Raw genomic sequence first — 72089 nt, 5'->3', positions numbered from 1 at the left:
TAATGTGTGTTTAAACATCCTTTAGATAGAAATAACTTAAAACTCTTTAACATGAAGTCTGGTTTTTCAAAACCTTACATAGCATGGGTTCGACCCTAATCAATAATAACTTGACAATGTAAATTCTACTGGAATATAAAATCCTACGCAAGCAAAGCTTCCAGGTGCTTTTAAACCTACTTGCCATAATGACAAGTGAGAATCGTACTTCGCCTATCTTACACGTAGTAAACCTTCAGGTTTTGTGCGTGCCAGGTCCTCGGGACTTCAAAACCATCCACAGTCTCGAGCTTGTAGGTTCCTCTACCTTGAACACTCTTGACTCTGTACGGCCCTTCCCAATTTGGGGCAAGCTTCCCTTTTTGTCCTACACCAGATGCTTCTATCTTCCTCAAGACTAGATCGCCTTGTTTAAAAAACCTTTCTTTAACCCTTAGGTTGTAGTAGAATGAAGCTTTTTTCTGATATTCTACTATCTTTGCATGTGCTTTATCTCGCACTTCATCGATTAAATCCAGGGCTAGCTTCTGCCCTTCCTCATTTTCTTTCTCATCAAAAGCCTGAATCCTTGGAGAAGAATGTGATATCTCCACGGGAACTACTGCTTCTGCCCCATATGCCAACATGAAAGGGGTCGCACCTGTCGTGACTCTACAGGTAGTCCTATATGTCCATAATATGGGAAGTATCTCATCCACCCAATTATTTCTTGACTTCTCGATCCTCTTCTTTAATCCGTCCAGAATTATTCGATTTGCAACTTCTGCTTGCCCATTAGCTTGTGGGTGAGCGACAGAGGTGAACCGTAACTCAATTTCATTTTCTTCACAGTACTTCTTGAATTCCTCATTATTGAATTGCGTTCCATTGTCAGTGACGAGGATACGGGGAATTCCATATCGGCACATAATATTTTCCCACAGGAATTGTGCAACCTGCTTAGTTGTGATTTTGGCCAAAGGTTTGGCTTCGATCCACTTGGTGAAATAATCAATGGCTACAATCAGAAACTTCCTTTGTGCTGTGGCCATAGGAAAAGGCCCTAGAATATCCATCCCCCACATAGCAAAGGGAATAGGTGAGTTGATAGAGGTCAGCATCTCGGGGGGTTGTCTGGCGACTGGTGCATGCTTCTGACAACGATCACACTTCTTTACATATTCTTTGGCATCAGCCATCATTTCTGGCCAATAGAAGCCTAAACGAGTTATCTTATGAGCCAAGGCCCTGCCCCCCAAGTGTTGCCCACAAATGCCTTCATGCACTTCCTCAAGAGCCAAGCGTGCCTCATCGGGCCTGAGACACCTCAAGTAAGGAACCACGAAAGATCTTTTATATAGAATCCCATCTATCAAAGAGTACCTTAGTGCTCGAACAGTTAACTTCCGTGCCTCAATTGTATCGCTTGGCAACCAACCGGTCTGAATGTGAGCCTTGATGGGATCAATCCATGACGTCCCCAAGCCTACGGGAGCCACAAGTTTAACATCTATGCTTCGTGTCTTCAAAACACGGAAGTACACACTTCCTGAACTTTTTTCAATCTCAGATGAAGCAAACTTTGATAGCGCATCTGCTTTAGCATTTTCTTCCCTTGGAATGTGTTCAACATGGCATTCATTAAATTGGGTCATCACAGCCCTTACTAGGCGAACATACTTTGCCATCGTATCATCCTTTGCTTCAAATTCTCCCTTTACCTGGGATATGATCAACTTCGAGTCTCCACGGACCTTTAAGTTTTCGACTCTAAGTGTCCCAGCTAGACCAAGGCCAGCAATCAGGGCTTCATACTCTGCCTCATTGTTTGTGGTTGGGAAGTCTAGCTTCATGGCATACTCAATTAAGAATCCATCAGGGCTTTGCAAAACCAACCCTGCTCCACTGGAATTTGTTTTTGATGCTCCATCAAAATAGAGAACCCAATATTCTTTCTCCTTGTCCCCATTGTCGACTCCCTTTTCTTGAGGTGTGGTATCTTCCTGCCCCCCGACTTCTTGGTTGGGTATGGTACATTTCACCACGAAGTCAGCTAGTGCCTGGGCTTTTATGGCCATACGTGGCTTATACTTGAGATCGAACTCTCCCAACTCTATTGCCCACTTAATTAGTCTCCCACTTGCCTTGGGACTGTGAATGATATTTCTCAGTGGCTGATTTGTTAGCACTTCAATTTGGTGAGCTTGAAAATAAGGACGCAGCTTTCTTGAAGCCATCACCAAGGCTAAAGCAAATTTCTCAATGACTGAATAATTCAACTCAGCACCATGCAAAATTTTGCTGACATAGTATACGGGTTTCTGGACTTTCAGTTCCTCCTTAACCAACACCGCGCTCAAGGCGCTTTCTGAAACAGCCAAGTACAAGAATAAAACTTCACCCAGAACTGGCTTGGCCAACAACGGGGCCTGGCCCATATACTTCTTTAACTCTTCAAATGCCTTCTGATTTTCCTCACTCCATACAAAGTCTTTAATGTTCTTTAATGACTTGAAGAATGACAAGCACTTGTCTCCTGACTTGGAGATGAATCGCCCTAGCGCAGCAACCCTTCCTGTGAGTTTCTGAACATCCTTGACAGTTTTTGGGGGTTCCATGTCCAGGATTGCCTTTATTTTATCGGGGTTAGCCTCAATTCCCCTCTTTGAGACCATCAATCCCAAGAATTTTCCAGATCCTACTCCGAAGGCACACTTCGTGGGATTCAACATCATCTTGTGGTACCTCAGGACCTCAAAAGCTTCCCTCAAATGGGTTATATGATCAATCTTTACTAGACTCTTGACTAGCATGTCATCAACATAGACTTCCATAGTCTTCCCAATAAGATTCTTAAAAATTTTATTCACCAACCTTTGATAGGTGGCTCCTGCATTCTTGAGACCAAACGCCATAACAAGATAACAATAAACACCAAAGTCAGTGATAAATGATACCTTTGGAATGTCATCCTTATGCATTTTGATCTGGTTGTATCCGCTAAATCCATCCATGAAACTCAGCATCTCATGTCCAGCGGTGGCATCAATCAAAGTATCAATTCTAGGCAGCGGAAAACAGTCTTTGGGGCACGCATCATTCAGATCGGTGAAGTCTATACACATCCTCCACTTTCCATTAGCCTTCTTCACCATTACAGGGTTTGCTAACCACTCCGGAAATTGAATCTCCTCAATGAAACCAGCCTCTAAGAGCTTTTCCACTTCCTGCTTTATAGCCTCTTGTCTTTCCGGGGCAAAATTTCTTTTCTTTTGTTTCACTGTCTTCCGGCTTGGATCCACGTTTAACTTGTGGGTAATTAACCCCGGGTCTATGCCTGGCATATCAGCTGCTGACCATGCAAACACATCACTATTTTCTTGCAAAAATTTCACTAACTTCCCTCTAAGGGGCTCCTCTAATGTAGCTCCAATAAAAGTCATCCTCTCAGGATTCTTGGGATCTAAAGGAACCGAAACCAATTCTTCTGCTGGCCTTCCCCTATTCTCATCATTTTCTCGAACATCCATATCTTCAATAGGAAGAACCTGCCCCCCGACTCCATCTGCCCTCAAAGAGGCCACATAACAGCTTCTAGCCATTTTTTGATCTCCCCTCTCTTCTCCAATCCCATTTCGGGTGGGAAACTTCATGACTGAATGATAGGAAGAGGGGACTGCCTTGAAGGCATGTATCCCTGTTCTCCCCATGATAGCATTATAAGTCGAACTAGCCTTTACCACCACAAAATCCAGCATCTGCGTTGCTTGCCTTGGCTCCGTACCTATGGTGGTTGGTAATTTAATTATCCCTTCCACAGGACATTCTACTCCAGCAAATCCATATATCGGCATGTCGGTTGGTGTCAACTGGGAGTCGTCATACCCCATCCTTAGAAAGGTGTCGTGGAGCAAGATATCCACAGAAGCACCATTATCCACAAGGACCCTCTTAACCGGGCTATTTCCTATTATCGGCGTTATGACCAGCGGGTCGTCATGGGGAAACTTCACACCCTCTAGGTCGGAATCATCAAAAGCCAATGTTACTTCTGTCCTGGCCCTCTTCGGGGCTTCTCCAACAATATGCATAACCTCTCTAGTATATGCCTTTCTGGAATTTTTGGACAATCCAGCAGCAGTTGGACCTCCAAAGATCGTGTTTATTACAGGCCCTCGAGGTCTCGGCCCTCCATAAATGGTGTTTATAACTGGTCCTCTAGGTTGGGGATTCCGCCCCTGATCATCTTGGTCCCTCCTACGATCTTCAAAGTTCTTCCTTCCATTATTGTTTCTGTCTCCTCCATCTCCAGTATACTTGTTTAGCCTTCCTTTTCGAATCAAAAACTCAATTTCATCTTTCAACTGCCTACACTCATCGGTGTCATGGCCAACATCTTTGTGAAACCTGCAATACTTGCCCTTATCTAGCTTGGCGGGATCAGCCTTCAAGGGCTTAGGCCAGCGAATATCTCTGTCTTTCTCAATCTCCATCAAAATCTGACTTCTGGGGGCATTCAGCTTAGCGTATTCAGTGAACTTTTGCCCAGGTCCTCCCTTCTTGGGGGTTGAATCAGGGTTTTGTTCAGTTCTAGGATACTTATCCTTAGCGATGTACTCCAAATCAGTTTTTCGTTTCTTGCCTCCAGTGGGCTCATTACTTACTACGGTCTTCCTCATACTCTCTTCAACCTTGATATACTTCCCTGCCCTCTCTTGGAGCTGCAACATGCTCTCAGGGGGTCGTTTGGCCAAAGACATCTTGAAAAACTCATCCCTAGTTCCTTGTTGCAGCGCTATCATGGCTACCTTATCATCAAGGTCTGGGACTTTTAAAGCCTCCTTTGTAAAACGATTTAGGTAATCTCTTAAGGATTCTTTAGCTCCCTGCACAAGACTCATAAGAGATGCTGAACTTTTCTCATGGACTCTTCCACTGATGAATTGCTTAATAAAAGCCTGACTTAATTCTCTGAATGATCCAATAGAATTTGGGGGTAGGCGACTGTACCATCTTTGAGCCATACCCGACAGGGTTTGAGGGAAGGCCCGACATTTTATAGCATCATTCACGGGTTGCAGCAGCAGTGCATTAGAGAATGTCCTAACATGATTAGCGGGGTCTCCCGTGCCATCATAGGCTTTGATAGTGGGCATCTTAAATTTTCTTGAGATATGGGCATTCATTATCTCTTCTGTGAAGGGTGGAGTTGGATCATCAGGATCTCCAAGGGGAAGGAGATTGCTTGGATCAGTTCTTGGGACAGCAGCCCTTCTTCTTACCGGACCATCCAGGTCTATGATAGGAGGAGGATTTCTCCCCCTAGGAGGTATGTGGGGTCTGGTGGCTTGGTAAGCCTCCAAATCACGCCTCAGCCTTTGGATTTCAGCCTCATGAGCCCTGATCTTTTCCTGCACTTCTTGGGGATTCGCCCCTGGGGTGCTTTGGGGGCGTTGCCTTCCATCGGGCATTGGCTCTTTTCCAGGACGCCTCCTTCTCGGGGCCACTTCATCATCCGAAGATTCGGAGTCTCTCTCAGTGTATGGACCAGAAAATTCCCGATCCTCAGGGATAGGATCCAAACCTCGTATATAGGGGGGCGACCGCCCTCGTGCTTCGCTTCGCCCAGCATATCCACTTCCTCCAACCTCAGGGTGAAGGGGCATCCCATAAGGGGGGTTAGTAGTAACAATAGTTGAGTATTCATACCCGACGGGTCGAGAATTCACAGGTATATGTATTTGTTGAACTTGAGGATTCGTACCTTGAACAGTCGGGGGAGTTGTCCCTTGTGGCTGAGGATGAGTTGCCCCTGTCTGGGCTTCCCCCTGAGTAGATGCATAAGTTGAATGGGGAGGAACCTCCACGGTTGATGAAATCACCTGGGTTGTCCCTGATGGTGTTCCCTCCTCCAAAGTGCTGGTTGTTCTCCGTGTTCTCGCCATGGTTGTTGTTGCGTAATTCCCACAGACGGCGCCAAATGTTATGGATTAAAACTACTATATATAATTGCTGTATTTAATACTAAGGAACGTGAGCTTCGAGGCTCGGTTTGACTGCTCTTGTGTTTCGTGACTCAATCTGCCTTAACAAGATGCCTACGTACCTTGCTGATTGCCAAGGATCAAGTCAAAAAACGTAGTTCTGATTGGTGGGGGTGAGACCCCTTATATAGATGTGGGAGTCCTTGAATTGGACTTGGTATAGGAGACTTGGTGGATAAACCTCTGAATTAGGATAGACTTAGGAGTCCTAGGAAGTAGGAAGCTGATTCCTTATCCTTTTAGGTCCCCTTGAGGCTAATCTCTAAGGACTTATATCCTCATCGGGACTCTTTTCAACATCTGATTTCTCCCTTATTAATTAATTACGAAATTAATTAATAATCAGGGCTTTTTGGGCCTTTTTTTTATTCCACCAGGCCTGATCTGGTCCGTCAGGCTTAACCTTTCTGGTCTGAATATTATACATCTTATTATTGGGTCCAGCAGCCCATTATTAATAAAATCAGGATTTATTTATCCCTATCATCCGACTATGAACTTGGCAAGAGTTCTTATTATCTTAGTGAACTTATTATCTTAACGTCACATCATCTCTGAGGTTTATAACGCTTCGCTCTGATATCACTTCTGTAACACCCCCAAATCCGGGGTCCGAGATCCGGGTTGTCACGAGTTCCATTTCCCTTAATAACACCCAATCTTAATACACAATCAACTACTCTGTACTGTGACCCCACAATAAACACACACACCACAAGTATAGTCTCAGAGATGAATATCCAAAAATAATCACAAGTCGTTTTATTCCACAATTATATGTCAATACACCTTAAAAAGGTTTCTGAATAAATTTACATTTCTTTGCCATTATTACAATTCATAATTATACATAAGTCTGGTACATCATAAGTTGAAAACCTAGCCTATTGGTAGTTCCTACCTCAGCTATAGCGACATCAACGCCTATAGGAAACTGCGGAACGTTTCCTAATCGCTTGCGAATCGGGAGCTTGGTCCTGTTCATCTTTTCTATCTGTTGTTGTGTGATGAAAGAAGAAAGCAAGGGTGAGCAGCAAGCCCACCAAAATAATATGTATAATGATTAACAATATATGAGCCTTCTCATAGTACTCATGAAAGTCTTGGTCAAAAGAAATGAACCAAGTTTGATATCTTAATGCGATGAAGTCGCAAAATATTCAGTATATATACATATATACTTTTCAAAATCTTTGAAGTCCTCTTCCATGCATAATACACATAGAGTTCCAGTGTATAACTGTATTAAAATATCGTTGCAAGGTGATCTCATATATCTAACCTTGTCTCAACGTTTTTCAGAAAATCTTTGTCATGCATAAGATAATCATTTACTAGATATATGTTTAAAAGATGAAGTTACAAGATACTCCAATATACTTATATCTTTTCCAAATACTACTTGAACTACCACCGTTCAAGTTATAATTAGTTTCAAAAGTTCATCACACTGATGAGACTACAAGATAAGACTTGAATAGATTCAATCTTTGAAATATTTTGAAGGAAATGAAGTTATGATATACTTCATTAAGTCCCGATATATATATACACCTATATATATACATACTTTTCCTGAAAACCTCTGTCATGTAAAGTATGAACAGAATTGCAATATCCAATAAATTTGGAAAGGAAAGAATTTTGGCATAAACCTGATATCTTGCTGATCAGGCAAAGATACCAATAAGTAACCTTTTCTACTAGTAGATGGATGAATCCCCCACCGGTCATCACGCTGGCCACATAAGGACCTTGTGCTGGACCGCCACCCGGCCTCTTACGCGTTGATGGACTGCCACCCAGCCACTTACACTTTGATAGACCGTACCCCGGCCTGTCGCTTATGCCGACTCAATTAGATGGGCTTACTTCCCGAATGTTGGGTAAGTAATCAATTCATTTATTTTCTCAAAACAGCAACCACGTTGCGAATGTAAAATACACCACAGAGCTGGATCCCCCAGGTTTTGAGCGAGTATTTAAATCCCCTTTGAAAGGAAGATCTTAAATATAAAAAAAATGAGTTTTGTAGTCCACTCTAACTTTAAAAATCATTTTGAAGACTCGAAAACATTTTTTAAGAATGTTTGGAGTACTGCTGATTTATTAAAATAAATCAGTCCCGATATATTAGAAAATATCTGAATATTATTATTTAAATAATATTCCCATAAAGAATAATCTTTATAAAAATAATTGAAGTAGAAGTTTTAAAAATTATACTTGAAATGGATATTAAATAACCAAAGATATACTTATATGAAAGTACTATCTTTATTTGAATAATCCAAAATAAGTTTGATTATTGACACCTTATTCTTTAATAAAATAAAGAATATATTTCAGTAATAAGCGGAGTCATAATACCTCGAATGAATATTATAAATAATATTCATTAAATAAAATAAATGAGTCATACATCCTCAAATGAATATTCAAATAATATTCAATTAATAAAATAAAAGGAGTCATAAGCCCTCGAATGAATATTCGAAATAATATTCAATAATAAAATAAAGGAGTCATAAGTCCTTGGATGAATATTCGAAATAATATTCAATAATAAAATAAAGTTATCGAATAAACCTTATTCGATTAATAGTTTTGAAAACTATAGCCATATATATATAAAAATATATATATAATACTCGGGAACATCGACTCCCGGTTTAGAAATATGTTCATCTTTTGATCCCCTATACTAAGGGTAAACTCAATACCGCTTATCTCTAGCATAGGTATTATGCAACTGTAAGCATTTTAACCAACAAATATATAATCCAAGAATATAAAACAGGCATGCATATATACCATATCACATGCTACAATATATCGCAAGAACTTGCTAATAACAAATATGCATTTATCGCAAGATCATGCATATACACATATACATCACAACAACAGTATAACGGGTAGAAAACTTGCCTGAGCGACTGGGGGTTACGAATGGCTCGGGACGAGTTTGGTAACCTATAAGCAACAAGTAAGTTGGAATTAAACCAAAGTCACTTGTAAATCTATACTCTAACCAACTCAGACTCCAACGCTCGTTTTGCGCTTACTGATTCTCTTAAGTCACTCGAGTACCCTCGGCTCCACCATTTTTAATAAATTAACCATCATGAGTTTTAAGGCGATTCTTTCGCAAGTGTCTTACCAACTGCCTATTACACCTTACATAAATGTTTCATACTTCAATTAGTCTTTAAGGTCTTTAACCTATGTTTCAAAGTAAGGTGAGGGGTAAGGGTTCGTTCACGAGACGTCGTTACTTAAAACGGCCGTTTCTCCTAAACCGTTCATCGGAATCAAACGAAACACATATCAAAACGAAGCTCGTAACATGAACTATCTAAACATGGCAATGATTAAAACCTAGCAGTGAGTTCAAGGTTTCTGATGTTAAGAACAAAAACAGTCTAGGTAAATCGGGCATTATGGCGGCTATGTTTACGCGATTTCCCAAATTTAAACCATTTCAAAACAACCACCAATCAACCCCAAATCAATCATACAACCAACATCCATCCAAAACACACTCCAACAGCCCCAACAACTCAATATTATCAACTTTATAATACCCTCAAACATGAACTAAAAGCTATACTTAAGTTCATTAACTAATTAACAAGATTTACAACTCCAAAAACACCACAAAACCAACTAATCTCTACAAACTCAACCAAACTTTAAACAAACAAGCCTCATGCTTCACATATACTATATCAATCATATTCATTCCTAATTACTCAAAACCAAAGCTAGGGTTTGGAGTTTATACCTTCCTTGAAGCTTTTAATCCATGAAAGATCCTTGAAATGCCCATGGAAGCCTTAATCTAACCTCCTACAAGCTTGTTCTTTCAAAGAAATCAAGAACACAAAAATTAATTTCAAGAAAGTACTATTCACCATCTTCTTCCATGATTTATAGAAAAAGATTGGCTTGGAATTAGAAGCTTAAACTTATAGGAAGTATGTAACTATCCATGGGGAAGCTTAGATAAATACCTTGCTAAATAGTAAGTGGTGGAGCTTGGATCTTCATTTTTTAAGAAAAGGGGTCGAGAGCTTCATGAAGAAAATGGGGGTTTTGTGTTTTTTGATGAAAATGAAATGTTTTGGCTTGGTTGGTTGCTTTTTGTCTTGTTTTTTTGGTTAATTACCTTTCTAGCCTTGACTTTGTGTGGTTTTAAATCAACCACATCTCCTTCCCCTTATGTCATGCTTATGTCACATTGCTATGTCATCATCCCTTCTAATCTCTTTGATTAGCTTCTAATTGTTTGCCTAATGACCGTTGATCTGTTATACGGTTCGCTTAACTTTCGTTTTCGTTTATCGTTTGAGGGATCATACCCGGGATCTTATTATTTAGGTTCCCTTAACCTTTCTCAATATATTGTATTCCTTTTATGATCCTCTCTTATAATCCTTTAATTTAAATCCTTTTTATCATGTTACCTTATACTCAATTCTTTCCGTATCCAGTGGATTTTCGGGAAAAATCAAAGTGTTCGGAATTGGATTCTGACGATCTTTACATACACTTATATACCATATAGATTGCCAATAAAATCTCAGAATATCCATAAAAGAACCCCTACCTAGTGTGGCATGAAAAGTTTTCTCATTCAGCAAAAACACTATTCATAAGGGTTTCAAAAATTTTCCAAAAATTGGGGTTATTACAAAAACCCAATTTTTTGGGTGTTTGCGTGTCTCTCCTTTTGGAGTGTGTGTTTTGTCTCTCCTTTTGGACTGCTTTGTTATGTTTTTGTTTAATTATGGTTGGGTTTATTTCGTGTTGAATCGGTTGAGAACGAGTTTATTGATATTCTTGGTGATCTGCAAAGTATGCGTCGAATCTGGAGCGATGTTGATTATTGCAAGAGCTCACCTTTCACAACCAAAGATTGTTCATCTTTCACGTGTTTACACTTTCGGCATGTCTATAGCTGGTATCCGGCATGTAGATAGCTGGGGTGTTTTCGGCATGTCTATAGCCGGTGTCCGGCAAGTAGATAGTTGTGGTGTCGTTTCTCCAATCTCAGTGATTGGTGTTTTTGAACATTGGGCTAACAATGGTTTTTATGTGATATGGTCAATTACGATGTTGCTATTTTCACAGATGTTGGTACAATTTGGATTGTTCGGGATGTCTTTGATTTCGTTTTTATTTTCAAGAATTTTTAAATTCTATGTATTAAACGATCAGGAAACAAATAATCTAATTGTTTTAGTATGATATTTGTTTTACCACCTGGTTGTATCGACAGTTGGGGGTTTGTCCCAACTGTATTATATTGAAGTTAATGAAAGTTTTCTGCATTTGTCAAAAAAATAAAAATATATATATATATATAATTATTGTGCGGGAATTTGATTGGATTATCAGTGAAATTTATTCGGACACCCGAATAATTTCGGGCACCAATAAATTTTGCCGCCGTCCGCGATGAATTAATACGAGCGGACGGTGGACCGTGATGAATTAATTTGAGTCCTAATATTTTAAAATAAATAATTTAGTTCACGTATTATTATTCGAAATAAATAGTAGTAGTTAAATAATACGTTTCGAGATTATTTGGAATGTGAAGTTGGATTAATTGTCTGCTTGTTGGAGTGATTTGTTGATTGTTGAGACGTCGATGATGTTCGACGGGTAGGCCAATAAACAGAGGAGGTGATGCCCGAATGTTTTGGAATTAAATTCGAAAATGCGGGACACACCCTGTAATTATCGGAACGCCGAGCGAGTATAATTAAGTATATACATATATTTTGTACGGAACTTGATTGTATGCTGTGGTGAATATTTTTCCAAAAGCCAGTAACCCTAATTTCGTAAAATGACGAGTATGCGTATTTTCTGAAAATGAACACCAAACCGATTTTGAGAATGTACCCTGATTGTTGTGTGTGATATTATAATATGTGTAATTATGAGTCAGGATTTGATATCGAATGGGTAGGTTATAGCGAGGATATGTCAAGCATACCTAGACGTTTAACGTAGGGTATTTTGGCTCTGTAGGTTCTAGTCGAAGGACTCAAGAATTGATATCGAACTAAGATAATCTAGTGATCAGTCAACAAGTGCCTCGAGGTTCCCAAGCGAAGAATCCTGAGAGTCTCTAGGTGAAGCAGAGATGTCTTCTAGTGAGACAGTCATTTTTCTATGAGAGCCCGAACGTTCAAGTCTATCAAAATCAGTCAGTGATAGACGTAAAGCTCTGCAAGGCAAGTACCCTCACCATTCTTTTATGGTTCAGTACGTATGAATAGCTAAATGTTGTATTCTCATAATGGAACATAAATGTTTTAAGTTACGTAACCCCTGTATTTGAAAATGTTGTTTAAAATTATGTTTTGGGGAAAAGTAACTTCTGAAAACACCTATCTCTAAACGTGATTAAAATGAAAAGAAGTTGTGAATAGTGTGCTGTAACAGAATTGATTTTTGAAAAGAGATAGGTACAAGTGATTTTGAAAACTGGATAAAACGATCAAATATGGGATACGTTAGGGCCAAAGTAGGCCTATTGAGGTGGCGTAAGAGGCTAATTCAGTTTTGCACACTGTATAACCGATTAGTCCAGTAGGTCAGAGACCTAGCTAGTGTCTGAGTTCCGGAACTGGTAAATGGGATGGCAGTTAGAGTCGTCTGGTGTTGATAGCCTGATCAGCTGTCTGCACATATCCGCTACGTATCTGATTTGGATTTATGATTTCCGCAAAGACATGAGTAGTTGATATAGCGGATTTGGAAATGAAAATGGCATGCTAGAATTATTCTCTAGTATTTATGCACAGCACACTACTGATGTTATTGTTTTACAAAGCATGCTAGTTTTGGTATCCAGTTTATGAATTGTTTTACATATTTTGCAAGTGAGCTATAATCTCTGTTCCTATCATTGCTTTATCATAAACTGTTTTACTTGTATTCATATAGTGGTGCTGCTGAGAAAGCAATTGCTCACCCTTGCAGAATATTTTATATGTATTGTAGATGCCTAGGAGATTCTTCTATGATCGTCGGGCAGAGTTCCAGTTCCCTTCGTGTCGGACTCCTCTAAGATGGTTGTGTTGGACCAAGGGTGGTCTGTTGAGTTACTGTGTTAGGTTAGCTGCGTCAGGAGATTGCCGTAAGTTGGTTTGTGTTAGTTGTAACATAAATCATACTTAAACCTAGAAAAGGTCTTGGTAAAGGGGTCGTAGTTATGTATTAGATTGAATTATAATTATTATTATTATTGTTGATGACGTCAACTCCTGACCCCGGGGTTGAGGCCGTCATAGTTGGTATCAGAGCTACAGGTTTGAATCCCTGATTTAGGTAAAAAGTAGAGTTAGAAGAGGGCAGAAAGGTTTATATATAGATGTAAATCAGCAACTCAATCAGAGGAGCGAGTCTAAGAGTTTAGTCAAGGGTTTCAGAGACGTAACCCTGACGTTTATTGAGGATTGACTGGAACTGTCCTGACCAAGATTACGTCTTCTTTGTATATGTATTATTAGTAACATTCGATAGATATTTCTAGTTTTCCCTCAAGAAAACGAGTTTGATTGCGAGGATTCAGCATTGAGCGGGCTCTTGTTGTGCCAGCTGAGAAGACGCCAACGTTATTTCTAAATATCGCATTTTGTGTGTCAAGGAATATTATTGGACTGATTGTGTGACCTTGGTGAGTTCGGATAGCGTGATAATAGTCAGGGGCTGTTATGACAACTAAGTTTGTTAGTGAAGGTGGATTAGAACGGGAGGTGATATCTTTGAACTCTTTTATTTCCTTCCTTGAAATGTATTTTATCTCCAGAGTAATTGTTTCTTATTCCATAAGTTGTTTATCTTTCTTGTGAGAAAGTTGTGAACCCGAGGTAAGCTACTTAGGGTTCTGTTGATCTCCTTACAAACTAGATTCTATTGAATGTTGGTCTCTGTTGTTGTTGTCGATTTGGTAGTGGTTCTGGTGGCGCGTGGATTGCACGCGCGGTTGTGTGTTTGTGCGCAAGTTGTGTGCAGGAAACTTAATATTTTATTAATTTTTAATTCTATTTTATGCATGTATTAAATGAATAATATTCATGATTAAATATAATTATCGTGCGGGAATTTGATTGGATTATCGGAGAAATTTATTCGGACACCCGAATAATTTCGGGCACCAATAAATTTTTCCGCCGTCCGCGATGAATTAATATGAGTGGACGGTGGACCGTGATGAATTAATTCTGAGTCCTAATATTTTAAAATAAATAATTTAGTTCACGTATTATTATTCGAAATAAAAAGTAGTAGTTAAATAATATGTTTCTAGATTATTTGGAATGTGAAGTTGGATTAATTGTCTGGTTGTTGGATTGATTTGTTGATTGTTGAGACGTCGATATTGTTCGACGGGTAGGCCAATAAACAGAGGAGGTGATGCCCGAATTTTTGGGAATTAAATTCAAAAATGCGGGACACACCCTGTAATTATCGGAACGTCGAGCGAGTATAATTAAGTATATACATATATTTTGTATGGAACTTGATTGTATGTTGTGGTGAATATTTTTCCAAAAGCCAGTAACCCTAATTTCATAAAACGACGAGTATGCGTATTTTCTGAAAATGAACACCAAACCGATTTTGAGAATGTACCCTGATTGTTGTGTGTGATATTATAATATGTGTAATTACGAGTCGGGATTTGATATCGAATGGGTAGGTTATAGCGAGGATATGTCAAGCATACCTAGACGTTTAACGTAGGGTATTTTGGCTCTTTAAGTTCTAGTCGAAGGACTCAAGAATTGATATCGAACTAAGATAATCTAGTGATCAGTAGAAAAGTGCCTCGAGGTTCCCTAGCGAAGAATCCTGAGAGTCTTGGATACTATCTTGAGATAGATTGCGGTGAAGCATAGATGCTTTCTAGTGAGACAGTCATTTTTCTATGAGAGCCCGAACGTTCAAGTCTATCAAAATCAGTCAGTGATAGTCTTAAAGCTCTGCAAGGCAAGTACCCTGACCATTATTTTATGGTTCAGTACGTATGAATAGCTAAATGTTGTATTCTCGTAATGGAACATAAACGTTTTAAGTTACGTATCCCCTGTATTTGAAAATGTTGTTTAAAATTATGTTTTGGGGAAAAGTAACTTCTGAAAACACCTATCTCTAAACGTGATTAAAATAAAAAGAAGTTATGAATAGTATGCTGTGACAGAATTGATTTTTGAAAAGAGATAGGTACAAGTGATTTTGAAAACTGGATAAAACGATCAAATATGGGATACATTAGGGCCAAAGTAGGCCTATTGAGGTGGCGTAAGAGGCTAATTTGGTTTCGCGCACTGTATAACCGATTAGTCCAGCAGGTCTGAGACCTAGCTAGTGTCTGAGTTCTGGAACCGGTAAATGGGATGGCAGTTAGAGTCGTCTGGTGTTGATAGCCTGATCAGCTGTCTGCACATATCCGCTACGTATCTGATTTGGATGTATAATTTCCGCAAAGACATGAGTAGTTGATATAGCGGATTTGTAAATGAAAATGGCATGCTAGAATTATTCTCTAGTATTTATGCACAGCACACTACTGATGTTATTGTTTTACAGAGCATGCTAGTTTTGGTATCCAGTTTATGAATTGTTTTACATATTTTGCAAGTGATCTATAATCTCTGTTCCTATCATTGCTTTATCATAAACTGTTTTACTTGTTATTCATATAGTGGTGCTGCTGAGCAAGCAATTGCTCACCCTGCAGAATATTTTATATGTATTGCAGATGCCTAGGAGATTCTTCTGTGATCGTCGGGCAGAGTTCCAGTTCCCTTCGTGTCGGACTCCTCTAAGATGGTTGTGTTGGACTAAGGGTGGTCTGTTGAGTTGCTGTGTTAGGTTAGCTGCGTCAGGAGATTGCCGTAAATTGGTTTGTGTTAGTTGTAACATAAATCATACTTAAACCTGGAAAAGGTCTTGGTAAAGGGGTCGTAGTTATGTATTAGATTGAATTATAATTATTATTATTATTGTTGATGACGTCAACTCCTGACCCCGGGGTTGAGGCCGTCACAGTTGGTATCAGAGCTACAGGTTTGAATCCCTGATTTAGGTAAAAATAGAGTTAGAAGAGGGCAGAATGGTTTATATATAGATGTAAGTCATCAACTCAATTAGAGGAGCGAGTCTAAGAGTTTAGTCAAGGGTTTCAGAGATGTAACCCTGACGTTTATTGAGGATTGACTGGAACTGTCCTAACCTAGATTACGTCTTCTTTGTATATGTATTATTAGTAACGTTCGATAGAGATTTCTAGTTTTCCCTCGAGAAAACGAGTTTGATTGTGAGGATTCAGCATTGAGCGGGCTCTTGTTGTGCCAGCTGAGAAGACGCCAACGTTATTTCTAAATATCGCATTTTGTGTGTCAAGGAATGTTATTCGACTGATTGTGTGACCTTGGTGAGTTCGGATAGCGTGATAATAGTCAGGGGCTGTTATGACAACTAAGTTTGGTAGTGAAGGTGGATTAGAACGGGAGGTGATATCTTTGAACTCTTTTATTTCCTTCCTTGAAATGTTTTTTATCTCCAGAGTAATTGTTTCTTATTCCATAAGTTGTTTATCTTTCTTGTGAGAAAGTTGTGAACCCGAGGTAAGCTACTTTGGGTTCTGTTGATCTCCTTACAAACCAGATTCTTTCTTTTCTATTTGTGAATTTCTTATCTGAATATTGTTTCTTTCCTCGGTGACTTTTCGGTTGATTGGGGCAAACAATGCATATGAATTGACCATTTTTCTATGTGACAAAAGGGTCTGATAGGACGCCACCGAGTTATGTGTTGTGACCGTATGGTACTAAGATTGGCCATCTTATATACTTGTATAGTTGCTCTCAGTCATACCTATGTTTTCTTCTTTTGTCCTCCCCGTATTATTGATTCTTTGACTTTAAAATTTAATTTGAAGTCCCGGGGCAGTGGATTGTCTGTAGCTTTTGTGATTAGACGGTCCTGGTCATCGAAAGTAAATGAGAGTTGACTGTCGGGAGAAAATAGAAGTTTTGCATCGGGTTGCTAGTATCTCAGAAACGATAATAGTAGAGAGGATTTATGACTCGATATGGAAGGTTGCGGGTTTAGAAAAGTTAACTTTGTGGAAGATAGGTTAATGGTAGGAGATAAAAAGTCGCCCTGAGAAGGAATAGTAATTCAGTGATCGATGAATCACTTGAGGGTGATAAGAAATCATCCCTGGAGGAATGGTTGGTTGAAATTTGGACCATGGTGCCTAGAGGAGTCTAGCATTCCTTAAGCTTGACTTGAATTACTAGTGGGCTCTGTGTAATTGGTGGCTGTTATAGCCGGCCAAGTTTCATTGTATACCAAATTTGTGTTAATATGGTAGTAGAGCAGTGACGGGAAGTGGTCAGTTGCTGTTTTATTAAGGATCTATGCTATGGTGTTCAGTTTCTTTGTATTCTAGTTTCCTGAACTATTGTTGATTCTGCTACTGTCATTGTTGCTATGATTGCTAGTGCTATTAATCTAGATTTCTTTTGTAAATGGACCCCAATATTAAGGACATGGGTACTTTATTAGGCAGCATTTTCCTGGTACAGGTGCACCATTTTAACGGTGATATCTTTTGTCAAACATTTTGTTATGTCTTGAATAAACTCATTTATATATTCCAGGAAAATGCCACCCAAGAAAGCTACCCAGTCTAAAGAAAATAGTAGAAGTTTTGCAGAGGGTCCAACTATAAATGAAATTCCATATTTGTTGCGCCAGCAGTAGCTACAACAATTGCGGTTAATTTAACAAGTTCAGCAGTGGTAACTACTGTTGCAGCAGCAACAGCAAGGAGTGAACCCAAGTGTTTTTTCAAATCTTTTCAGAATGGTAACCCTTCTGAGTTTAAAAGTGAACCTACTCCAGTAGTTGCTGGAGCATGGTTAAAAGAAACGGAGGAAGTTTTCAACCTCGTGCAAGTAAGTGATAATCTTAAGACCGATTATGTAAGCTATTTCTTGAAAAATAAAGCGAATTATTGGTGGGAGTCAACCAGAGTGTTAAAAGAAGAAGGCCATGTTCCATGGGCTAGGGTTACTGAGTTATTTTTGGAAAGGTATTCCCCGGATTGTGTGTGGAGTCAAATGGAAATCGAGTTTTTTAGAACTGAAACAAGGTGAAAGAAGTGTGTTGGAGTATGAGGCCAAATTTACAGAATTGGCCCGATTAGTTCCTGAGTATATAAGTGTGGAGATACAGAAAGTAAAGAGGTTTCAACAAAGGTTGAAGCCTGAAATTTGCAGAGGAGTTATGGCATTGCAACTCAAGACCTACTCATCTATGGTTCAGGCCGCCCTGGTAATGGAAGGTGACCAGAAGTTAGTTGTTAAGGAAGAGAATGATAAGAAAAGAAAGTCTGGTGGTGCTAGGGATAAGGCAGATAAAAAAAAGAATCTAGTCAAGTATTGCAGAATCAGTTTGGCCGAAGCAGGAGTAAGAGATTCTTGAGACAGAGTTTCTCTCAGGCTAGGTCTAGTGCTACTTCAGTTATTTCCACTCCAACTCAGTCAGTCAAGTGAGCAGTGGATTGCAAGTCATGTGAAAGGAGACGCAGTGGTATGTGCAAGAAGAATGTGCGATGTTTCAGGTGTAGACATAAGGGTCATTATACATCGGAATGTAATCCAGGAAATCAAGGAGTGGTGAAACGGGTATTCAAGGTACTACACCCACGGTCCAACATCCAACTCAGCTAGAGGCAAAACTTCTAAAAGGACCAAGAGATCGAACATTTAGAACTTGGACGTAGTTGCGCCTGATTTGCTACCCTTCGAGCTAGAAGTGTTCAATGTGATTCTAGGATCGGGTTGGTTGTCCTGTAATAAGGTAAGGAGCGGTTTTTAGAAGAAGTGAAGTATAAAGTGTGCAGAAGCCAATAGTGAGGTAAGTTTCTGGATGCAGAAGTAATATAGGGAATTCTTTCAATCATGCAAGAAAAGAAGTGATAAGCTAAGGACATAAGGTAGATCCACCATCTGTAAAGATACGAAGAAGAGAATACTTAATCTGGAAGGATTTTGGGTAATAAATAAATGCCATGGATCTCTGGAGGCCAGTGGAATGAAATAATTAGTTGATAACGGTTAAAGTTATTAGAAAGGGAAGTGAGCATACCAGACATAGTTCTCTGGGGTGCACCAGTGATGTTGCTAGGAAAGAGGAATGAAATTATGAGATTGTGTATTGATTATCGGAAGTTTAACAAAATGATAAATAAGAATAGGTAACCTCTATAAAGAATTGGTTACTTATGTGACCTAATGCAAGAAGTGTGTTGTTTCTTGGAGATTGACCGAAGATCTAGTCTGAAGACATATCCAAGATTGCGATGAGAATGGGTTATGAATGTTGCAAGTTCTGGTGATAATATGTGGAGTAATAAGTGTATCAGCTGATTATAAGGAATTAAGGACATGGAGTATAAGGAGTATTTGGATGGTATAAGGGTATTTATTGATAACATCCTTGCCCATCTAAGGGCTAAGGAAGGCCAAGTTGAACACCTAAAGAAATGTCTGCGAAAGGTTGTAAAGTAGCAATTATATACTAAGCTTCAAAAGTATGAGAACTTGATCAAAATTGATTATGAGCCATGGTTGTTTAAGTGACTACCCACCAAGAAGGGTCCATTCAGGGATAGATGTCTTGAGTAGAAAAGAAAATTGAGTACTACTAAGGTCATTGAAGAATTGACGGAAGAATGGAATAAGTGAGAATTTGAAGATTCAAGTACCTGGAGGTAATGGGGAGTAATTGTATGAGATCACTTTTTAGTCAGAAGGAACGGAAGGAATTAAGAAGTGTTAGGAAGAAGTTATGAATCAAGAATTGGGTAGTTTAAATGGAAAGAAAAGTTGCACTTAAAAAGGACAGTAGAGGTATGTTTGGATTTTTCCGCTAGAGTATGAATTTCAATGTGACTAAGCTGAAGAGTAAGATATAAAGAGAAGCCCACACTTCTAGGGTCCTATTTACCTGGAAGCATTCGGGCGTACCAAGACATGACAAAGAACTTTTGGGCAATTGTTGGTAAATCGACGAAGTCTGCATGTTTTTCCCCAATTAATGAAAGGTACCCATGGGTAAGCTAATAGAGTGGTATTTGAATAAAATTGTGACCAAGTATGGAGTCCATGTTTTTATTATGATTGATTAACACCCGAGGATTTACTTGAGGTTTTGGATGAAGTTCCAGGAATGCTTGGGGATTTAGTGAAAAATAAGTACCACTTGCCATCCCCAAACAAATGGTAAAAGCGAAAAGATGATTCAAATAATATAAGCTATATTAAGAGTATATATTTTGGAATTTAAAAGGAAACTGCGATAATCACCTAGCATAGATTGAGTTTTTATGATAGTAGTTACCCTGATAGTAAGAGAAAACTACTTTGCGAAATGTTATGCAGACATAAGCGTGAGTCCTCCCTCTATTGAGAAAAAGTGGGAATAGAGATAGTGTTAAGTCTTAAATTAATTTAGTACATCAAGAGTATGGTGGTGTACTCGGGAAAGAGCTGAAACAACTCGGGATATACAAAGAGAGAAAGTGAATTTTTATCGAAAGGATATGAATATATAGAATGAGGATCAGGATATAGGAAAAAGTTTTACCATGAAAGAAATTGGTTAAGTTTGAATAGAAGCGACAAGTTGAGTCCTCAATATAGTGAATCATTCAAGATATTGATAAGTATAGGTAAAGTTGCCCATGAGTTGTCGTGGCTGCGGCAGTTGTAGTATATATATAATGTGTCTTGCATATCAATATTAGGGCGATATGTATCTGATGCAAAGCAAGTCATTAATTAGGAACCAATGTGCTCTTACCCAAATTTATTCTGCATGAAACGATTGATCCAAATTCTATATCGTTAAGAGCGAGTTCTTAAAAATGAGCCTATATCCGTAGCGAGTATGTGTTGAATAAATCCTTGAGTCGAAGAGTCTACCTGGAAGTTAGGGTCAGATATGCTTGACAAATATTCTCATGTATAGTTAGATCAGATTCTGAGGACAGAATCTTTTTAAGGGCGGAAGGATATAACAACCCGTGTATTTCTGTACTATTTAAATACGTAATTATGGAATTATTAAATAAGCAAAATATGTGTATAGCTTATGTGAGCTATGTGTTGTTTTATTATTATGTATGTGTGATCTTTGATGTACTGGGTTGTCCTCGTAATTAATTATGGACTTGTATTGAATTATTTTCACTTTTAAAAAGTGGATGTAATACAAGTTAATTTGTGTAAATATGTGGATTATCCCTAAAGTTGTTTTTATGACGTTATAATCTTAATATTTATTTTTGGGACTTTATAAAATTGAGGAATCAATATTTCATTAATTATTTATCTTTAAATGATTTTCTGAGTATGTTTAATAGTGAAATCCATATTTAATTATGGAAATCTTCAAAAATCATGAAACTTATATTAAGTTCGTATTATTCTGAAAATTTTAAAATTATCTTGGAAATTTTCGGAGTTAGTTTCACTCGCGCGTCGTTTCGTTATTTGTTAAAAAGCGGGTACAAAGTGCACCTTAAAAATTATTTTTAAAAATTTCAAAACCTATGTTTTTACAAACTTCGGGATATTTATGACATTTTAAGACTATTTTCGTAATTTTCTGAAACTGTTTTGCGTGCACCTCGGTCCGTTAATTTCGAATTTCGGGATAAAATCGGGTCGCAGAACATTTATATTTATCTCAAATTGTTACGTGGCAAATAAAAAAATTGTGGGGCAGCTTTATTTGATACGTGTTAGCTTCTGGTTCTTTAAAAATAAAAATGCAGAAAATGGAAAGGGGATAAGTTCATTTGTTTTCATCCCTTTTCCTTTATCCCTGATCTCCTTTTTTCTGATTTTTCTCCCGTGTTCTTCCTTTCCCCTCGCGTTGATTCGAGTTTAGTAAGCTATCATGGCTTTGCTCTTCAGTTATTGTCGTGGTTCTTGTTTCTATTTCTGGCGATTCATGTGGTGCCGGCTTCCCTTCCTCTGCTTCCGGCGAGGCGGTGGTAGCGTGGCCAGCGGTTGCGTCCGGCCGTTTCTTATTTTTTCAGTTGATCAGATTATGTTTCTCTGTGATACATATACACGTATGTGTATATATTTAAGTGTGTGGTAATTTGTTTGAGTGTGTGTGTGTGAATGTTGGTCTCTGTTGTTTTTGCCGATTTGGTAGTGGTTCTGGTGGCGCGTGGATTGCACGCGCGGTTGTGTGTTTGTGCGCAAGTTGTGTGCAGGAAACTTAATATTTTATTAATTTTTAATTCTGTTTTATGCAGGTATTAAATGAATAATATTCGTGATTAAATATAATTATCGTGCGGGAATTTGATTTGATTATCGGTGAAATTTATTCGGACACCCGAATAATTTCGGGCACCGATAAATTTTGCCGCCGTCCGCGATGAATTAATACGAGCGGACGGTGGACCGTGATGAATTAATTTGAGTCCTAATATTTTAAAATAAATAATTTAGTTCACGTATTATTATTCGAAATAAATAGTAGTAGTTAAATAATACGTTTTGGGATTATTTGGAATGTGAAGTTGGATTAATTGTCTGGTTGTTGGATTGATTTGTTGATTGTTGAGACGTCGATGATGTTCGACGGGTAGGCCGATAAATAGAGGAGGTGATGCCCGAATTTTTGGAAATTAAATTCGAAAATGCGGGACACACCATGTAATTATCGGAACGTCGAGCGAGTATAATTAAGTATATACATATATTTTGTACGGAACTTGATTGTATGATGTGGTGAATATTTTTCCAAAAGCCAGTAACCCTAATTTCGTAAAATGACGAGTATGCGTATTTTCTGAAAATGAACACCAAACCGATTTTGAGAACGTACCCTGATTGTTGTGTGTGATATTATAATATGTGTAATTACGAGTCGAGATTTGATATCGAATGGGTAGGTTATAGTGAGGATATGTCAAGCATGTGACGGCCTCAACCCCGGGGTCAGGAGTTGACGTCACCAACAACAATACTAATAAACAATATAACCCAAATTATTAATTATACATAATCTCGATCCCTTTACCAAGACCTTTTCCAGGTTTAAGTATGACTTAGGTTACAACCATCACAAAACTAACTTACTAAAGACAATCCAAACAATATTATCTTTATTCAGCAACTCAACAGACCCGCTTGGGTGCAACACAACTACCTCAGAGGAGCCTTATACAGAAGGAACTGGAACTCTGCCCTGACTACCACGGGAGAATCCTCTAGGCATCTGCAATACATATATAAAACATTTTTGCAAGGGTGAGCAATCAATTGCTCAGCAGTACCACTATATGAATAATTATCAAAAACAGTTTATGATAAACAATTATAGGAACAAAAATAATAACTTGCTAGAAAACAAGTAAAACATGTGTGAACTGGATATCAAAACTAGCATGCTCTGTAAAACCAAATCATTAGTTGTGTGTTGTGCATAAATATCAATTTCTAATTTAGCATGCTTCTTTCATTTTAAAATCTTCCGTCCCATCGCAGGATCCATAAACCATTTGTTCCGTTACGGGAACCATAAAACTTATCCCATCACAGGATCTATAAAACTCGTCCCATCACAGGACCTATAAAACTTGTCCCATCACAAGACCTATACAATTTGTTCCTCTCCGGGAACCACAAAATCACTTGCTCAGATATAAAAGTATTGGATGATCCCTGGTGAGACAGCTGATCAGGCTATCCTATGAAATTTGTTCCGGAACTCAGAGACTAGCTAGGTCTCTATCACGCTGGGCTGGTGGTTATAACAGGGTGCACAACCACTTCGCCTCTTACGCTAACTTTCAGGCCGTTACGGGCCTTCTGCGCACACTCATCCAATTATCTGATCATTTTTATCCAGTTTTCCAAATCACTTACCTATCTCTTGTCAAAACAATTATAACACAGCATATTTTCCCAAAACATTTTCATTTTACTCAAAACTTAGAGATAGGTATTTTCAGAAGTTACTTTTCCCCCAAAACCAAGTTAACAAAACAATTTGAAACCTAGGGGATACGTAACTTAATTCGTTCTGTTCCAGTACGTAAATTTAAATCAACAATTATTCATATAGTACTGAATTGTAAAAGATTTGTTCAGGAGTACTTGCCTTGCAGAGCTTTACAACTAATACTGATTGACCTTGAGCCGACACGTTTAACCACTAGATTACCCTGGCTTCGACTTCAACACTCAGGTCCTTCGATTGGAACCTTACTGAGCTCGTCGGCTGTCCACTAGGCTATCCAACGCCAACTCTTGGGCTTTCCGACTAGCACCTACAAAGTCGAAACACCCTAACTTAGACCTTCGATTATGCTTGACATATCCTCGCTAACCATCTACCCGAACGTTAACAAAACCCGACTCGTAATACTTCATATAATAATACACGTATCAATTAGGTTTCACGTCTTCGAAATTCGGTTCGTTTTCAGAAAATAGGTATATCTATCCTTTTATGAAATTAAGGTTATCGATTTTCGTAAAGTATTTCATCACAACACATAATCAGATTTCGTACAAAATAGTTACATATCATCCATCTACGTTGCGATAGCCATTAGGTACGGCTTCGTATTTCCGTAATTAAATTTTCCGGAAATCGGGCAGCACCTCCTTTAATTATCGGCTAACCCGTCGAACATCTCGACGTCAAATCAATCACAACAACAATTCGCAAATTCACCAATACCACTTAAATACAATTATTAATTATCATTCTCGTTTTATAATTTTAATCGCATTTTATATTTTTATTCGTAATTTGTATTTTAAATCATATTTTTCATTTTAAATTGTAGGACTTAGAATTAATCATCACAGTCCACCGTCGGCTCGCCAAGGCTCATCGCCGACGGCGGTAAAAATTCGCGGGTACCCGTACAAATCGGGTTTCCAACGCGAACCTTCACCGATAATTTCTAAAAAAATTGAATAACCTAAACATCAATAACCCGGAGAAATTTCAGAGAATCATTCGAGTTTTATAAAATTTTAACTATGAATAATCCCAAGAAACTATCAGGCTAATCAGAAAAACAATCTAAATAATTTTACATACACTCGCTCGTGTATATACGCCGGAAAGAAAATCTGAAAAGCAAACAACAAGCAGCACAACACTTAACTACATACACGCATATACGTGTATATACTTACTCCCACAATCGATGACAGCCCCAACAAGTACACAGGGAAACGAACCAGCAAACCAGGTGGCGATCAAGGAAGAAAAATGAGGCGACAGGGAAGAATCGCGAGGAATTACGGAGAAAACATAAGAAATGGAACGGGGGAGAGACAAGAGAATCGAAGGGGGAGATTGAGAGAGATTCCGGCGAGAGAGACACAGAGAGAGACCCGGGGGAAATGAAGAACAGGGACGAAAGGGGGGGGGTTTTGGGGTTGTTGTTGTGTTGTTTTTTTTTATTCGATTATACTACTATTGCCATAAATCAATAAACAAGACACGTGGCAATAATACGTGTCCAGTAATATAACTTCGCCCAAAATTTACCATTTATCGATTAATCATGCAGTCAAATAAGTTTTTAAAAATTACCAAATAAATGTTAAAACCTTCGGTATAATTAGAAACTAATAAATTAATTTTTCTGTAACTTTTAAACAAATTTTGAAACACAATTTATGCCCGATTTTCTCAATTTTAAAAATGCCTAGAAATAATTAATAAAATTATGAAGCCATAAAAATGAATTTAGGAATAATCCAAGTATTTATAGAAATAAATCCTGAAAAAAATTACCTTTAAATACAAAAGTAACACAACACAGCTTCACGACGAATTACACAATCAATACACGAACACCACAATTACATATAAGTAATAACAATTTAATATCCAGCTGACAGAACCCACAGACATATTTTATTATATAATTACTTAATAATTACACATTAAAACAATATAAAAATATACGAGTCGTTATAATCTTCCCCCCTTAAAAAGATTCTGTCCTCAGAATCTGAATTTTAACCAAACAAGTGAGGATATTTGTCAAGCATATCTGACTCAAATTCCCGAGTAGACTCTTCTACTCGAAGATTCATCGAAGCATACTCACTATAGATATAAATTCATTCCTAAGGTCTCGCTTATAATGACCTAGGTTCTGGGTCGATTATTCCACGCAGAACAATTTGGATGAGAGCCCATTGGCTCCTACTCAATGGCTTGGTTCGAATCAAGAATATATCACTTTAATAATGACATGCAGAACATATTATAAATGTCTGCAACTGCAATGACAGTGCTAACTCATGAACACTTTATCTATCTTCCTCGATACCCCAACGTGTACATATATTTAGGGCTCAACTCGCCCTTTCTAACTAAACCTAACCAATTTCTTTCAAGGTGGAATTTTATCAATACCCATGATCCTACTTTTATATCCATACTCGTTCGATGCAAATTCGTCTCCTTTCTTTGTCCATTCCAAGCTGCGTCAACTCTCTTCTTTTTTTTCTTTTTTTTTTTGAATAAACACCTCAGCGTCCGTGGTACGCTGAATTTCCTCAGGATCTAACAACATTTATACTCCCACTTTCTCTCCATAAAGGGAAACTCACACTTATACTTATACAGGGCTTTACAAGGTAGCATTCCCTAATAACATGATTAATTATTAACATAGAAAACTCAATCAATGGTAGGTTATTACCACAGTTTCCTTTAGATTCAAATTATATACTCTCAACATATCTTATATTGCCTAAATCGTCCTTCCACTTTGACCCTTCATCTACAAATGATAGGTGGTGCTCATTTTCAATGTAGTTTCCAAACATTCGAACACTTCTTGCTTCTCGCCATCAATTAAGACTGGAAAATAATCTCCTATCTTCACTTCTTCTCACCTTTAGATATTTGAACTTCACATTCCACTTTCCCTATTCTTTTATTAACTCCTTAGCGATTTTAATCACATTATATCCTTTCCTTCTATACAGGGCATATGTTACTACACCGGCCTTGCTTAAATGTTCGTTAACGGAATAATCAGAATCATTTGTTACTCTCAGCCAAAATTTATACTTGAAACTTAATATATAGTTGTTTTTCCATCTAATCTTCATAGGGAAATCCTTGGGCGTTCCATATGGATCTCCCTGATTTTTACATAGCTGAGGATGTTATCAATAAATACAATCATGCTTATCCAAGCACTCCTTATACACCATGTTCCCTGACTGATTTATTTGTTATTCCAGATGATATTACCAAAAATTGTAATGCTCATATTTCATTTTAACTGTAGTCTTCGATATATTCTCAAGTTGGATCTTAAGTCAATCCCCGAGAAATAACACATTCCTTGAATTAGGTTACATAATTAATCAATTCTTGACAGGGTTACTGATTCTTGTTCGCCATTTTATTAAAATCTCGATAATCATTACACATTCTTATCATTTCATCTTTCTTTTTAGCAACATCTCTGGGGTAAACCAAGGGACTATATCCGGTATGCTCATTTTCCTGACTAATATCTTTTACATTTATCGAACTAATTATTTCGTCCCACTAATCTTCAAAGAAACTCCAAGGCAATTATATATTACTCAACTTCCTTCAACTTAAGTATTTTTTTTGTATCTTTACACAAGGTGGATCTACTTTATCTCTTTAGCTTATTAACTCCTTTCTTCACACGATTGGAAGAGCTTCTTATCTTGCTCCTTCCTTTAGCAACTCACCCTACTACTGGCTTCCATACACTTTACTATTCGCTTTTCCTGAATTAATCTTTGCCTTATGAAAGGACAACCAATTCGTTACTAAAATTATGTCAAACTCCTCTAACTCAAAGAGTGTCAGGTCAGCTGCACTATGTCCGAATTCTAAACACTTGATCTTTTGGTCACTCTGGAAGTTCTACCCCTAACTATGTTGGATGTTGACCTTTGAGATGTAGTAACTTGAGTAACCGTTCCACAACTCCTTGCAATACACCCAACCTTCCCACATTTATAACAAGTAACCCTTGGATTTTCTGGATTGCACTCCAAAGCATAATGACCCTTATGACCACATGTGGCACACTAAACGTTCTTTGTTTCCAGATCTGAAAATCACGTCAGACATTGACTTACTCTAATTGGAACCGACTTCTATCTAACTGACCATTAGCTGATAAAATTAACCAACTCTCTCTTTTAATTAATCAATTGGAGTATCAACAGGAACACCAGTAACACATCATAGTATACGTTGTATTTTTAAAAGTAGGTTATTTTCCAAAAATTTGAGCAGCATTTCCTCTATATTATTGACTACCAGTCGGACTCAAGCCGACACCAACCATCAACCAACAACCATATCAACCCATCAACAAGTATACTAACCATCTTCCACCATTCCATTCCATGGTTCACAATACTATGACACATAACATATTAATAACCATATGAATTACTACCCAACTAATAAAACGAGGTTGGTTATTTCAGCCACAAGTACCAACAAACAACCTCGCAAACTAGGTCAACTTAAGGACCTCTGCTAGGCCTACTAGTCCAAGTTTCAGCCAACCATTCTTCTAAAGGCGGTTCCCTATCATTTGCCATAGACTCGACAATCACTGAATTAACTTTTCTAAGATAACAACTTTTCCCAAAGGATCACAATTCCTTTCTGCTGCCATCATTCCAAAATAGCAACCAGACACAAAACTTTTATTCTCCTGACGGTCAATTCTTCATTTACTTTCCATAACTGGGACGATCTGACCACAGTGGTTATCGAAGAAAATTCATTGCCATAAAATACCAAATAAAATTTTGAAGTCAAGATAATTCCTTCTAAAAGAAATGTGAAGGAAATGTGGATATAACTAGGAGCAACCATACAAGTACGTAAGATGGCCAGTCTTAGTACCATACAGCTTACAACACATATTTCGGTGGCGTCCCACCAGACTCTTTGTCACACAGACAAATAGTCACATCATATGTATTGTTTGCCCCAATCAACCGATAGAACCTCCGAGGAAAGAAATATAAGGGTGAGAGGTATAAACCTCAGTACTCATCAACATTCACCATGAGACTCGGCCGTCATGGCAGCCGCTGACTATTACCCTTCCACCTGAACGTTCATGATCAGATTCGTTTGCTCGAGAAAAGAAATTAGAAATTTCAACTAGACATTGCCAATGATGCCTATATATAAGGGAGACTTGCTTAAATCTAGGGCAGTTCCAGCTAATCCCCAACAGACATCAGGGTTACGCCTTCGAACCCTTGACTAAACTCACAGACTCGCTCCTCTGGTTGAGTTGCTGACTCATATCTATATAGAATAAACCTTCTTGCACTCTTCTGACTCTATTCCTAACCTAAATCAGGGACTCAAACCTGTAGCTCTGATACCAACTATGACGGCCTCAACCCCGGGGTCAGGAGTTGACGTCACCAACAACAATACTAATAAAAAATATAACCCAAATTATTAATTATACATAATCTCGACCCCTTTACCAAGACCTTTTCCAGGTTTAAGTATGACTTAGGTTACAACCATCACAAAACTAACTTACTAAAGATAATCCAAATAATATTATCTTTATTCAGCAACTCAACAGACCCGCTTGGGTCCAACACAACTACCTCAGAGGAGCCTGATACAGAAGGAACTGGAACTCTGCCCTGACTACCACGGGAGAATCCTCTAGGCATCTGCAATACATATATAAAACATTTTTGCAAGGGTGAGCAATCAATTGCTCAGCAGTACCACTATATGAATAATAATCAAAAACAGTTTATGATAAACAATTATAGGAACAAAAATCATAACTTGCTAGAAAACAAGTAAAACATGTGTGAACTGGATATTAAAACTAGCATGCTCTGTAAAACCAAATCATTAGTTGTGTGCTGTGCATAAATATCAATTTCTAATTTAGTATGCTTCTTTCATTTTAAAATCTTCCGTCCCATCGCAGGATCCATAAACCATTTGTTCCGTTACGGGAACCATAAAACTTATCCCATCACAGGATCTATAAAACTCGTCCCATCACAGGACCTATAAAACTTGTCCCATCACAGGACATATACAATTTGTTCCTCTCCGGGAACCATAAAATCACTTGCTCAGATATAAAAGTATGGGATGATCCCTGGTGAGACAGCTGATCAGGCTATCCTATGAAACTTGTTTCGGAACTCAGAGACTAGCTAGGTCTCTGTCACGCTGGGCTGGTGGTTATAACAGGGTGCGCAACCACTTCCCCTCTTACGCTAACTTCCAGACCGTTACGGGCCTTCTGCGCACACTCATCCAATTATCTGATCATTTTTATCCAGTTTTCCAAATCACTTACCTATATCTTGTCAAAACAATTATAACACAGCACATTTTCCCAAAAAAAATTCATTTTACTCAAAACTTAGAGATAGGTATTTTCAGAAGTTACTTTTCCCCCAAAACCAAGTTAACAAAATAATTTAAAACCTAGGGGATACGTAACTTAAATCGTTCTGTTCCAGTACATAAATTTAAATCAACAATTATTCATATAGTACTGAATTGTAAAAGATTTGTTCAGAGGTACTTGCCTTGCGGAGCTTTACAACTAATACTGATTGACCTTGAGCCGACACGGACGCTCAAGCTTTAACGTCTAACCACTAGATTACCCTGGCTTCGACTTCAACACTCAGGTCCTTCAATTGGAACCTTACTGAGCTCGTCGACTGTCCACTAGGCTATCCAACGCCAACTCTTGGGCTTTCCAACTAGCACCTACAAAGTCGAAACACCCTAACTTAGACCTTCGATTATGCTTGACATATCCTCGCTAACCATCTACCCGAACGTTAACAAAACCCGACTCGTAATACTTCATATAATAATACACGTATCAATTAGGGTTCACGTCTTCGAAAGTCGGTTCGTTTTCAGAAAATAGGTATATCTATCCTTTTATGAAATTAAGGTTATCAATTTTTGTAAAGTATTTCATCACAACACATAATCAGATTTCGTACAAAATAGTTACATATCATGCATCGACGTTCCGATAGCCATTGGGTACGGCTTTGTATTTCCGTAATTAAATTTTCCGAAAATCGGGCAGCACCTCCTTTGATTATCGGCTAACCCGTCGAACATCCCGACGTCAAATCAATCACAACAACAATTCGCAAATTCACCAATACCACTTAAATACAATTATTAATTATCAGTCTCGTTTTATAATTTTAATCGCATTTTATGTTTTTATTCGCAATTCGTATTTTAAATCATATTTTGCATTTTAAATTGTAGGACTCAGAATTAATCATCACAGTCTACCGTCGGCTCGCCAAGGCTCATCGCCGACGGCGGTAAAAATTCGCGGGTACCCGTACAAATCGGGTTTCCAACGCGAACCTTCACCGATAATTTCAAAAAAAATTGAATAACCTAAACATCAATAACCCGGAGAAATTTTAGAGAATCATTCGAGTTTTATAAATTTTAACTCTGAATAATCCCAAGAAACTATCAGGCTAATCAGAAAAACAATCTAAATAATTATACATACACTCGCTCGTGTGTATATACGCCGGAAAGAAAATCTGAAAAACAAACAACAAGCAGCACAACACTTGACTACATACACGCATATACGTGTATATACTTACTCCCACAATCGATGACAGCCCCAACAAGTACACAGGGAAACGAACCAGCAAACCAGGTGGCGATCAAGGAAGAAAAATGAGGCGACAGGGAAGAATCACGAGGAATTACGGAAAAAATAGAAGAAATGGAACGGGGGAGAGACAAGAGAATTGAAGGGGGAGATTGAGAGAGATTCCGGCGAGAGAGACACAGAGAGAGACCGGGGGGGAATGAAGAACAGGGACGAAAGGGGGGGTTTGGGGTTGTTGTGTTGTTTTTTTTATTCGATTATACTACTATTGCCACAAATCAATAAACAAGACACGTGGCAATAATATGTGTCCAGTAATATAACTTCGCCCGAAATTTACCATTTATCGATTAATCACGCAATCAAATAAGGTTTTAAAAATTATGTTAGGTCACACTTTCACTGTAGAGGGGGTGAATACAGTGTTTATTACAATCAAATCAAACTTCAAGAACTTATGTAACAGAAAACAAACTTTATTGAAACAATAAACTCTGTTACAATCTGGAACTGTTATCTCTCAGTGATGAACAAAATATCACGAGAGCTGCTAGGGTTACAGTAAATAATATTCTCGATAATGATAACACTTATAGTGTAAACCCTATGTCTGTGTTTATATACTACACAGTTACAAGATAATCGCTAATTGATATGGAATATAATTCTGCTTCCTAATATATATCAATCAGATATCTTCTATTCCAAGTATTCCATTCTTCACGGAATTCCTTCTTCATGCATATCTCTTCTTATGTTTATCTTGATATTCTTAACTTTAATCAGCTACTGTCCTTATCTGATCATCCTTCAACACTTAAGTTCTGATATCTATCTCCTGATGCTTATCTCCTGATAACATAAGTACTGATATCCCTTAAGTTCTGACGTCCAGTATAAGTACTGATCAGTTAAGTACTGATTTGTTCTGTTCAAATAAGATCTGAAATCTAAACATAAAACATATTAGCCATGACATTATCAAATATATCTAACAATCTCCCCCAACTTGTAAATTAGCAAAATATACAAGTTTAACAGATATTTGATGATGTCAAAAACATTAAGTACAAATGCATGAGAAATAGACAAGATAACTACAACTTACAGTCCTTAAAGCTTTTACCAATTCAACTTCTGATAACAACTTTGGTCTGTATACACATCAGAATTTAAGTAGTTGTAGATCTTTGACTTGGCTTCATCATTTTCTGATCTCTCTAATGTCAGGAGTTGTTCTGAGATAATTCTTCAACAAACATTTCTCAGCATATCTGAGTTCATCAATCATTCTCCGTTTGACATCTTTAAGCTCTGCAGTATCTTCACCAGTTTGAAATATTGCAGCTCTGAGATCATTAATCTTTGCTCTTCTCAACTCCCGATCTAGTCTTATGATATAAGCTTTGTTAGACTCTAGATTGAATTCAAGCCCCTTAATACCAAGATATGTTCTGATCTGTGCAGTATTAGGCTTCATATCAACAATATCCCCATTGTGATCTCTGTACTTTGGAACATATCTGCTGTCAGACTTAACAGAATAAAGCCTTTTCTGTCTCTGAATCTGTTCTTTTAAGTAGTTTGCAGCAGTCTCTGTTATTCTGTTATCCACTTGAAGTAAGAAAAGTACATGCTCCAATTCTTCAAAATACTTCAAAGGAATGGCATTTTGTCTTATATGATAAACCCTACCATCTGTCATGAAATACAACATGATGTATTCTTTCAAGTAGGTATGGTAAACCATATGTACAGATTCTAGTTGATTCAATCTCTCAGGAGTTGCTCCAATACCTGGTTCACTCAAGGAAGTTGGATCATCGGTAGTGTTGTGTACTCTTCTTTCATCAGCACTTCCCAATCCAGTTTTATCTCTAGCTTCCTTTCCAGTAACTACTCTTGCTTCAAAACCACTTGGAGTAGTCTTCAAAGATTGAGTCTGTTTTGCTTTAGTGAATCCTGGTAGGAGTGTTTTAGATTTATTTTCTGATATCAAGTTAACTTGAGCACTGTCAGAGGTTACTTGCTTCTTCTGAATATCAGAACTTATAATTTCTTGACTCTGAACAACTTGAGCCATGTCAGAGGTTGTTTTAAGAACTTTTCTTGAAGTCAGAGCAAGATCATCTTTTCCATCAGTAATTTCTTCTTCCTCAGGAGGTACATAAGGCTTGATAGGTTCACCAACCTTTTCTTTACCCTTGGATCTTGGATCTATCTGTGGTTGTGATCTAGCCAAAGTTTCTTCAGTATGTATCCTTTCTTTGATCATAATGCCTTTAGGTTTTGGAAGTAACTTTTTACCAGAAGCTTCAGATTTAGATGTGCCTTTCTCTGATTTAAGTCTGGCTTCTTCTTCCTTTAAACTTTCCAAGTCCATCCCTGGATTTTCTTGAAGAAATAACGGTCTTGACATTTCCTCATCAAGATCTAGAAGTTCATCAGAACTTATCCTTTTACCAGCAGCAGAACTTATTCTTTTCCCAGTATCAGAACTTGTTCTGTGACTAGCTTGTCTTGATGTAAACCTTCTACCTTGACTATGACCACTACCCATTCCAGAGTTTCCTTGGTCATCTTTTCCATCATCCTTTCCTTGCAGTGACTTGTTGGTTTTGCATTTGGACTTAATTACCTTCTCCCCCTTTTTGGCATCAGCAGGTAATAAAAGAGAGATAAGTAGTTCCACTGAGGTCTGGATTTCAGTAAGTTGCGATTGCTGAGAAGCTTGATTTGTCAGAATTTGATCAATCTGAGCTTGTTGCTTCTCTTGAGTTTTCTCAATATAAGCAACCCTGTCAATGGTAGGTTGGAAGAACTTTTTCTTATCAATTTTCCAAACTTGTTCCTGTTTGATAAAGTTCTCCTGAATCTTGTGTAGCTCTGCATGAGTGTTGGAATGAAGACCTTGTAGATGTTTAGTACTCAATGCAGTGACTCTAAGCTGGGTTTTAAAATCATCAGAATGTAACATTTCATCAGCTTTAGTCAAGTGCTCAGCAAGATGTAAAGCATTTGGAACACATGAAACTGAGTTCCATTCCTTAGTCCACTCCTGTCCTGCAGGAGTTTCACTCCAAGGTACTGGTGCATCCCTGATAACAAACTCCTTTACCAGTTCAGACTTAGGAAGAGTCAGTGGAGGAGTATGTCCTGAAGGACCTGCTTCATCAGCATCTACAGTTGTAGCAGCCTCACCAGTATCTCCAACATTTGCAGCATCAGAACTTAGAGAATCAGTATCTTCTGATAAGACAACTGTGTGAGTAGCAATGGAGGCTTCAACATCCTCTAATTGCTGATCTGATACTAAGTTCTGATCAACAGCCATATCCTGATGCTCACCTAAAATCTGATCATCAGCATCTTGATGTAGAGAAGGTGTTAGTGATAACTCAGGAGTTTGAACAGCATCAGTAACAGGTGTTGTGGAAGGATTATTTGCTGTTGGAGCTTCTAAGAAAAGTATTTCAGGCACAACCAGGTTCTGAATATCAATTTCAGCACTTGTGCCTGGATCAACAAGAGACATAGAAGGTGAATTAGCCTTGTCAGATACAGGTTCCTGAGATGGAGTTGATGGAGAAGAAGTGACTGGAGCAAATTCCTTGTCTTGTGAGATCAGAGATTCCTGATCCCCTTCCTTAGCTGCTTCCTCCTCATCATCTGAAACTGGCCTTTGTGCCCTCTGTTTCTTGTACTTCCTTGTTGATTTGGATTCCTTGGGAGTTTCAGGAACCGTCATACGTCTAAGCCTCTTGAGAAGCCTAGAACCCCCAATTGCAGAATCCTTCTGAGAAGTTGCCTTCTCAGCTTCATTTACCACAGGTTCTGAAGAGGGAATCATTAATCCTAATCATAGTGACTATTAATCTTCCACTTCAACATATGCGAGTACAAACTGAGACTGTTATTAAATTTCATTCAAAGATAAGCCAAGTAAAGGATTAGACTGAGAAATCAGAACTTAGACCTATACCAGAACTTAACAGTCATCAGAACATAATTTCTTAACTCGAAAAAGGAATGCTCATCTTAGTAAATACTCATACAAGTTCTTAGTTATGAACGTCAGAACTTAATCATCAGAACGTGTAACTAGAACTTGTCCTCAGAATTTGTGCAAAAATGACACAATGACTGTTTATCTAAAATAACATAGACCACCACAGAAATTTTCATCATTCAGATGGAGTGATTAGTGTGTGCATTAAGCTAAATAACAGACAAAGAGTAAAGTCTGATCTACTTCAGTACATCTTAGAAATAAGTCATAATTAAAATTTTGCTAAAGAGCTGTCATTATCCTGAAACCTACTGATAAATGAGTTCATGCATGAGTCCACCTCAACTGTTTTTGTGCTAATTTTATGCATCTTTAAAATTCTCTTTTACAGTGGCTTCTCAGTGTAAGTGAGTCACGACTGCTTATCAGAATTTATGCTATTATCAGAGTATTTCTCCAGTAATCATAGAGTGTGAAAAGTCACCAAGAAAATATTTTGCTTTTCTAATGCATATTTACTTAATACCAGCAATGCACTTGGGTCGTCCCTTTCACATTTTTTCTCTAGATCTCAAAGGAGTACCTGATTTTATTCTTTGATTTTTTTTTTTAATAAGAGAGGTCTATCAGCACTTAGTACATTCAGCAGTTTTACTAGTATCAGAACTTAACAGATGAGTAGCATTATTCTAATTTGTGACTTAGTAATAAGATATACAAAGTAAACTTAACTAAGCTCAGTTATCAGAATTTGCTAGTGTCATAAGATTTCCACTGAAATAATTACTTCTTCTATGGAATCATTTGTTTATTGAAGATTACTAGATCAGTATTTAGCACAGTTATCCTCATAGGATTGAATAGTTACTGAAACAGACATATCACTTATCAGAGTTTAGAAACATATATCAGACAACAGTCAGTACTTAAAGACATTTATCAATTAATGCACAGAATATACAAAGAGATTGATTCTGTAAATACTGATCATAAAGTCTGATAACATAGAACAAGTTTAAGCAGATTTAGAGAAAGAACCTGAAATCATTCCAAGTTCATTTACCAATTTTGTAAAGGTAGCTTCACACAGTGGTTTTGTGAAGATATCTGCTACTTGTTGATCTGTGGGAACAAAATGCAATTCCACTGTACCTTCATCCACATGTTCCCTGATGAAATGGTACCTGATGCTGATGTGCTTTGTCATAGAGTGTTGAACTGGATTACCTGTCATAGCAATAGCACTTTGATTATCACAGTAAATAGGGATTTTGAAATATGTTAACCCATAATCCAGTAACTGATTCTTCATCCAGAGAATCTGTGCACAGCAGCTTCCTGCAGCAATATACTCTGCTTCTGCAGTTGATGTGGAAATTGACTTTTGTTTCTTGCTATACCAAGAAACCAACCTGCCTCCAAGAAATTGGCAGCTACCACTTGTGCTTTTCCTGTCAATTTTGCAACCTGCAAAATCTGCATCTGAGTAACCTATTAATTTAAAATCTGATTCTCTAGGATACCATAATCCTAGATCAGCTGTTCCTTTAAGATACTTAAAGATTCTTTTTACAGCTGTTAAGTGAGGTTCTCTTGGATCTGCTTGAAATCTTGCACAAAGACAGGTAGCAAACATGATATCTGGTCTACTAGCAGTTAGATAGAGAAGTGAGCCAATCATACCTCTGTAATCAGTAATATCTACTGAATTACCAGTATCCTTATCCAGTTTTGTTGCAGTGGCCATGGGAGTGGATGCACTTGAACAGTCTTGCATTCCAAATTTCTTCAGCAAGTTTCTGGTGTACTTAGATTGACAAATAAAAGTTCCTTCTTCACTCTGCTTGACTTGAAGGCCCAGAAAATAACTAAGTTCTCCCATCATACTCATCTGATATCTTGACTGCATTAGGTTGGCAAACTTTTTGCAAAGTTTGTCATTTGGAGACCCAAAAATAATATCATCAATATAAATCTGAATCAAAAGTAAGTCCTTGCCATGGTTGAGATAGAACAGTGTTTTGTCAATAGTTCCTCTGTTGAATCCACTTTCCAGAAGAAACTGAGCTAAAGTCTCATACCATGCTCTAGGAGCTTGCTTAAGTCCATAAAGTGCTTTATCAAGCCTGTAGACATAATCTGGATGTTTGGAATCTACAAAGCCTGGAGGTTGTTCAACATATACTTCCTCTTCTAATTCTCCATTGAGAAAAGCACTTTTCACATCCATTTGAAAGACAGTAAACTTTTTGTGAGCAGCATAAGCCATGAATATCCTTATGGCTTCTAACCTAGCAACTGGCGCAAATGTTTCATCATAGTCAATTCCCTCCTGTTGAGAATATCCTTTTGTAACCAGCCTTGCCTTGTTCCTTACAATTATGCCATCACTGTCAGTTTTGTTTTTGAATACCCACTTTGTACCAACAACCGATCTATTCTTAGGTCTTGGCACTAAGGTCCAGACTTTGTTTCTTTCAAATTCATTCAACTCTTCCTGCATTGCTTGCACCCAATCAGCATCTTGAAGAGCTTCTTCCACTTTCTTTGGCTCAGACTAAGAGAGAAAAGAATTGTAAAGACATTCATTCGAAGTACCTGTTCTAGTTCTGATACCTGCCTCAGGATTTCCAATTATCAAATCAGGTGTATGTGATTTTATCCACTTCCTTGCAGATGGAAGATTTTCTCTAGAACTGGATGCTCCCCCATGATTCATGCTGTCTTCGGTTTCATTTTCTGATGCTCCCCCTGAAACTATGCTCTCTGAGTTGGATCCTTCAGTATTTAGATTTTCAGTACTGTCAGTACTTGGCTTATCAGAACTTGACGAATCAGAATTTGAAGAGCCAGATGTATGTTCTGATGCTTCTTGAGATGTGATAATATCTTGAGTATGCTCCCCCTGCATTGGTGCATCTTCCTTTGACGTAGTCACCACAGTTTCAATAACATCAGAGTTTAATCCATTAGAATTTACAGTATCAGGACTTAGACTGTCAGGACTTGAGGTATCAGAATATGAATCTTCATTTTCAAATCTCAGCTGATCATGATCAATGCAATCTTCAAGTCCAGTGATCTTCTTGTCATCAAAAGAGACATTGATAGATTCCATGACCACTTTTGTTCTCAAATTATAGACTCTGAAGGCTTTTGTAGAAAGTGGATATCCAACAAAGATTCCCTCATCAGCTTTTAGATCAAACTTGGATAACTGTTCAGGATGAGTCTTGAGAACAAAACACTTACATCCAAATACATGAAAGTATTTGAGATTTGGCTTCTTGTTCTTCACCATCTCATATGGTGTTTTTCCATGCTTGTTAATGAGTGTTGCATTTTGAGTAAAACAAGCAGTCTGCACAGCTTCAGCCCAGAAATAAGTTGGAAGCTTTACTTCTTCAAGCATTGTTCGTGCAGCTTCAATGAGAGTTCTATTCTTTCTTTCAACAACTCCATTTTGCTGTGGAGTTCCAGGAGCAGAAAATTCCTGCTTTATTCCATGATTTTTGCAGAACTCTTCCATTATCAGATTCTTGAATTCAGTGCCATTATCACTCCTTAAAATTTTCACAGAATCTTTGATCAATTTATCCAGATGTTTGACATGATCAATCAGGATAGATGCAGTTTCACTTTTTGTGTGCAAGAAATACACCCATGTGTATCTGGTGAACTCATCTACTATGACCAACGCATATTTCTTCTTTGCAATAGACATGACATTCACTGGACCAAATAGATCAACATGAAGTAGATAATAAGGCTCAAGAATTGATGATTCAGTCTTGCTCTTGAACGAAGATTTTCTTTGTTTAGCCTTCTGACATGAGTCACAAAGACCATCAGGAACAAACACTGATTTTGGCAGTCCTCTCACAAGATCTTTCTTGATCAGTTCATTTATCTTGTTGAAGTTTAAATGAGAGAGTTTCTTGTGCCAATTCCAGCTTTCTTCAGTTGAGGCTCTACTCACTAAACAGATTGCAGAACCATCAGAACTTGTTGAAAGCTTAGCTTCATAAATGTTACCACGCCTGAATCCCTTCAGAACAATTTTTTCTTTAGATTTACTAACTATTTCACAATGTTCTGCAAAGAAATCAACATGATAACCTCTGTCACAGATTTGACTTATACTCAGTAAGTTGTGTTTAAGTCCTGAGACCAGAGCTACATCTTTAATGATGACATTCCCAAGATTGATATTGTCATATCCCAAAAATTTTCCAATGTTGCCATCTCCATAAGAAACACTTGGGCCAGCTTTCTCCACAAAGTCTGATAGCAGGGCCTTATTTCCAGTCATATGTCCTGAACATCCACTGTCCAGAACTAAAATATTTTTCCTGTTGCCCTGCAATCAAAAAGACCACTAATTATTAGTTTTAAGGACCCAGACTTGCTTGGATCCTTTGGCCTTTTTAGGTTTGTTAACATTTACAGCGGATTTAGCATCAGATTTTATGTTAACAGTTTTCTTATCAGAACTTATACTACCAGACTTTGAATCAGAACTTACACTAGAAGGAACAACAGAAACTTTCTTTAAAGAAGGTTTTATTTGATAATAATCATAGTACAAACTATGATATTCCTTACAAGTATAAATGGAATGCCATAAACTACCACAATGAAAACAAGGATCTTGTGGTTTGTATCTAACAGACTGACTCTTAACTCCTGATTTTGTAGATAAGGAGTTAATATTCTTATTCTTCCTGCAAAAAGAAGCCAGATGGTTAGAACTTCCACAGTTATGACACGCTTTCCTAGGAGCATCAGGAACAGATTTATAGTTATTGCTTTTATTCACACCTTCCTTTCCATTCCTGTTTTTCCTAGGTGATTTTACCTTGTTTGCATTCTTAACATCTTTCAGCTTATGCTTAAGCTGCTTCTTTGTCATTAAGCCTATGTTAACTTCAGCTGTCTTTTCCTGTTTTAGTTTGTCAGAAGCTAATTCCTTTTTAACTTCTGATTTCTCATTTCAGATTTTTCAGTTACAAACTTAACAGGTTTTAACTTCAGCTTTTGCTTATCAACAGGCTTAATTTCTACAGTTCCTTTTTCATTTTTATTTTCTCCATAACCTAAGCCCTCTTTCCAGTTTCCACTGCTTAGCAAATTTTGAGTTGTTTTGCCAGAGTTAGTCCAAGTTCTGATAATCTCTCTCTCCTTTTCTAACTCAGTTTTTAGAGATTCATTCATTTTTAGCACTTCATCCCTAACATAAAAAGCATCATCTCTATCCTGTTGAGTTTGATGGAACATGACTAACTCTTTTTCTAAGAAATCATTTCTTTTCCTAAAAGCAAGATTTTCAGAAGTTAATCTTTCACATGTTAAAGTTTGATCTCTATAACTAACAAACATGGTTTTAAGATATCTTCTCAACTCATTAATATCATCAGTATGAAAGGCATAAGTAGTCTGAGGTACCTTTGTTTCAGCAGCTTCAGAACTGCTCTCAGAACTTGATTTATCAGCATTTGCCATCAATGCATAGTTCTCCTCACTTTCAGAGTCTGAGGTGTCTGTCCAGCTTTTCTGCTTTGTGACAAGAGCTTTGCCTTTGTCACTCTTGGTCTTCTTGCAATCAGGAGATATGTGGCCTTTCTCACCACAATTATAACATTTAACATTAGCGTAATCTCCTCTGTCAGACTTTCCTCCTCTTCCTTCAGATCTTCTGAAATTCTTCTTATCAGAACTTATGCCTTTCCTGGAAAAATTCTTTCCCTTCCTGAACTTCCTGTATGCAATCTTTGTGATTCCTTTCACCATAAGAGCACACAGCTTCATCATCTCCTCATCAGCATCAGTTTCAGGCAAGCTTTCAGAATCTGAGTCATCATCACTCTCAGAACTTGATGACTCAGTATCAGACTTTATGATAAGAGCTTTACCCTTGTCTTTCTTTGAGGAAGGTGGTTTGGGGGATTCCTCTTCAGCCTTGAGAGCAACTGTCCTTGACTTTCCTCCTTTCCTCTTGCTTCTTTGTTCCATCTCAAGTTCATGAGTCTTGAGCATTCCATAGATTTCATCAAGAGTTGTTTCATCAAGATTGTAGTTGTCTCTTATTGTTGTTGCCTTCAAATCCCAACATTCAGGAAGAGCTAACAGGAATTTAAGGTTTGTATCTTCAAGATCATACTCCTTATTTACTAATGACAAGTCATTCAAGAGTTTGACAAATCTATCATATACATCAGTCAATGACTCATTAGTCCTAGAGTCAAAGTGTTCATACTCTTGAGTGAGTATTGTCTTCCTGTTCTTCTTAACTGTTTCAGTTCCTTGACACCTTGTCTCCAGTGCATCCCATATCTCCTTAGCAGTCTTGCAGTTGATTACCCTGTTTGACATTACATTATCAATGGCACTATGCAATAAGTGTCGTACCTTGGCATCCTTAGCAATAGATGTTATATCTTCAGCAGTGTAATCACTCTTTTCCTTTGGTACGGTCTTTGCTGCTTCACCTGCAACTACAACAGCGAGCTTGGTAGGTTTGTGAGGCCCTTCCTTGATTCTATCAAGGTATTCTGGATCTGTTGCTTCCAGAAACATGGTCATCCTTACCTTCCATATGGGATATTCAGATGGTCTCAATATGGGAACTCTGATAGTCTCATATCGACTCTGAGTTGATGTCTTTGATGATTCCTCAGTTTTGGTAGGCTTATTTGGAGTTTCTGTGTCAGACATGATTGTGTTTGGATCTTTAACTGTATGTGTGTTAACAGAAGGCTCTGATACCACTTGTTAGGTCACACTTTCACTGTAGAGGGGGTGAATACAGTGTTTATTACAATCAAATCAAACTTCAAGAACTTATGTAACAGAAAACAAACTTTATTGAAACAATAAACTCTGTTACAATCTGGAACTGTTATCTCTCAGTGATGAACAAAATATCACGAGAGCTGCTAGGGTTACAGTAAATAATATTCTCGATAATGATAACACTTATAGTGTAAACCCTATGTCTGTGTTTATATACTACACAGTTACAAGATAATCGCTAATTGATATGGAATATAATTCTGCTTCCTAATATATATCAATCAGATATCTTCTATTCCAAGTATTCCATTCTTCACGGAATTCCTTCTTCATGCATATCTCTTCTTATGTTTATCTTGATCTTCTTAACTTTAATCAGCTACTGTCCTTATCTGATCATCCTTCAACACTTAAGTTCTGATATCTATCTCCTGATGCTTATCTCCTGATAACATAAGTACTGATATCCCTTAAGTTCTGACGTCCAGTATAAGTACTGATTTGTTCTGTTCAAATAAGATCTGAAATCTAAACATAAAACATATTAGCCATGACATTATCAAATATATCTAACAAATTACCAAATAAATGTTAAAACCTTCGGTATAATTAGAAACTAACAAATTAATTTTTCTGTAACTTTTAAACAAATTTTGAAACACAATTTATGCCCGCTTTTCTCAATTTTAAAAATGCCTAGAAATAATTAATAAAATTATGAAGCCATAAAAATGATTTTAGGAATAACCCAAGTATTTATAGAAATAAATCTTGAATAAAATCACCTTTAAATACAAAAGTAACACAACACAGCTTCACGACGAATTAAACAATCAATACACGAACACCACAATTACATATAAGTAATAACAATTTAATATCCAGCTGACAGAACCCACAGACATATTTTATTATATTATTACTTAATAATTACACATTAAAACAATATAAAAATATACGAGTCGTTATAATCTTCCCCTCTTAAAAAGATTATGTCCTCAGAATCTTAATTTTAACCAAACAAGTGAGGATATTTGTCAAGCATATCTGACTCAAATTTCCATGTAGACTCTTCTACTCGAAGATTCATCAAAGCATACTCACTATAGATATAAATTCATTCCTAAGGTCTCGCTTATAATGACCTAGGTTCTGGGTCGATTATTCCACGCAGAACAATTTGGATGAGAGCCCATTGGCTCCTACTCAATGGCTTGGTTCGAATCAAGAATATATCACTTTAATAATGACATGCAGAACACATTATAAATGTCTGCAACTGCAATGAGAGTGCTAACTCATGAACACTTTATCTATCTTCCTCGATACCCCAACGTGTACATATATTTAGGGCTCACCTCGCCCTTTCTAACTAAACCTAACCAATTTCTTTCAAGGTGGAATTTTATCAATACCCATGATCCTACTTTTATATCCATACTCTTTCGATGCAAATTCGTCTCCTTTCTTTGTCCATTCCAAGCTACGTTAACTCTCTTCTTTTTTTTCTTTTTTTTTTTGAATAAACACCTCAGCGTCCGTGGTGCGCTGAATTTCCTCAGGATCTAACAACATTTATATTCCCACTTTCTCTCCATAAAGGGAAACTCACACCTATCTCTGAATGTGATTAAAATGAAAAGAAGTTGTGAATAGTGTGCTGTGACATAATTGATTTTTGAAAAGAGATAGGTACAAGTGATTTTGAAAACTGGATAAAACGATCAGATATGGGATATATTGGGGCCAGAGTAGGCCTATTGAGGTGGTGTAAGAGGCTAATTCGGTTGCACGCACTGTATAACCGATTAGTCCAGTAGGTAAGAGACCTAGCTAGTTTCTGAGTTCCGAAACAGGTAAATGGGATGGCAATTAGAGCCGTCTGGTGTTGATAGCCTGATCAGCTGTCTTCACATATCCACTACGTATCTAATTTGGATTTATGATTTCCGTAAGGACATGAGTAATTGATATAGCGGATTTGGAAATGAAAATGGCATGCTAGAATTATTCTCTGGTATTTATGCACAGCACACTATTGATGTTATTGTTTTACAGAGCATGCTAGTTTTGGTATCCAATTTATGAATTGTTTTACATATTTTACAAGTGAGCTATAATCTCTGTTCCTATCATTGCTTTATCATAAACTGTTTTACTTGTTATTCATATAGTGGTGCTGCTGAGCAAGCAATTGCTCACCCTTGCTGAATATTTTATATGTATTGCAGATGCCTAGGAGATTCTTATGTGATCATCGGGCAGAGTTCCAGTTCCCTTCGTGTCGGACTCCTCTGAGATGGTTGTGTTGGACCAAGGGTGGTCTGTTGAGTTGCTATGTTAGGTTACCTGTGTCAGGCGATTGCCGTAAGTTGGTTTGTGTTAGTTGTAACCTAAATCATACTTAAACTTGAAAAAGGTCTTGGTAAAGGGGTCGTAGTTATGTATTAGATTGAATAATAATTGTTATTATTGTTGTTGATGACGTCAACTCCTGACCCCGGGGTTGAGGCCGTCACATTGGTGTTCCCTTGAGATATCTGAAAATTCTCTTAATAGCCACTAGGTGAGATTCTCTAGGATTATCCTGAAATCTAGCACAAAGACATGTAGCAAATATTATATCTGGCCTACTAGCTGTTAAGTACAGAAGTGAGCCAACCATGCCCCTATAACTTAAAATATCCACAGACTTTTCAGTAGTGTTTAATTCAAGCTTAGTTGCAGTGGCCCTGGGAGTTTTTACAGATGTGCAATCCATTAGATCAAACTTCTTTAAAAGATCATGAATGTATTTAGTTTCACTAATGAATATTCCATCACTAACTTGCTTAACTTGCAAACCAAGAAAGTAAGTTAGTTCTCCCATCATGCTCATTTCATACTTACTTTGTATCAATTTGGCAAACTTTTTGCAAAGTTTTTCATATGTAAATCCAAATATAATACCATCTACATCAATTTGAACAAGTATACTAGAGCCATTAACATTTCTAAAGAATAAAGTTTTATCAGCAGTACCTCTTGTGAAGTGATTTTCTAAAAGAAACTTTGATAAAGTGTCATACCAGGCTCTAGGTGCTTGCTTCAGTCCATAAAGTGCTTTTAAAAGATAGTAGACATGATTTGGGAAATTTGGATCTTCAAAACTAGAAGGCTGACTAACATAGACTTCCTCCTCCAAATCTCCATTCAGAAATGCACTTTTGACATCCATTTGATAGACCTTGAAATTGGCATGAGCTGCATAGGCTAAGAAAATTCTGATGGCTTCAAGTCTTGCAACAGGAGCAAAAGTTTCATCAAAATATATTCCTTCTTGTTGACAATATCCCTTAGCAACCAATCTGGCTTTGTTCCTGACCATTATGCCATTTTTATTCATCTTGTTTCTGAATACCCATTTGGTGTCAATTGGATTCTTTCCTTTAGGCTTGGGTACCAGCTTCCATACCTTATTCCTTTCAAATTGGTTTAGCTCCTCCTGCATAGCTAAATCCAATCAGGATCCAACAATGCTTCTTCTACCTTCTTTGGTTCTACCTTAGATAGAAAGCTGCTATATAGACATTCTTTTTGAGTTGCTCTCCTTGTTTGAACTCTATAAGATACATCACCAATGATGAGCTCAAAGGGGTGATCTTTTATCCATTTTCTTTGTTGAGGTAGATTAGCTCTAGATGAAGAGGCCTCATTGTTGTCTTAATGTGTAACTAGGTTTTGATTATTAGAAACTCCCCCTGAGTTTATGGATCTTTGATTTGAGAAAGGGGAACTTTCCGTAAGTGATCTATTCTGACTTTCAACTTCTTATGATGACCCGACGGATGGTGCATTTTGAGTTCCGACGGATGAAGCTGATTGTCTCCCAACGGATAAAGCTGATTGTCTCCCGATGGATGAAGCATTTTGCAACTCGACAGATGTTTAATTTTGTGCTTCATTGGTAATGGATTTTTCTGCATTATCCTTTGATACTGTTTCTTGATCACTTTTATCATCACTGTCATCACTAATCATCTCCACATTATCAAATTTGAGGCTCTCATGGTAATCTCCATCTTGCAGTCCTTCAATCTTCTTATCATCAAACACAACATGTATTGATTCCATAACAATGTTGATTCTTAGATTGTAGACTCTATATGCTTTACCAACAGCATATCCAACAAAAATTCCTTCATCTGCTTCACCATCAAACTTTCCATTTTGATCAGTTTGATTTCTCAAGATATAACATTTGCAGCCAAAGACATGAAGAAAATTTAGAGTTGGCTTCTTGTTCTTGAACAATTGGTAGGATATCATACACTTTGCTTGATTAATCAAAGAAATATTTTGAGTATAGCATGCAGTATTTACAGCTTCAGCCCAGAAGTATGTTGGTAACTTTGATTCTTCAAGCATTGTCCTTGCAGCTTGAATAAGTGATCTATTCTTTCTTTCCCTACTCCATTTTATTGTGGGGTTCTTGCTGCTAAAAACTCATGCATAATCCCATTCTCTTCATAAAATGATCTCATAACAGAATTTTTGAACTCAGTTCCATTGTCACTCCTGATTCTTCTAACTTTGAAATCATGATGATTGTTGACTTGCCTTATGTGATTGATGATAATTTCACTAGTCTCATCTTTAGACTTTAGGAAATATGTCCAAGAGAACTTTGAGAAATCATCTACAATTACTAGGCAAAATCTTTTCCTTGAGATGGGCAACACATTGACTGGTCCAAACAAATCCATGTGTAGCAATTGCAGAGGTTCTTCAATTGTTGAATCAAGCTTCTTCCTGAATGATGCTTTAATCTGCTTTCCTTTCTGGCAGGCATCACACAGTCCATCCTTAGAAAACTCCACTTGAGGAATACCTCTAACCAGTTCTTTCTTGACAAGCTCATTCATGGTCTTTAAGTTTAGATGGGACAGCTTCTTGTGCCACATCCAACTTTCATCTTGACTTGCTTTACTGAGAAGACAAGTGACAAATTCTGCATTTGATGAGTTGAAGTCAGCTAGGTACACATTTCCTTTTCTCACTCCAATGAGAACCACTTTGTTGCTCCTTTTGTTTGTCACAACACAGGCTTCTGAATTGAAGGTTACTGAATTGCCTTTATCACAAAGCTGGCTGATACTCAACAAATTGTGCTTGAGACCATCCACTAAGGCAACCTCCTCAATGACGACATTGTCTTTAGAAATCAAGCCATATCCCACAGTATAACCCTTGCTGTCATCTCCAAAAGTAATGCTTGGGCCAGCTCTCTCCTTGAACTCTATGAGCAGGGTAGAATCTCCAGTCATGTATTTTGAACAACCACTATCCAAGTACCACAGATTCTTTCTGTTTCCCTGTACACATCAAAACCAAATCAAGTTGATTTTGGTACCCAAGTTTCCTTGGGTCCTTCCTTGTTAGCTTTCTTCTTTTGTTTCTTAGGTTTGATCTCATTTGACTTGGGGATATCAGATTCATCCTTAGTCATCTGAGTTGGACCTTTGAAACCAGTCATTAAAACATAATTACCATGCACATTTTGATTAACAGGAAAAGGCATGCTGTTTGCAAACATGTTACTCATGCTAAATGGAATTTGAGGCATACTAAATGCAGCATAATAAGGATTAGGTGCAAATGGTATATTAGCAAATTGTGCATTCATATTCTGTGCAGATATAGCATTCATATGCATAGAAGGCATGGCATTCATGTTGGGAAAAGAGGATGGTATAGATATAGGAGTAGGCATAGCAAGTTTGCAATTAACAGACAGATGATTAACACTACCACACTTAACACAGATTTTTCTAGAGGCATATTTATCAGGTGTGTAGTGTTATATTTGTTAATCCCTACTTTCCCATTTCTATTATTTTTCTTTTTAGTTTCTATTTTAACCTCAATCTTTTCTAATCTGTCATTCAATTGCTTGATAGAGAGATGACCAACATTCACTTTCTTCTCCTTCTTCACTTGACTTGATTCTCCTGGAACAAAGTTTTTGGAAACTGATCCATACTTTTCATTTAGCTTGGCAAGTTTGGCTTTGCTCACAGGTTTGCTCACAGCCGACGGATGAGGATTTGTGTCACTCGACGAATAATACTTTTGATTATCCGACGGATGACTCTCATCATCTGTCGAGTCCACATCTGTTAGCAATCCTTCAACCAAATTGGATTCTAGCTTTTCCTTACTCTTTTTCCAGGCTGCATCACAAAGGGACTCAATACCTTAAACTTTGGTGATTTGAGCATGAACATCTCTAGATGATTTCCATGCCTTAATCACCTCATGTTCTCATTCAAGTTGCTTCTTCAAAATCTCTTCTTTCTTCAAGGACTCAGTTAATTCCTCCTTAGCAATCTTACATTCTATTCTCAATTTCTCAAATTCAATAAATTGAGATTCTAGCACATTATTCCCCTCACTTAAGAACATATTATTTTTTTTTATTTTAGCATTTTCCTTAGTAAGAGACTTAAGTGTGACACGCAAATGATATAATTCTGTAGACATGTCATTAATTGCATCATTACACTCAGCTTTAGATAAATATTCTAGGTTAGTGGTGATTACCTGATTACTTGAAAAACTTATTTCTGTTTCATCAGATTTGGCCATTAGGGCTAGATTTACATAGTTGACATCTTCATCCTCATCCAAACCATCTGCTGCCCGGTCATTTTCTTGTGTAATAAAAGCCATTTCCTTTTATTTGAGCAACTCAAAATACTTCTGTTTATAATCCACAGGCTCAAACTTCTTCTTGCTGGAATTTGACTTTCTACACTCACTGGAAAAATGCCCTACCAAGCCACATTTGAAACATTTGAATTTTGATTTATCCACCATATTTCTATTTGGCTTAGCTGCTCCAAAGTTCTTCTTCAACTTGAGCTTGTAAAATCTTCTGGAAAGGAATGCAAGATGTTCATCAATATCATCCATATCATCTTGGCTCAAAGAATCTTCATTTTCAGCTACCAGCCCCTTGCCCTTGTTTTCACAGACCTTTGTAGTAGACTCAACAGCTTCTACCTTCACTTCCTTCTCCTTTTCCAACTCAGAAACCAGTGCTATGGACCCTCCTTTCTTCTTTCATTTCTCCATCCTCTCATCTTGCTCTATTTCAAGCTCATAAGTTTTCAGGATGCAATATAGTCACTCCAAGGTAAACTCTTGTAATCCTGAGAATTTCTCAGTGAGATTGTCATTGGTTTTCATTCCTTTGGAAGAGATCTAAGGAACTTGATATTGGAGTATTTTGTCTGATAGACTCTTCCATGCAACTTCAGAGCATTTAGTAGCTTTTGAAACCTAGTAAATATGTCAGTGAGAGTTTCACTGTCTTCACAATGAAAGTGCTCATATTGCTGAATTAGCAGCTGCATCTTATTTTCTCTAACTTGCTCAGTACCATCACAGATAATTTGGATGGTGTCCCAAACCTCCTTGGCTGTCTTGCTCAATATCAGGATCTGACCATTCATGTAATATCCGGGATATATCGTGTAATTATTTTTATTAATAAATAATTAATATATGTGTTCAGTATCCATTCTTTGAATTAATTGTTAAGTGTTAAATGTGTTTGGATGTTTGAGAATATTATTAATTGAGTATTTTAATTTTCATATGTCCAAAATAAAATATAGATAATTGTCATATCTTCCTAATTATTTTTATGTTGATTTATGGATTTATAAGGATCATATAAAATTTATAAAATCTTTTTCCGGGTATTTAAAATCTATTTTATAAAAACGGGAACCAACCGACGTCATCCGTTGTTACATTTTTGGAACCCGAAACTTTTCCGGGAACTCCTTCCTAACCTAATTGTAATATTCCGAGCATATTCCATGTTTCGACTTTTTCGATCCGGCGTACGGTTTGTCCTGCGCGGGTCCCGGCGCAATATTTTCGATACAATATTCGTTTCGGTAAATCAATAAAACTCGTATTTTCGATAAACGGGAGCTTTTTATTAAACTATCCCAATTATCACCTCGTAGTACGTGTAACCAGGCGCTGAGACCAAGACCGAAGTACAAATTGTACTGATTTGGATAACTGTCCCGAAAACCGATACCGGTTGGATCAGTTTTTATAAATAAATGTACCGTTTTATATCCGGAATGATCCAACGGGATACTAATTTTCCGTAATTATAAATAGCATTTTCCCGTATTTTATTTCGTATCAAAATCATTTGCAGACAGATAATTATATAATTTTCCAGAGAAAACCCCTATATTCATATAATCTTCCAAGAATCAAACAGCAAAACGAAGGTGTTATTGATCTCTGTTTTCAAAGCTCGAGTACTTAATCCAAAGGTCTTGAGGTGTTCTATCAAATATGTGTTCCAAATCACTGCAGAAATCAAGGTTTATTTTCTAAAAATTTAATTATTTTCGAATTATTTTTATTAAAAATATGAATTTTTGTTCGGATGATTGTTTGTATGATTTGATGATTGCATGTTGTAGAGCTTGTTTTCCTGATGATTTTCATATGTCATACGTCTGATTTGGAGTTCAATAACATGCTCAAAAGTGTGTTTAATTTTCGAATTTTGAAATTAGGGTTTATAACCCGTATGAATGTTTTCAATTGAAATTTGGAGCTTTTTGATTTAGGGGTTATTAGTTGTTGATTTATAGTGGATTATGTTCCTTATGAAATTTGCAATCGATTGGTATATAGCTCGTTAACAGAGGATGTCTGAATCGAAGGGAGTTGTGTTTTGAAGATTTGCGATGTTCGCCGGAAACCGGCGATGTTCTTGGCCAATTTCCGGCCAAGTCTGGGGTTATTGATGTGTTATGATTGCATGTATAGATTCCTGGTGATATGTAGTTTAATTCTGGAGCTTGTGATGGTGTGACTGTACCTGGATCGCCTTCTCCGGCGAGACAGGGTATATTCCGGCGAAGTTCGACGGTGAACTTTGCAAAATTGCATTTCAGTCCCTAAGGTTTTGAAAACGAAACAGTTAGGTCCCTGAGGTTTCCAGAACTTGCAAATTTTGGATTCCTGTTTTAAAAATATTTAAAAATTATATTTCCTATTTATTTTTATCATAAAAATTTGATTTTCATTTCTGAAAATTCCAAAAAAGTATTATTTTAATTCCAAAAATGATTTTCCATTCAAAAATAAATCTGAATTAATTAGTTAATTAATTTTAGTTAATTTTTAATTGATTAATTAATCAATTAATTCGAAAAGTAACTGATTAATTGATTTAATTAATTATTAATTGATTTTAATTAATTATTTAATTAGATTTAATTATTTAAAAATGATTTAAAAATTTCGAAAAATAGTTTCGAACTTTAAAATACTATTTTAAATTGTTTTCAAGACTCGATAATTATTATGAAATTGTTTTGAAGCCAAAATTGGCCAACCGAACCCTGTTTATTATTCCGAAATTGATCCAACGACTCGTTTTAATTCCGAAAAATGTTTTAAAAATCATTTTAAATACCAGAAAGCTTGTTTATGACCCGAGATTTATTCATAAATGATATATTATTGATTATGTGACGTGCTATATGTTATATATGACTTGTTGATTGACTGTCGGTCTATGTATTCGATATTTACTTGTTTATTGCGTTACTTTCAATCCGTTAATCGGATTTGGGTGAAACGAAGGGTAGATGGAAGTATGTGTCAAATAGAATCGTATGAGTTAAATATTGATAGATGCTTATGATATGTGAGCAGAAGAGGCAAGGCGTAGGAAAGGGAAACAGATAGTCAAGGAGTAAGACAGTGGTGATTGAGAGCAAGTGCAGTGTAGTAAGCTAGTACCAGGCAAGTGTTCTGAACTTTCTCGAGATATTGTCGTGATTGATATTCCTGTTTTATATTACAAGTGCTTTGAAGCACTGAACCTTAAACCTTGATTCCAGTTATTGATCTTGAGTCGTAAACCTGATTCTTTTTAGACCATCAATTGTTGTATACCCAAATATGAACCTCAAATATACGGTACTACTCCACAAATACATACAAACTAAATATCAAACACTGAACCAGATTGCTTACATATTCAAACCATTGTATCTTATGCTTTGAAAGACCAAATCCTTGAAACTCTGAAATGTCATTTCCTTTGTTATCCAATTCTTTCCTTACCCAGCATCCAAGCTTTGAAATTAGCATCCAAACTTTGAAAATGCTCTTTTGATCCTTATGCAGATTAAAACCATTTCATGATTGAACGTCTTTGGTTTTAACATGAAAATATAATATCCAATTCTAAATCATAATCCATTATTCACTTGATATCATAACCATATTTACCTGATGATCATTATTCTCAGTTTTGTCATTGTGACTTGCTGAGCTAGTTAGTTCATTTGTGCGATATTATTTATGTTCTTTTCCAGTTAAGAAGGAACCGGTTGGTACCGAGGATCCCCAGTCCAGCACGAGAGCTAGGGGTTCAGGTTGATCGAGCTAAGATAGTAGGCTTCTTTTGGGATAATTTGAGTTTGTAAAAGTTTGTAATAATGTTTAATACTCAGTTCTGAGTTTGAAATAGTTGGGATTTGAACGTTTGTAATATAAGTAGGTGTGTTTGGCTTGTGTGCATACTTTAACCTGTTGCGGTCCGTGGTAGTTGGTAAGTAGGGTCACTGCCTATTATTATTATCTTTATCATTGTTATAAGCAGGTTATTAATAAGGTGTGTGTGGACCCCAAACTTCTGACCCGGGTTTGGAGGGTGCCACAATTCATGCCTAGGCTTGGGGACTGAAGGCTCATTGCCAGTAGCAGCTCTCATTGGAACATGAGGACCTCTCTCTATGCAATCAATATAGGCCTCATCTTGAGAAAGAAGATGTAGGTGCATTTTCACCTTCCAGTGATGATAATTATCTTTATCCAGAAATGGAACTTTGACTCCAACATCCTTCTTGTTCATCTTGCTGTTTTGTTGTGATCTTTAAACTCTTTGTATTTCAAGAGCTTGCTCTGATACCAATTGTTAATCCATAACAATACAACAAGAATTACAGAAGGGGTGTTAAATGCAATTCTGGCTTCTTTTTGAGATTTATGAAAAATGTTCTAACTCGATTTATATCTAACTGTTTGATTTGCAAAGTACAGAATTACAGAGTTAAGTAAATCAAACATAAAGTAGTAAAAACGCAGGTCTTTAAAACTTTCTGGTGGATTTGAATATATATATATATATATATGTATATATATATATATATCGAGAGAACCCTGTGAAGCTTGAATAGCTCACCGCTGCTTTACAAGTGAACAAACAAACTACAGAGAAATTCTACATAATATAGCTTATAAATGTTTCTCTGCTAAAAATGTGATTGCTTGGTTAATTTGTTTTACTAGCTACACTTGGTTTATATATCACCAAGTTTACATGATAATAAGATAAGATAATAAAATAAAACCTATCAAGTCTAACTCCATGCTGCTTCACTACTCTATTCCAACATCTTTGAATATCTTCATAATAGCATGGAAATGGTAATGCTTCTTTGTTCTCAAAACCCTGCTAAACAGGCTACCACATTCCTTTTGCAAACACTCAACGCATGTGACTGTGTTGTCACTGTCAACAGATATTTGAATTGATCATCCGTCGGGTACATGCTTGTTATCCGTCGGGTAGCCTTGTTGATCATCTGTCGGGTAGCTTTGTTGATCATCCGTCGGGTAGCCATTTATCACTTGACTCCATTTCATTTGTGCAGAATTACAAGACATCTTATATTTACATTTAATCAACCTATTCTGCACATCTACTAGCAGTCTACATGATTCATAAGCTACTACAGAATCTATACAAAGTTGTTTGCAGAAATGTGCTACAGTACTTATTGTTACATAAGCTACTCACCCGGTGAATATCAATTAGTCATCCATCGGGACTATATTGAATCATCCGTCGGGACTATAATTGATCATCCTTCGGGTGCTACAAAATTCACCAAGTTAAACCTACTAAGGTATTTTGCTTAGCTTATCATCAAGTACACAACATATTCCTAACAGAGTCAAATGACAAATTTAAACAACTTGATGTAGCAGCAGTTGAGCAAGAGCTAGATGCACAATGGAGGAAGTTTGGTAAAAACATCAAGAAGAAATTTGGTCCAATTGAGAAGCAAGACAAGGTCTTTTATCACTTCTCCCAATTGAGACAAATTTCAGCTAATGAAATGAGCTTAGGGAACATGAAAAGGGGTTAACCCTCATCAATCAAGTCTCCAAAGGCCAGTGTGATTTTTCAGCCAAAAAGGAATTATCCAAAGAATTCAGACAAAAATCCAATGGACCTATCTTATGAAACCCCTAGGCCAGATGAAAAGAAGTTTTTTACAAGGTCTAATGCTTTATCCAAAGATCCTAGAGACACGGTGTCAAAGAACAAAATTGCTAAAATCTACAGGAATGGTAAACTAATCTGTATGGTGGTTGCACATCCACAATTTGCAGAAGCTAAGAAAGAAGAGAAGGTGAGGCTTAAAAAAACAACAAAAGCAAGCTGCTTTAGAAGCCAAGAACCTAGCCAAGAAGCCTGCAACCACAAAAGTTACATTGCCTGTTGTGACAACTGAAATTCTGAATGAAGAAAAGCAAGAAAAACCAAAGCACACAAAAGGGAAGTTTAGATACAAACTCCATGCAAAGATGAAGCTAGACTTTAATAAAGATAAGGAAGACTACATGCCAACCCAATCTACAACTTCAAGCCAATCATCCATACCTACTGTGAAGGAGGCTGAATTCAAGGTTGATCCTAACATCACCTTTCATGGTGAACCAGTTGTTCCTAAGGATGAACCCATAGATTGGGACAACTTACCTCTTCCTGATCTAAACATTCCAATATTTGCCAAACAAAGAAAAATAAAGGAAAGAGTAGTCAAAATAGTCAAACCTGTTAAACTTCAATCCAAGTCTTTGGCCAAACCCAAGCCTACTGTCAACAAGGGAGACAACTCTACATCTGTGACATCAAAGAATTTATAGACCTAAATTTCTATCTGGATGAGCTAAAAGAAGTTAGATCTATTGATACCTACAGGCATCTACCAGAGAGATTAGTCTTCAGATATAAGGGTGGCAAAGAGATAACATGGCCCCTTCACAGAATTCTCAATGAAGGCTATTCAACTTTGGTGACTTTCTTCTCCTCAATCAAGAAAAACTTTGGATTTAATATAGTTTCCAAGAAAATGGTATTAAACAATATTGAAGAGATAAGGAATAGCTGGAGAGGGCCAAATGCACTTCCACGAGTATTAACAATTCCTTTTACTGGAGATAGGGTGCATGTGAGGCCATTCTGGATAATGGAGTTCAAGGATGAGAAATACATCAGAAGATTTTTTAGATTGGAAAATCAGCTAAAGATTGCAAGCAATGAAACTCTCAAGGAGATGCAAGAAAAGCTGGATCATACAAATAAGGATGAATCAAAACTTTACAGGCAACTCCAAAATCAAATTGAAGAAAATAATGTGAAGCTGGGAAAGAAGTCAAGGCAATCAAGGAAATAATCTAAATTTGCTCAGTCTAGAGGAGCACCTTGAAAATGATCCGTAAGACTCTCTACAAATCTTTCTTTCTGAGAATTTTCAATAAATTGCAGCACTTGTAAATTTTATCTACTTAATTTCATTCTGTATTCATAGAGTGTTTTGTTATCACCAGGTTTCTCTTAATTTATGGCTACAATTCCAGTAGACAAAAATTGAGGGAGATTGTTAGGAATATGTTGTGTATTTGATGATAACTTGAACAAACCACTTAGTAGATTTTAATTAAGTGTCATTGTAGCTTTCAACGGATGATCATTTCAACATCCGTTGAAAGAGCAGCTTATGTAACAATAAGTTTAGTAGCACAATCCTGCATATCAAAATGGCTTAATAAAATAGATGTTGTAGAATGTATAGGTCCTGTTGACTACTAGATTGATATGCAAGATAGGTTGGTTAATTGTAAATATCAGATGTCTTGTAATCTTGCATAAATGAAATGGAGTTAACTGCCAAGAAAATAGTTTCAACGGATGTTTCATAAAGTTTCAACGGATGATTCACGAAGTCTCAATGGATGATTAGCCAAAGTTTCAACGGATGATCAACCACAGTTTCAACGGATGATTCAATGAAGCTTCAATGGATGTTCAAATTCAAAAGAGCAGTTGATAGTGACTTGACAGTCACATGCGTTGATTGTATGCAAATGGAATGTGGTAACCTATTTGCAGGGTTTAGAGAACAAAGAAGCATTTCCATTTCCATGCTAAACAGAAGATATTCAAATATGCTGGATTGAGAAATGAAGTAGCATGAAATTAGACTTGAAATGTTTTGTCCTATTTACTTGTCTTTTTATCATATAACTTGGTAGTATTTAAACCAAGTGTAGCAAGTTAAATAGTATCCAAGTTAGTAAGCACTTACCAGAGAAATAGATAAGGCAAAATCTGTAAAGAATTTCTCTGTTCTTGTTGTTCAACTTGTAAGCAGCTGTGTACAATTTTGTAACACAGAGTTCTCTACTTAATATATATCTCTGGTGGAAAAGTTAAATCCACCAGAAAGTTTTTTAAGTACTTGTATTTAAATACTTTGTGTTTTGATTTCTACACTACTTCCATTCCACACCATTGTTAAATCAAACACAGTTATTTATTTTTAGAAGAACTGTTCTTAAAATTAAAAAGGAACCAGAATTCCATTCAACCCCCCTTCTGTAATTCTTGTTTAGATTGTTTGGTAATAACAGTAATTACTGTTAAGGGTGCATTATTTCTCTTCTTTTTACTCACTCCACCCTGTTGAGAGGATGAAGTGGTTAGTTTCCTAGCTTCTAAAGGTAACGAAGGAAGGGTCTCTATTCTGGAAGGCCCCTGTTGGTGTTCCTGTATTTGTACTTCCACAGGCACATAAGCCATAACTATATTAGATGTTACATTAGACCTAATGTAAGGCACAGGGTAAGGGTAAGTCCTGAATATTTCTAACATAAAGTTAGTGATTCTCATACTTACATGTACCTTATTCTTTATAATTAGTGAACCAAATAAAATTTTGGACACTTGTTTACAGTTGCCTATTTTGGTTCTATTAATACCATTAAGTAAAATGTATGTCTTGAAATTTATGATTTAAAGTAGACATAATAAACCTAGGAAAGAAAATTTTCTTACCTCTTGTGGCTAAAGGCATTGCGAGCCTTGTGCTGAGTTCTTCCAGGATCAATAGCCCCACATTAATGTGCCTGTTATGAGCCATGGAGAACACCAGCTTCTGAACCAAACTGGATATATTGTCATACCCAGTCTTCCTGCAGGTGCATGCTCTCACTAAGGAATCAAACATGAATGACAATTCCCTCCTCAAATGCTTCTTGTTCAGGCTAGCAAGGTTGATCCTTTCACTGTAATTTATGAATCCCACAAATTCAGCTAGCTCCTGCTGTGTTGGTACCTCCAACATGCTATCAGTAGGGATTTTCAGGGCCTTGTTAATATCATTATCATTGAATTCCACTTTGTGGTGCCCCAAAATCCGGGGTCAGGGATCTAGGAGGCCACGTCATCATAATCACTATATACCACATACATTGCATCACAATATATAAATACTCATACTTTACGACCCCACACTTATCACACACACACACACTTATAGATTATTATCTTGGAAACGAACCATTCATTACCTGAGTAAATCAAACCACAAAGTGATAATTATTACAACCCAAAAGTAATTAAGTCTTACTGGGGAATAACCTTTAAGTAAGGCTAGACCGTCGACCAAATATTTGTTCTTATTTATTACCTTACATAAGTCATACTTATAAATAAGCCGAACTAAAAACAACTGAAAACCAATCCAGCTTATTCGGTCTACCTGTGGTACAGCACCAAACAACCTATGGAATAGCTGGCCGTTTCCTACCCGTTTCCTGGCTGTGAGTTTCAAGATAGGTATCTTGATTCACTGTTGTGTTGTGTCAATTTAAGAAAATAAGTGTGAGCTATAATGCCCAGCATAATAATGTACAGTATGAAATGATTGTATGATAAACTCAAGTAAAACGTCATATATGATAATTATGTTTTATTCAAAAATACTTTTCCTTGGTGATACACACCTTCTTATGAAAATAATTCTTTAATGGATTATTATTTTGTGAATACCTTAATGGTAAACCCAGCACCTAGGCTTGAGTTATGGTATTGCATCATAATTTCAATTGAAAGAATAGGACATTCATTGGAGCTATCGCATACGATGATCAGTCGTACTACGGAAATAGTAACCTTTTCTACTAGTAGAAGGACGACACCTTCATATCTTGGTTATCACCCTAGCCGTATTCGGACTTTATATGCTTCCCCATTCAGCCCAGGTATATTTTTCATACTTCGTATGTCCTTCAGTACACATGGTTCATTCTCATACGGAAAATAAATATGGTAGTCTCCCCAGTCCATGAAGTACTGGATCTCTACTCTCCCTTGTCCTTTTAAGAATCATATCATCTACTTGGAATCATCGAACCATATGGAAGTTCCCCCAAGCATTTTGCTTATTGATAGGCACAACTTTACCTCATATATGTATATATATGTACTTCCGAAAGTTTTCGGAGGAAGTACTAAGGATGTGAGTTGACCGTTGTCAACAGATAAGTAAATAAGGGGGAGTTTCTTTCGAAACTATGTTCAAAGTATTTAAAATAAGTCGAGATAATATTCTCCGATGATTTGAAATTATTTGAATGATTTTCTGAAAATCAGAGAGTATTTTAGATCAGGTTTTATGATTTTTAAATCATAAATAAATCCTTTAATAAATAATTAATAATTAAATATTAATCGGTAAATAATTAAACCTCGAATAGTTATACTTTTAAAAGAATATTGAAATAATATTCCTCAACTTATTTATGTTTAAGTAATATAATAATCTTTAATATTTAATCGAGTTTGAAATAAGTATAGATGAGGGAATACGATATTTGGAAATTGCTTTAATAAAAGTTCGAGGTGTTTAATATTTCGTAAGTGGAATGATAATCACTATGTATCATGGCAAGCATGGTATTTATGCAATGATAATAAAACAATGGTATTTATACAATGATAATAAAATAATCCTTTCACAACACAATAGTAAATGGAGTTGGGTTCGTAAACTTTCCTGGGTATCTCGAAGTGAGGATGTTCTAGGTTCCGCTCGGAAATCTTTAATCATAAACAAAATTCGTTTCGTTAGGTCTCGTTCTTAATTTATGGCGACTCGCACTCATGTGCTACTTATTATACACCCTCTCAACTTATATTACCCTTATCATTTCTTTAAGTCCTTATTCACATTATGGTCATTTCCTTTTTCGAAGTGTCTTAAGTCCGTTTTCATTTTTCTTCGTCGGCTCCGCTTATGGATTCTACGGTTTTCTAATCGCGCGGTCTCGGCTCCGATATTTTTATAAAATCGGAAAATCATTATTTTCACCTGAAACTTTTATGGAAGTTAGGAAACTCAATTTAATACTCTCTATAAAAATTTCATGATTTATGAACATTTTTAAGTCGGTCCTTTTTATTTTCAAAGTTCGTAATTCGTAGCAATTTTTGTCGCGTAAATCACTTTTAGTAAAACGGCCATAACTTTTGATCCGTAAATCGGAATCATGCGATTCAAGTGCCTAAAAGATTCTTATAACATTGTCTATCATAATCAAGTATTATTGGTCAAGGAACTACAGTTTAAATCTCTGGTACTTTCTGCAGAAACTTAAAGTTACGTTTTGTTCATTTTAGTGAGATTACGGTTATGATCCGAGTTTCGTTTATGCTTTAAATCTTTATAATACCATCAACAATCAACATATCATCATCACCACACTAAATCCTCTCAATAACATCATGTTCTTGAGGCAATGACAATCAACCTTAAATCTACTTAGCTAAACATCAAGATTACAACAATACTTCCACCAAAACTAGGTTTACAACTATGTTCTAAAAGAATCTTGAACTTAAATCTTAAGTAAGGATGGTTCAAAGATTTATACCTTTCTTGAGAGCTTGAGATGTGTTATTGATGATGGTGAAGTCTTGGGAGTGCTTAGTAGGGTTTTTGGAACCTAAAACAACCATTAAAATCAAGAAACCAAATAAAAGTTACTATTCATACTATTCACTATCATCTTTCTTGAATTTATTTCACCTATCAAACCTTAATAAAAAGAGCTCAAGGATTTATCTTACCTTAGTTTAGGTGGTATGAATCTTGAGAATTAATGGGGGAATTTTTCCATGGCTAGATCTTGGTGATTTGAAATTGAATTCTTTATTTTTTGGGGAAGGGGCCGAATGGAATTGTTTTTGGGAGAGAGAGAGGATTTTTGTGTTTGCTTCTTGGTCGCTTCTTGCAATAATGCTTGTAATATCTTGTATTTCATTATTATTCTCTAGTATATATCCTAGGATTTATTTTTGTTGCCAAATCTTTGTTTGTCTAGCTAGGTTTTCTAGTTTACAAGCTAAGCTAGTTAGTTTAGCCATTTAGCTTACTATTCCCTTAGCCCTAGTTGATCATCCTACTTCCTTAGCTCACTATTTAATAAAGTAACCATGGTTACTTTTCTACCACGGTTAGTTAGTGCGTTACGTTTATTTAATCATTTACGCGTTCGTTCGGTCGCTTAAACATTTTCGTAATAATTTCTCGTAAATGGTTCGCGACGTAAATCCTTTCGTATTTATTCCTTATATTTTGGATTATCGTACTTGGATATAAATCCGTAGGGTTTTAAATTTATAAATATATTATGATTCTCGTAATCCTCGATGATTCGTAAATATAGTCATTTTTCAAAGTTCGTTTTTTTCGAAAATTAATAGCGTTTACATACACTCATTGGTACGTATAATCATAATATCAACTTCGAAACTCATTTTCTTATGCACAACATAGTGTGGGCTAAAAGGTTTTCCCCGTCTGTCAGGGTTACTATTCATTAAACGCTTTTACAAAGTCTCAAAAATTCGAGTTATTACAATCTTCCCCTCTAACAAGTATTCCATCCCGGAATCAATTAGAAAATAAGTGGGGATATCTATTCCTCATCACGTCTTCAAGTTCCCAAGTTGACTCTTCGATATTTTGGTTCCTCCATAAGATTCTAACCAGCTTCACAGTCTTTTTCCTCAGCACTTGTTCTTTTTGGTCCATTATCCTTACTGGCTGCTCGATATAGGTCAGGTCTAGTTGTAAATCTACCTGCTCGTATTCTATTACATGTTGCGCATCCGCATGGTACTTCCTTAACATGGACACGTGGAACACGTTGCGCACTTGTTGCAGATTAGGAGGCAAGGCGAGCTCATAAGCTAGAGGTCCTATTCTCCTCAAAATTTCAAAGGGTCCTATGAATCTGGGACTCAGCTTCCCTTTCTTCTAAAATCTCATCACTCCTTTCCATGGAGATACCTTCAATAGCACTGAATCCCCTACTTCATATTCCCTATCCTTCCTGATCTGGTCAGTGTACTTCTTTTGTCTGCCTTAAGCTGCTACCAATCTCTTTCTAATGAGTCCAACCATTTCTCTGGTCTACTGGACTAACTCGGGTCCTATTATCTTCTGTTCTCCAACTTCATCCCAACTTAGGGGAGAGCGACATCTCCTTCCGTAAAGAGCTTCATACGGAGGCATTCCTATGCTAGCATGATAGCTATTGTTGTAGGCAAATTCGATCAGGGGTAAGTGGTCATTCCAATTCCCTTTAAAATCGATGGCACACACTCGTAGCATATCTTCTAGGGTCTGAATAGTCCTTTCACTTTGCCCGTCAGTCTGGGGGTGATAAGCAGTACTCATGTTTAGTCTGGTGCCTACACATTCCTGGAAGCTTCTCCAAAATCGGGAATTAAACCTTGGGTCTCGATCTGACACTATAGCAACAGGAACGCCGTGTCTCACTATAATTTTCTTCAAGTAGATATCCACCAGCTTATCTACAGTGTACCTTTCATTGATTGGTAGGAAGTGTGCGGACTTGGTCAGTTTATCTATGATAACCCATATGACGTCGTGATTAGTTTTCGTCCTTGGTAGGCCTGTCACAAAATCCATGGCTATATGCTCCCATTTCCATTCCGGAATTTCCAGGGGCCGTAATAGTCCACTCAGTCGCTGATGTTCAGCCTTCACTCTCTGGCATGTCAAGCACTTGCTGACCCACTCTGCTACTTCTCTTTTCATGTTAGGCCACCAATAATATTCCTTAAGGTCACGGTACATCTTCGTACTTCCTGGGTAGATTGAATATCTGGAGTTGTGCCCTTCATGCAACAGCTCATCTTTTAACTCTTGCACATTTGGAATCCAAATTCTGGACGCATACCTCATGATCCCTTTCTCTTCCTTCTCGCATCTCACTTCCTCACCGGTCAATGTTCCTCTTTCTTCACTCATCTTCTTTTCCTGGCATACTCGTATCCTTTCAGTCAATTCCGGCACTAGCTTAATCTCAAATAATCCTTCCGTTCCTTTACCGGTCATTCTCACGTCAATTTCGATCTCCTCAAATTCTTTAATTAACTCCTCAGATGTCATTATCATCTTGAGTCTTTCCTTCCTACTAAGGGCGTCAGCCACCACATTGGCTTTACCCGAGTGATACAGAATTTCACAGTCGTAGTCCTTAATCAACTCTAACCACCTCCTCTATCTCATGTTTAGTTCTTTCTGAGTAAAAATATATTTGAGGCTCTTGTGGTCTGTGTAAATCTCGCATTTCTCACCGTACAGGTAGTGCCTCCAAATTTTCAGGGTAAACACTATGGCTGCTAATTCTAGATCATGCATTGGGTATTTGATCTCATACTCCTTCAATTGCCGAGAGGCATACGCGATAACATTTTCATGCTGCATAAGCACACATCCTAGTCCTTTATGCGATGTGTCGCTATATATCACAAACTCTCCCTTTCCATCGGGAAGAGCGAGCACTGGCGCTGACACCAGTCTCCTTTTCAGTTCCTGAAAAATTTCCTCACATTTCTCTGTCCATACAAATTTTTCTGTTTTCCGGGTAAGTCTAGTCAGTGGACCGGCTATCTTAGCAAAGTCTTGCATGAATCTCCGGTAATATCCTGCTAAACCCACAAAACTCCTAACCTCTGTTGGGGTAGTTGGTCTTTCCCAGTTGGATACCGCCTCTATATTGGCGGGGTCAACTAAAACTCCTTTGCTACTCACCACGTGCCCTAAGAACTAAACTTCCCTTAACCAAAACTCGCATTTCGAGAACTTGGCATATAATTTCTCATTCCTCGGGATTTCTAAGACTATCCTCAAATGTTCTGCATGTGCTTGCTCTATCTTTGAGTAGATTAGAATATCATCTATAAAAACTATCACATATATATCTAGGTACATTTTTAACACTTTGTTCATCAAATCTATAAAGGTTGCAGGTGCATTGGTTACCCCAAACGACATGACTAAGAACTCATAGTGTCCATACCTAGTGCAAAAAGCAGTCTTTGATATATCCTCGGGTTTGATTTTTAACTGGTGATATCATGTTCTCAAATCTATTTTGGAAAAGTACACCGCTCCCTTGAGTTGGTCGAATAGGTCATCAATCCTAGGGAGAGGGTACCTATTCTTAACAGTCAGCTTATTCAATTCTCGATAGTCTATGTATAGTCTCATACTGCCATCCTTTTTCTTTATGAACAGTATTGGCACTCGCCATGGCGACACGCTGGGTCTTATCATCCCATTATCTAATAATTCTTGCAGTTGAGAAGCTAATTCCTTCATCTCAGCTGGGGCTAGCCTATAAGGGGCCTTGGACACTGGTGTCATTCCTGGTGCTAATTCTATAGCGAACTCTATCTCCCTGTCAGGTGGCAATCCTAGTAAGTCCTCTAAAAACACATCCTCGAATTCATTTACTATGGGTATATCCTGTATGTTAGGAACTCCCTTCTTAGTATCCATCACATAACAATCTTTTTGCCTGTAGCATGGTCAAAAATTTATGGGCCTGTCGTTGACCTCTAAACACTACTTCATTTCCATTTTGCAATCTTATATTTACCCTCTTTCGCTCACAATCTATTTGCGCTCCATTACTGGACAACCAATCCATTCCTAATATTATATCAAATTCTCCTAACGCAAATGGGATTAGGTCAACCTCGAAGACCTTCCCTTCTAATTTCAACTTGTATTTGGGGTATACTTGATTCACATAAATTATTTCTTTGTATATTTCCACTTGTAATACCTCACGTAAGGGTACGGCGTTAAGTTTTAACTTTTTAGCAAAATCTTAAGATATAAATGACTTGGTCACTCCAGAATCAAATAGGACATTTGCATGTTCGGAATTTAACAGAAGGGTACCTGCTATTACGTCAGTGTTCTGGATAGCGTCCTGAACGGTCATGTTGAAGGTCCTAGAAGCTGGGGGTCGGTTGGATGCAGCTCTGCTCATCCCTGAGGTTGGGGGTTTTAATGTCGGGCAATCCTTCCTCATGTGCCCTACCTTCCCACATTGGAAACACATCCTGCTAGGTTGGGGGCAGTTGTTGGCAAGGTGTCCGGGTTGGTCGTACCTGTAATATTTCAGAGGGGCTCTCGCCTGGATGCACACTTCAAGGTATCTTCTTCCACATGTTTGACATTCTGGTATAGGGGCGCGGGGCTGGATATGAAATGTTGCCCTAGATTATCCGCCACCCTGGCCAACACTCTCGCTAGGGGCCTTTCTGAATCCGGGGCCTCTCGCAGGTTGGGACACAACCACTCCCCTGACGAACCTGCTTGGAAGGCTCCTGTTCCCGGTTCCTACTCCTCCTCCGCCCTGGCTTCCTATCTTCCTCTTCCTATTTTCCTTTTTCTTTAAATTTTGCTCACTGCCAGCTTCAACAATTGAGGCTTTCTATACTAAGGTGGCATAATCTGTCAGCTCTAGTACTGCCACTCGATTCTGAATCCATTGTTTCAGACCAAGCTGAAACCTTCACGCTTTTTTCTCTTCGGTATTCACGTACTCACGCACAAATCATGACAACTCAGTAAACTTTGCCTCATACTCTGCCACAGTCATCTTATATTGTTTCAACTCAAGAAACTTAATCTCCATCTGAGTTTCCATAAACCTAGGGAAATACTTGTCTAAGAACAATCGGGTAAATCTATCCCACGGAATCACAGCATCTGTCTCGAGGTTTCGTTTGGACTCCCACCAGTAATTAGCTTCCCCTTTCAGCATGTAAGAAGCGAAAATGCTCTTGTGTCGTTCTTCCACACCTAGTATTTCGAAGGATTTTTCTATTTTATTGAGCCAGGCTCGTGCTTCAATGGGGTCGGCAGATCCTAAAAACTCTGGGGGTTTGAGGGATTTGAATGCCCTGAAGGCAGTGGCCGCTGTCTGTTGGGCAACATGCGGCTATGTTGGAATGGGTTGCTGGTTCAGATTTGCCCTTAAAAGTTCCATAAACTCATTCATGGGGTTCCTTCCCTGATGGGTATCCTCAGCCTCTTCTTCTACATATTCTTCCTCATCATATTCATTATAGTCTAGGTCCTCTTTACTTTCTTCATTCACTACAGGGTCAGGTTCATTTCGTTGTTGGTTAACAGATTCTGCGGGTTGTGCCCTGGTTTCTCTTCTATGGGGTGGCATCGTTCTGATAATGAAAATTTATCAATTTAGTTGCAAAAATTTTACCATTGGATTAATTTATTCATATGTAAACATGTCATTTATTATCTAGCATGTTTGTATCAAGTGCAATAATATGGAAATCAATTTCTTAATAACTTCTAGATATATACACCATAGGCTCTCTCAATTATATCTTGGGGACAAAACAACTACCCAAGTTCATACATGGCCTGATTATAATACATCATTACTTGTCCAGAATACTGATATGCAAATACATAAACCGTGCACCCTGAAGGGCTAGAAACGTTATCTACTACTAGATATCCTATCAAAATTGGTGACAAGTCACCCAGCCTTCTTCAAGGTCCATAAATAGTCACTAGTCCCTCAGTCATTGTCACTGCGCGTGAGGTCTCGCACCCTCCTCATCGCTCCTACCAACATCAGCTCTGCGTCAACTATCGGGATGTATCCTCCAACTGCCGTCATCCTCATCTGAACTTGGGTACGGAGCTCGATCCCATCGATTTCCTTGTGGGCTATGGCCGGGGAAACAGCTCTGAAGTCCCCTGAATATCCTAGTCTGATGGTTCTCTCAGATGTCAGCGCCTGTCATAGCTCTATGATGTGGGCAGACGCCGCGGTGAGCTCAGTGTTAAGTTGAGCCACTATCCATTCGTGTACAGCTACATGTATGGTCTCCAGGGGTGGTAGAGGTGAGTCTGGGTCGCTAGAGGATATATCATAAGCCTCATAGGTCTGCGTGTCCATCCCATCCTCCTCGTCATCATCAGTATAGGGAAAAGGGCTCTGCATCCCTGGGTGTGGTATAGGAGAGCGAACAGTCGGGAGAGGGTACATCTCTATATCCCTCCATCCTAAGCCATCTCCCTGGGGCATCTCAATGTCATCAGCTATGGGGATAGGAAGGTCAGTCTCCACCTCCGGGGCATCCTCAGTAGGGTCATCATCTGAGTCATTAATGGGTGGGTCCTCCGGCTCGGGAGTAGGGTCACGCTCAGGGGCCATAACATCATCAACAGGGTCAACCTCCCCCATAGGCTCCACTGGTACCTGACACAATAGGCAAGGTGTTACTAACTTAGAGTCGGAATTCCCTTGAGGGTAAAACTGTCAAGACCACCCATGTAGCCTGACGACGAACTCGACTTGAGCTCTAATTAATTTTTAATTATTCTTATGTCTACGTATTTTATATCCTATCATTTCCAAGATTTGATAACCTAGGGCTCTAATACCATTTATGTGGCACCCCAAAATCCGGGGTCAGGGATCTAGGAGGCCACGCCATTATAATCACTATATACCACATACCTCGCATCATAATATATAAATACTCACACTTTACGACCTCACACTTATCACACACACACACTTATAGGTTATTGTCTTGGAAACGAACCATTCATTACTAGAGTAAATCAAACCACAAAGTGATAATTATTACAACCCAAAAGTAATTAGGTCTTACCGGGAAATAACCTTTAAGTAAGGCTAGTCCGTCGGCCAAATATTTATTTCTTATTTATTACCTTACATAAGTCATACTTGTAAATAAGCCGAACTAAAAACAACTGAAAACCAATCCAGCTTATTCGGTCTACCTGTGGTACAGCACCAGACATCCTATGGAACAGTTGGTCGTTTCCTAACCGTTTCCTGGCTATGAGTTTCCTGATAGGCATCTTGATTCACTGTTGTGTTGTGTTAATTTAATAAAACAGGTGTGAGCTAAAATGCCCAGCATAATAATGTACAATATGAAATGACTGTATGATAAACTCAAGTAAAACGTCATATATGATAATTATGTTTTATTCAAAAATAGTTTTCCTTGGTGATACATGCCTTCTTATGAAAACAATTCTTTAATGGATTATTATCCTGCGAATACCTTAATGGTAAACCCAGCACCTAGGCTTGGGTTACGGTATTGCATCACAATTCCAATTGGAAGAATAGGACATTCGTTGGAGCCACCGCATATGATGATCAGTCGTACTACGGAAATAGTAACCTTTTCTACTAGTAGAAGGACGACACCTTCGTATCCCGGTTATCACCCTAGTCGCATTCGGGCTTTATATGCTTCCCCGTTCAGCCTAGGTATATTTTGCATACTTCGTATGTCCTTCAGTACACATGGTACCTTCTCATACGGAAAATAAATTTGGTAGTCTCCCCAGTCCACGAAGTACTGGATCTCTACCCCTCCCTTGTCCTTTTAAGAATCCTATCATCTACTTGGAATCATCGAACCATATCGAAGTTCCCCCAAGCGTTTTGCTTGTTGATAGGCACAGCTTTACCTCATATATATATATATGTACTTCCAAAAGTTTTCGGAGGAAGTACTAAGGATGTGAGTTTACCGTTAACAACAGATAAGTAAATAAGGGGGAGTTTCTTCCGAAACTATGTTCAAAGTATTTAAAATAAGTTGAGATAATATTCTCCTACGATTTGAAATTATTCGAATGATTTTTCGAAAAACAGAAAGTATTTTAGATCAGGTTTTATGATTTTTAAATCATAAATAAATCATTTAATAAATAATTAATAATTAAATATTAATCGGTAAATAATTAAACCTCGAATGGTTATACTTTTAAAAGAATGTTGAAATAATATTCCTCAACTTATTTATGTTTAAGTAATATAATAATCTTTAATATTTAATCGAGTTTGAAATAAGTATAGTTGAGGGAATACGATCTTTGGAAATTCCTTTAATAAAAGTTTGAGGTGTTTAATATTTCATAAGTGGACGTTGAGTCCCTTAAAACGTACTACTATGGACTTTTAATCGTCCTGTACTATCGTTGGAGTAATTCCTGGGTTTATATTTTGAAATCCCGACCGACTCTTGGTCTTATAATTATATGTCACGCTTATAGCGGAGTTAAATATTTTACGATATATGCTTATCGTTCAACATCGCTATATTATGCGAAAATTCAATCACTACGTATCATGGCAAGCATGGTATTTATGCAATGATAATAAAAAAATCCTTTCACAAAACAATAGTAAATGGAGTTGGGTTCGTAAACTTGCATGGGTATCTCGAAGTGAAGGATGTTCTAGGTTCCGCTCAGAAATCTATAATCATAAACAAAATTCGTTTCGTTAGGTCTCGTTCTTAATTTACGGCGACTCGCACTCATGTGCTACTTATTATACACCCTCTCAACTTAGATTACCCTTATCATTTCTTTAAGTCCTTATACACATTACGGTCATTTCCTTTTTGGAAGTGTCTTAAGTCCGTTTTCATTTTTCTTCGTCGGCTCCGCTTATGGATTCTACAGTTTTCTAATCGCGCGGTCTCGGCTCCGATATTTTTATTAAATCAAAATATCATTATTTTCACCTAAATTTTTATGGAATTTAGGAAACTCAATTTACTACTCTCTGTAAAAATTTCATGATTTATGAACATTTTTAAGTTGATCCTTTTTATTTTCAAAGTTCGTAATTCGTAGCAGTTTTTGTCACGTAAATCACTTTTAGTAAAACGACCATAACTTTTGATCCGTAAATTGGAATCACGCGATTCAAGTGCATAAACGATCCTTATAACATTTTCTATCATAATCATATGTTATTTTTCAAGGAACTATAGTTTACATCTCCGGGACTTTCTGCAGAAACTTAAAGTTACGTTTTGTTCATTTTAGCGAGAGTACGGTTACGATCCGAATTTCGTTTATGCTTTAAATCTTTATACTATCACCAACAATCAACATATCATAATCACCACACTAAATCCTCTCAAGAACATCATGTTCTTGAGGCAACAAAAATGTCAGCTAATTATCTGTTGGAACAAAAATGAGCTTAATAATATCATTTGCAGCATTTCTCTAATAAAATGGTACCTTAAATCAATGTGCTTAGTTCTAGAAATATTAACTGGATTAGAAACAATATATATAGTACTAGTATTGTCACATATTATTGGAATTTTGTGTAACACTGGGCCATAATCCATTAATTGATTTTTAATGCAAAGCACTTGAGCACAGCAACTTCCAGCAGCTATGTATTCAGCCTCAGCTGTGGATTGTTGTTTCTTACTGTACCGGGATACAAGTCTTTGTCCAAGAAATTGACAGCTTCCACTAGTACTCTTTCTGTCAACCCTGCATCCAGCAAAATCTGAATCTGTGTATCCAACATCTTCAAATCCAATTCCCTTAGGATACCATAATCCCAAGTTTGGTGTTTCCTTTAAGTATCTGGAAATTCTCTTCACAGTCATCAAATGTGGTTCCTTTGGATTGGGTTGAAATATTGCACACAGATATGTTACAAACATAATGTCTTAACATGAAATGTCTATACTTTATCCTTTCTTATCTTCATCCAACTTTATAGTTGTAGATGCAGGTGAACAATCAACCTTTCCAAATTTCTTCAATAAATCTTTAACATACTTGGTTTGGCTGATGAAGATTCCATCACTTCTTTGACTACCTTGATGTCTAAGAAAGTAACTTAATCATCCCATCATGCTCATTTCATATTCGCTCTGCATGAGTCTTGAAAATCTTTGACATAATTTTTCATTTTTAGAATAAAAAATGATATCATCCACATAGATTTGAACTAGGATCATATCACCACCATGTTGCTTTAGAATAGAGTCTTATCAATTGTTCCTCTAGTGAATCCATGTTTAAGCAGAAATTCAGACAGTGTGTCTTACCAGGCTCTAGGTGCTTACTTCAATCAATAGAGAGCCTTTAGCAGTTGATGAAAAAAATATGGAAATTTTGGATCTTCAAATCCAGGTGGTTGTTGTACATAAACCTCTTCTTCCAACTCACCGTTAAGGAATGCACTCTTTACATCCATTTAATACATTTTAAATTTGTGTGTGCAGCAAATACAAGAAAGATCATTATTGCTTCAAGTCTTGTAACTGGAGCAAAATTTGCATCATAATCAATTACTTCTTCTTATGAGTAGTTTTTTGTAATCAACTTTGCTTTGTTCCTTGTTACAATTCCATTCTCATCCATATTGTTCCTGTATACCCACTTTGTTCCAATTATACTTATGTTCTTTGGTGCAGACCAACTTCTAAACTTTGTTTCTATCAAATTGATTTAGCTCTTCTTGCATGGCAGATATCCAGTCAGGATCAAGTAGAGCTTCCTCAGTTTTTTATACTCAATTTGTAAAAGAAATCATGCATGTAGAAATTCATTTGCAGTTGCACTTCTAGTCCTCACTCCAGCATTTAGATCACCAATAATTGCATCTCTTGTGTGACTCCTATCTCATTTTCTGGTGTGATTTTATTGACTTGAATTTTCTGCATTTTCTTCACCATTGGCATGACTTGCAGAATTTTCTCCTCTTTCTCCCCCTAAGTTTGTGCTATTAAATTCAGGTGTATGAGATGAGGTTTCGTTCTCATGATTCACTTGCTCAGTTGAATATTCATTCATTCTGTTATTTGTGTTTATCTCAGCATCATCTTCAGAATCACTATCAATGTTGAGATTTTCGAACTTAAGGGCTTCAGCTTCATTCTCATCAAGGCATTCCAAGCCTGGACACTTGTCATCATCAAAAGTCACATATGTGTTTTCCATATTTTTCTTTTGTTCAAGCACATAAACTCTTTAGGTAGTTCTTTCCAGTGAATATCCCAAAAAAAATGCTTTAAAAACTTTAGAGTCAAATTTTCCCACATATTCAGAGTTGTCTTTTAGAA

The sequence above is a fragment of the Apium graveolens genome, chromosome 5, assembly GCF_009905375.1.
Source record: "Apium graveolens cultivar Ventura chromosome 5, ASM990537v1, whole genome shotgun sequence".
In the NCBI taxonomy this organism is placed as follows: Eukaryota; Viridiplantae; Streptophyta; class Magnoliopsida; order Apiales; family Apiaceae; genus Apium; species Apium graveolens.
Note: the sequence above shows the minus strand (reverse complement) of the source record.